The 72089-nt window shown below is 34.7% G+C and overlaps 1 protein-coding gene, 2 long non-coding RNA genes and 1 pseudogene across 8 annotated transcripts; all 4 read left to right on the top strand.

The window, feature by feature from the left end:
* The first annotated feature begins 6278 nt into the window (after nt 1-6278).
* LOC138127675 (uncharacterized) lies at nt 6279-8698 on the top strand. The gene is made up of 2 exons (XR_011158333.1): nt 6279-6713; nt 6761-8698. It is a non-coding gene; the product is annotated as an uncharacterized lncRNA (long non-coding RNA).
* Nucleotides 8699-12043: 3345 nt separating this feature from the next.
* LOC138127674 (uncharacterized) lies at nt 12044-15161 on the top strand. Its single transcript, XR_011158332.1, has 3 exons — nt 12044-12778; nt 12832-14095; nt 14144-15161. It is a non-coding gene; the product is annotated as an uncharacterized lncRNA (long non-coding RNA).
* Nucleotides 15162-15616: 455 nt separating this feature from the next.
* On the top strand, nt 15617-37660 carry LOC138127673 (putative nuclease HARBI1). 6 transcript variants are annotated; one of them, XR_011158329.1, is made up of 7 exons: nt 15617-15972; nt 16025-16227; nt 16279-16457; nt 32456-32742; nt 32792-32989; nt 33051-37094; nt 37143-37512. XR_011158329.1 is itself a non-coding variant. In XM_069043732.1 (7 exons), the coding sequence occupies exons 3-7, from the start codon at nt 16216-16218 to the stop codon at nt 33445-33447; spliced, it is 1065 nt and encodes a 354-aa protein (XP_068899833.1). In that variant the 5' UTR covers nt 15632-15930; nt 16025-16096; nt 16152-16215; the 3' UTR covers nt 33448-33531. The 6 variants fall into 6 exon arrangements, 3 of the variants coding, with proteins under 3 accessions (XP_068899833.1, XP_068899831.1, XP_068899830.1); XM_069043732.1 differs by lacking the exon at nt 37143-37512 and having other exon boundaries at nt 15632-15930; nt 16025-16096; nt 16152-16227; nt 33059-33531; XM_069043730.1 differs by lacking the exon at nt 37143-37512 and having other exon boundaries at nt 15634-15972; nt 16025-16096; nt 16152-16227; nt 33059-33531.
* A 23592-nt stretch (nt 37661-61252) lies between these two features.
* On the top strand, nt 61253-65567 carry LOC138129723 (uncharacterized; annotated as a pseudogene).
* Nucleotides 65568-72089: the final 6522 nt, after the last annotated feature.

The following is a 72089-nucleotide window of genomic DNA, read 5'->3' on the forward strand; positions in this document are numbered from 1 at the left end:
TTCCTTGAGTCGGCACTGCACAACAAAGGGGCAATAAAATTAGAGGGTATAATGGAATAATTTATGGTAGTTATAAGATGGTTGGCTGTCCTATTGTAAAATGATTTACAATTTAAGTCAAAATTGACTATTTCTTGAGGAGGACTTCACCATTTAATGTGTACTATGCCGGCCAAAAAATTTTGGCCGTCATTATCTGTCAATTCAAAAAAAAAATTGTAATCCGTACTTTATTGTCATCATGATTACCGTCTTGATTATGAACGTTATTTTTTGGGCGCACTCGAACTGCGGTCCAAGTACGGTCAGGTAAAAAGGGTCATAATCGGTCTTACTAATCTCCTCCCGAACTGCGGTCAAGACCTCGAGAGGTGAAATTTTTTTATCAGTCAACAGAACAGAATCTCACATAATATTTTTATGTGTACCTAATCAACAAATGTTCTTTGTTGATGAAACATTTGACTACCGCCAAAACAGAATTTCATTAACTCTAGATTGAACAACTTAATATTAAAACATTAGTATGATTATGTTAAATGCGTGTCTCACAAGTTTTGTAATACTGTTTTGTAAATAAATGTTTGTTTCCAAAGTTTTGAATTAAATATAATAAATGGTGGGGGAAGCCAACAGGTACATCCTTTTTAGTTATCACCGAAATACTGCCAACAAAAACACTATATAATCATAGCTAACTCCGTCCCAAAAAGTTGGTGATTGCCTAATAAGTTAAATTTTCTTGACCGCAGTTCGAGATAAGATTAGAGACGACCAGGTAAGTTAAAATTCTTTGACCGCAGTTCAGGTGTCGGATTATTGGGTTTCTGACCGCTGACCGCAGTTCGGGTGCACCGTATTTTTTGGGTGGTAAATTTCAAAACTCAAAATTATTTTGTCATTTCTACTACACAGAACGTTTACCTCAGGTTATCTATGTACGATTCCTCTAATTTTGTTCATTCGTGTCGGATTTTTGGAATATCTGAGCTTCAAACAGTTTAAATTGATTGTCAAAATGACAAGAATCGAAAGTGGGGTTACGATTCCTAAAGGTTTGTTTACACTTTACTTGAATGTCAAGAAAGTGACGGCCAAAATTTTTGGGCCGTCATAGTACCTACCGAATTTGTTGGTATGACATATGACGTTATAAAGGAGAAAGAATTTATTTGTTTACTTTGTACTTAATAAAAATTGGAAACTATACTTTCCGCTTATTTGATGTGTCAGAAAATATACATCATGCCCTGTCGACTTTTGGTCGATTTCTGGTGGTCGACCACTAGCTTTAGTAACATTTTTTGCATTTTCACTTTTTATAAAATTGAAAGTTCAAATTAGCTCTAACCAATAAAAAAAATCGAAAATGTATTTATTCTTGAAACATTTAGAATAACATTTTTTCAAAATCTTAATGTTAATATTAATATTTTTTTTAACGCATTAACTTCCAAAGTTTAGTTAATTCGTCGACTACTGGCACATTTATGCCGGGAACCCACTTGCTCCACGCCACGCGATACCACGCTACACTACGCTACGCGACGGAAATGTGTGCAGACATTTAACAAAGATTTGAATGCAATGCGTACTCATTTGTTCCACGCTATCCGACAACACGCCACACGACGTGGGACGACGTTTGCTCGATCCAACCGTCCAGACTTTTTAGTAAGCGTGTTGAAGCGTGTTGTCCCCCCTCCGTGCTTCTTCTGCCCCTCAGTAGAGATTTTTATACAGGATGAGTGAAATTTTACCGCCCGATCGAAAATACCCACTTCTAATCGATTTAAAATTGTCAAAAAGTTCAGGAATGATTGTGTATCGCTGTAGAACATTCTGTAAAAATATATTTTTTTTTAATGAAACAGGTAAATATTTTGTTTTAATTCAATAACCGCTACATTAATTTACATAATTTTTCACTGAGAGTCCTTTCAAACATTTAGGAAAAATTTGGTGTCCCTGAACACATTCCGGTTTTTGAGATAAATGGAATTTGATGTTAAAAGTGCAAAATTTAGCTATGATTTATTAGTAAATTGGGCGGTCACTTCCAGAAAAGAGGTTGACATGGATTATTTATGGTACCCCTTATGGCCTTAAGAATTACTAGAAAAATATTCAAATGGATGTTTAACACTGAGAACAAGACTAATTTTTGAACAATTCCCTTAAAAATTATGATATCCATCACAACACCTAACGTGGCGTGTTAATAATGTGCCTGTTCATTCGATAATGTGAACCCACGTCAACCTTCGTTGCATACAGTGTTGCCAGATGTGTGGGAAAATCCCACAATTGTGGGAAAAACGTCCTTTCGGGGGAATAATGGGATTTTCACCAATTTTGTGGGATTTTTGAAGATTTGAGACTTGAGTAGATAATATTTGTTAATTATCCAATAATTATGAAATGGTGACTGACTTTGACATCAATGGCTACAAGCTACAAGCTACAAGATTCGTTCTTGACTTCTTGTGCATCGTTGTTCCCTTTAGCTGTGCCTTTAGGAACCATTTTTGCGCGATGCCAGTGCTGCCACTATTATTTTGTGTGCGTGCCAAATGTCCCTAACCCATTCCTGACCTAACATTTTAATTTTTTTCCCTACACGTGACGTATAGTCCATTCATTTTAAATCTTGGGTTTAGTAATAAAACTTGCCTGCTTTGACACTTGTCCGAAACTCAGTGAATCTAAAACTGTGTTCAATACCGAGTGTCAACTACCAAACCTGACCATAGGAATTTAACATGAAAAATAGTTTTTGCGTGATTTCAGGTACCTACTTCATTAAAAAATTGATTAAATTTAACATTTGTTAAATGGTCAAGTTATTGGAAACATTTTTATTCACATTTATCAAAATGTCGAAATATGTTTGTGTTTAAATTTACTACTAAAATCGCCTAATAATTTGATTATTAAAAATACCATCCCAAACATTAAATTCCTTAGGGCATTGCGTTCTTGTAGTTAAATGTATCCGCGGATTTTCTTGAGACAAATATCGAGTGTTCTGGGTGGCTCATTATTTAACATACATTTGCATTCGTCGGTAAAACATCTGTTTTTAGGTACTATAAATATGATCTGCTTACCTTATCTATACGACGGGTGCAGGTAATAATAAGACATCCCAAGCGTAGACAGAAAGTACATAATAATGGGGTTTTCCCGAATTTTAAAAATACAGGACCGGCCGGCCGTAAGTCACTAAACAATTACAGTCTTACTCGTAGTTGTACCGTTCAAGAAATAACTTGTGTTGTGTAAAGTGAATTCAGTGCGTTAATTTTACTCAATATGTAATATTTGTTGCCAATACTGGTGAATCATCTAGTGAATTTGATTCAGATGACGATTAATTTTCTATTTGTTTATGTAAGTATTTTATTATTTTATTTATTAATTTACTTTAAAGTATACATGTAATGGATACTTTATTAATTACTCTTATTTCTTTATTTAGTAATCTTATTTCTCAAATACAAAATTTCCCAATACAAAATCAACAATCTCTTAACATTGTTTTGGTCACTGATCGCAAAATGTGTTTTAATTTTTTTTGTATTTGCGGATACTTTAAGGTCTCTTTCTTTTGCTCGTCGATAAGATGGTGAAAGTACGACGTGGTACCAATTTTATGTGAACAGAGGGATTACTACTTTACAGTACCCACACAATGAAAACTTGCCGCTTTCGTAATTTACGGCGTTTTGAGTTTACAACTTTACCCAAGATTTAAAATGAATGGACTATATCTATAATTCCATAAACTAACTAAAAGTAAAACGGTAAGTGCTTTGTTTTCGGGTATTTTGTATTAGTTTTCGTAGATGAACTCAGATTCAACTGATTCAAGTAGTAATGAATGCGATAAGTCCATCAAAAGCAACAAGAGAGCTAAAATGCCGTCAGTAAAAATTAAAGCGAAACGGTTGAAGAAATTTCAACCTCATTGGTTAACTTTGCCAGTATTCCAGGGTTGGCTTCAAGCTGATAAAAATAACACACACAGTTGTAAATGTATTCCGTGTAATAAAGTTTTAAAAGGAGGGAAGAGTGAGCTTATAAAACATAGTAAAACAGAGGATCATCAGAACTTTGTCGCCATGAAAATTAAGTACAGGCAGCAGCAAATAGATGAAATGGTTCAAGCAGCAAATGTAGAAGTTGTTAGACAAAAAGCCCATGAACATCAAGTGAAGAAATTTGAGTTGTTATTATCGGCATGTTTTGCTGAACATAATATGGCAGTCCAGACTGTTGATCATATTACTGAGGTTTTGAAAAAGGGAATTCCAGATTCGAAAATTGTGCAAGATTTTCATTTAAAAAGAACTAAGTGTACCCAATTAATTAAAGAAGTTTTAGGAAAATATGAAAGTCAGACACTTGTATCTGATCTACAAAAAGTATGTACCACTAAATTATTTACTAAAAATTGCTACAATACATAATTTCAGGTGCATTTTACCATTCTCCTTGATGAGTCGACTGATATAAGTAACACTAAATTTTTATGCCTACTTGCTCGATATATTTCGCCTAGATCTGGACAAGTTTTAACTAAATTATTGGAACTAATTCCATTAGATGCTAGGGACACCACAGGAGAAGCAATATTTAACAAATTTACAGCAACCTTAAACAAATTTGAAATTCCTTTAGAGCATATTTTAGGTGTAGCATCGGATGGAGCCAACGTGATGGTTGGTTCAAAAAATTCATTTTTTTCTAGATTAAAACAAGAAGTGCCCCATTCTATTTTATTGAAATGTATATGCCATTCGGCTGCTTTGATAGCGAGTTACGCCTGCTCTGAACTGCCTAAAGAGGCAGAGTCATTACTTAGACAAATTTATACATATATATCAGGCAGTGCAAAACGATGTGCTCAACTTATTGAAATGCAAACATATTTCAATTTAAAACATTACAAAATTCTGAAACTATGTGATACTCGGTGGTTGTCATTACATGATTGTATTTCTCGTATTTTACAAAACTGGGACGTATTAGTATCCTATTTTCAGATTGCTTGTTTAGAGGATCAGTTAGAGACAGCAAATACAATCTTAAACTTGATGCAACATAAAACTATTAAAAGTTATCTTTTATTTCTCAAATATGCATTGAATTTCATTAATTCATTTAATTCACTTTTTCAGTCAAGTGATATTCTAATTCATTCTTTGGCCAAGAAATCACAAATACTATTTCAGCAATTTGCTCAAAATTTCATCCATAATCAATTGTTGCTAACTGATAGAAAACCAATTGATTTATTAAATCCTCATTGTTATCTACCACTAGAGGAAATTTACCTAGGAACTGAATGCAATGCATTTGTTAACACATTGTCACTACCCGAGCAACATGGTGTTCCTGTTAAAATTTTACAATTCTATGTCACTGCTGCTCGTCACATAATTAAAAGATTGCCACTGGATGGTATCTTTCGTGATTTTGAATTCATTTTGCCGTGCCATGTTTTTAATAAAAACCGCGTTGTATTTAAAGACATTTCCCGGGTAACAAATGCATTTCAAACATTACTTGACACAAACAAGTCCAAGATGAGTGGCGAATAATGCCATTTACATTCGACGAAAAACAATTAGAATACTATTCATCATTGAAGGTGGACCTCATGTGGAATGAGTTAACTGAACAGAATTTTCAAGGCGAGAAAAAGTTTGCAAACATTGGCAAATTAGCCAAAATTGTTTTAAGTCTTCCTCATTCTAACGCTGAATCTGAGCGTATTTTCTCGGTGGTGAATGACGTGAAGACCGCAAAACGTAATAAGATAGGTGACAATACATTAAAAATGCCATGTGTCTAATTAGGTCTTCATTTAGATCAAACAGTATTAACTGCACAACGTTTCACCCAAATGATGAACATTTTAAATTGTTTAATTCAAGTATTTATGCAAAAAGAGAATAAGTTTTCAAATTGTAATCAATAATACCTAATTGAAAATATAATTATAGAATCAAGGGTCACAAAAGGTTACTGACCTTTACTTTGTTTTTTCTTAAAATTTAGAGACTGAGTTTTTCGTTTATTCATATTCTAAATCTATTATTGTTATTCTTTTTGTAAGAATTTAATTAAGTTTATTTTTTAAAAGTGTATCAATTTCGTTTTATAAATATGTGCCTGTTAATACAAGTGTTTTTCTGATTTCTTAAATCGGAATTAAGAGTACTTATTGAAAATTTGGTTTTTGATATGTAACATGTTTTTAATGATTTGATTTTCGGAACAATTTAATTGATGAGTACAAATACATTTTGATCAGTAACTATTTGTAATAATATTTACTAAATAATTAAGTAATAAATCTGAATGCACAGTAAAATATTTAGAGGCAAGTTAAAAATATATATTCCAAGTTAAAATACTGAATGATCAGTAAAATATTGTTTGGACAGTGGTAAAACATTTTGATCTACGAAATTTTAAATCTGATTCAATGAATTTGCGTTTGTTAAGTATTAAATTTAATTTGTGGCACAGAATATTGAAGAACACAAGTAAAAAAACAATTGCTCAGTGTACAATTTACTTGATTCTTAAAATTGTGTCAATTAGGTACGATTCGAGAAAAACAACATAACCTATAAATTTGACCGCGCAATAGTCTGCAAGTGTCTTGTGTTATGGTGAAATAAATTGCATAAGTTTACAAGGTAAATTGAGGTATTTATAAATATTTTTTCACAGTCATATTCTGCAGGCGTTCAGGATGAACAATAGTCTAGTTGCGGAGTACGAAACGTCGGAATCATCCTCTGAGGAAGGACGTCATCACGAATCATCGCCAAAGAGGAGAGTTATAGGAAATTGGATAAAGATTGGAGTTTTTTCTGGATCGGATGAGGCTGAAAAATTTATAAAAGATAAAAAAATATGGGGATTTCATTATAAAAATAAAACAGAAGAAGGAATAAAGAAATACTTCAGGTGCAATCAAGTTAAACTTCGTGGACAACAATGTTCTGCAAAAATATATCTTCAGTATGATTCGACATCGCATGAAGTGCATTTATTCAAGACTAAATCAGAACACAATCATGACTCTATTGAAACAAAAGGCGTTCTTGGAATTGACCCTTCTCTAAAGTTGGAAATCCAAAAACTTTTTGACCTAAAGTTAAAGCCAAAGGCTATTTTAATAGAATTGTCCAAGAATAGTGATATCAGGAAGCTTCCCTCAAAAAGACAATTAGATAATTACTTGCATCAGTTGCGAGAATCCAAATATGGCCCGTCACAAATAAGTGTTGGAGAATTGGAAGCATGGCTACTGAAAAACTCAGTTATTCCAGAAGACTTGCATATCCCTTTCGTCGCACAATACGAATTAGAGACTGAGGAAGAGGAAAGCATTTTTCGATTTTTCATAACAAGTAGATATTTGATGAGTATTTGTGCCAACAGTTACAAAATTCATGCTGATGCAACCTACAAACTCTTGTGGCAAGGTTTTCCAGTTCTAATAGTGGGTACTACCGATATGGATAAACATTTTCACCCTTTTGGTCTTTCTGTTTGTACTAATGAGAAGAAGGAGGATTTCAAGTTTCTCTTTAGAGCGTTAGTTGCCACATCAAAGAAATTATTTGAAAAAAAATTTGAACCTAACGTGTTGATATGTGATGCTGCAAAAAGTATTCAGAATGCTTTCATAGAGATTTTCGGAACTGATAAGTTGATAATCATGTGCTGGGCGCATATGAGGAAAAATGTTCAGAAACGTGTAGAGCGTGATGTGGAGAAAAAAAACCGTTCCCTAATTCTGAGTGATATTAACACTCTTCAACTTTCTTCATCTCCAGAGATATTCGAAAAAGCTGTTGAACTTTTCAAAAAAAAATGGAATACGGAGCAAGCTTTTTTGAATTATTTTGAAAGAGAGTGGCTGTCTGATAATAGCAATTGGTACGAAGGTGTAATGAAACATGTACCAAGTACTAATAACGCCTTAGAAGCGTTTAATAAAGTTATAAAAGACACTCATACCCTTCGGGAACGCCTTTCATTAAACCATTTTCTATCGGTTGCTCTTGAAAGTGTTCAACAATGGTCGAACGACTATAAAACTGAGTTGAAAAAATTTTCGAAAATACCAACAATTACATTGTCCCTGTGGACATCTGCCTATCAGTGGACTAAAAAGAATAAACCAGTTCTCATTGTCTCCCAACAGGAGAGTCAAATTAGTTACAAAATTCCAGCAGGGGATTCAACCGAAGAACCAGGAGAATTAAATGACATTTGCGCAGAAAATTGGGTGGAATTTGAAGAGTTTAAAAATAAGGCATTTTCATCCTGGATAACTACCATGTCAACTTCTCCAGATGAGTGGATTAAGGGAAACTGTAATTGTCCAGCTTTTTTTAAAAATATGATATGTAAACATATTATTGGCATAGCCATTAGACTTAAATATGTCAAACCACCACCAGAAGCGCGAAATATAAGTATTCAAGGGAAACGTAAAAGAGGGCGTCCTTCTAAGGCAAAAAAAGCTCTTATTGTGCAGTAGTAATATACATAAACTTTAAGCTATAGGTACTTAAGAAAATGTTTTTTTTAATTTTTAAGTTTGAAAATTATTTTTTCATTGTTTATTTTATCGTTTAATTTTCAAGTAAATTCTACCATAATGTTGTCCTGATTTTATTTATTTGAAATTCCTCTTGTCGAGATTAGTACAGAACCTGCCTCACAATCTATGCTGTATTGCCGTGCTGCCGTACATTTTCTGTAGGTATATTATCAGTCAGCTCTGCCATTGGCTCTGCCCTCAGACCATTTATCGTTATTTATATTTCAATTTCACTATTATACTTAATCATATTGAATCAAAATACTTATCATAAATTATTATGAAACTTAAGTTTTTTTAAGAATCGAAATGCAATTAATTATTGAACAAAATATCTGATCAAATAGTATTTCTACATATCATTTTTTTTTAAATCAGTCAAAGATTAATTTTTATCCGGACAGAACATACTGATCAAACTGAATTTTCTACTTGAAAAATGTTTATTTTTTTACTTGTCAACTGAATAATGTTACTGATCAAATAAACATAAGCCTTTGATTTTTAACGATTAAATTTGTGTGGGATTTTGAAGTCCCATGTGGGGAATTTGGCTGTCAATTGTGGGAAACAAATTTTTATGATCTGGCAACACTGGTTCAGGGTTGCCAACTTGGTGATTTTTTCACCAAAACTAGAGATTTTTAGGACGCTGTTGAGAATTTTGAGATGCTTTTGAGATGGGTCTCCAAAATGGTGTATTTTTTATTCTAATCGGAGAATTCTGGTGAATTTGAACAAACAATACTAAAATTGTTGAATAATATTCAATATTGATTAAACGACCATCACTGCCAAGGGAAATTTATTCTTAACTTAATTCAGTTGGCAATAGATTGGCACCAAATTGGCACTAACGACTCTTTTTACATCCTTACATCTAGTTCGCTAGTTCTGTCCTGTGGTTCTGTCTCTGTTTGATGTTAAGCTAAGCCTATGAGCTATATTAATCATTGTTCCGTGCAAGAGAAAGACGAGGTAAAGTGCCAACCTAACCCTACTTTTCTTTCTTATGTGATAGCAGAGTGATAAAACTGATAAGTGCACTTCGTGTGTATGCATAATTCAAAAGTAAGCTGTTATGTTAGTTAATGAAGTGTTATTTAAAGAATATATTTTGTTTAGTGCATCCACAATACGCTCAAAAATACAGAAACAGCTGGGAGAAATTACCAGCTATGAAAGGCTGGCTTCAACCATGTACCACAGCCAATAAAAAGGCGTATTGCAAGTACTGCAAGACATTCATAAACGCAAAATTGGGCGACCTAAACAAACATAGGCAGAGTATGAAACACAAAGCAGCCGAGAAACCTTTTTCCTGCCCAAGACAGCAAAAATTGAATCTGCAACCACTTAACAAAACTGTGACTGAACAGCAACAGAAGGAAGGAAAGACTTGCCTTTTTGTAGCTGCACACACGTCAATTAATGTAGTTGAACACTTGTGTGAAATACAGGATGTTCCCTTTCACCGAACAAAATGCACAAATATCATAAAAAATGTTGTGGGCCCCTATTTTCTTAATGACTTGTTGTTAGATATTGGAGACAAATATTATAGTTTAATTATTGATGAATCTACTGACGTGACGGTTTTAAAAATGTTAGGACTTGTTATTAGATATTTTAGCCAAAAACATTCTAGAATAGTTTGCACGTTTTTATCATTAGTTCATATCGAAAATGGAACTGCTGAATGCATTGTCGAATCCATAAAGGGGCTGTTGAAAAAGTACAACTTAGATTTGCAAAAGTTACAGGGAATTGGGACCGACAATGCTTCGGCAATGGTGGGGATTAATGGTGGGGTTTTCAAAAAATTAAAAGAAGACATACCACATTTAGTTTTGGTACGGTGCATTTGCCATTCATTACAACTGGCTGTTTCAAGTGCTTCAGAAACAACGTTGCCTAGAAATATTGAATATCTAATTAAAGAAACCTACAATTGGTTTAGTAACAGTTCAATTCGTCAACTTGCCTATCAACAAATTTATAGTGTGATTAATAATGGGGAAAAACCGTTAAAAATATTACAGATGGCCGCAACACGTTGGATATCTATTGAGCCAGCAATAAAACGCATTTTAGAACAATGGGACAGCCTAAAGGCTCATTTTGATATTATTCGTATCAAGGAAAAGTGTTATACATCTGAAATTCTATACTCTATGTACAAAGACCTCAACAATAAGGTTTATTTGGAATTTATCTACAACATTGTCAATCTTGTGCAAGCTACAAATAAAAGCTTTGAAGCATCTAATGCCGATGTTACAAAATTATTTGTTAATTTAAATAATTTATACTTAACTGTAGTTAAAAATATTGTTATTCCAACTGCAAAAATTAACTCTATTGCTGAGGACTTTGAAAACCGTTTAGACCCCAATCCCTACTTGGGATATGCCTTTGAAAAGGCTTGTACCGACTGCTCTGTGAGCCAACATGATAAAGAGATCATTAAGAACCGCTGTTTTCAATGTTTAATTGAATTAGCTAAGCAGCTGAAACAGAGGTTGTGTGATAATATAAAAATATTAGAAAAAATGCAATACTTTTCAGTCACTGAGTGTTTAAAACCAAATAAAATGCCTATTACAGACATTGCATGTCAGTTTTATGCTGACCCACACACAATATCGAAAATTGAAAATCAATGGAACAGTTTACAATTGATACCTTGGTCTGAAATACATAATACAGAACTGTTTTGGATAGAAGTAAAAAATTACAGAGATGCATCCAATGAAAATCTTTTTCAAAATTTAGTCGATGTGGCATTAAGAATCCTTTGCCTACCTCATTCAAATGCAGAAGTCGAGCGAGTTTTTAGTTCGATGAATATTGTTAAAAATAAAATTCGCAACAGAATGAAACTAGACCTCCTCAATAACATATTAAATATAAAATATGGGTTGAAGAGAATAGGTAAATGCTGCAATTCTTTTAATTTACCCGATGAGGTTTTGCTAATGTTCGATACGAACGTTGCTTACAAGAGAACTAGTGATGAAGCCGAAAATTTAGATGTAGACAATATTTTGCAGAACTTATGTTGACTGAAAAAAAAGAAATTCTACCAAAGATATTTTTTATTTGTTTTTTGTTTTAATATTTTTAATTCTTTATGTTAAATAAGAAAAACAAATTTGTTATTTTTTTTAAGTTTTGTTTCAATGTTTTATTTTTTGTTTGTTAAATAAGAATTATTATTGTTATCTTAATGTTTTTTTAATGTTTGATGTTCAAAATGTTTAACGTTTCTATTTTTATACAAATAAATAGGCACCTACTTATTTAAATTTTTTGGCAATTTGGTAATTTTATAGTTGGCAACACTGCACTGGTTGCATAGCGTAGTGTGGCGTGGCGTAGAGCAAGTGGGCTCCCGGCATAACCAAGGATGCGATAGTTAGTACAATCGTACTAGATCTAGTACAATTAACAAATTTTTAGTACGTCAGTACCTCTTTGCCAAATTTAGTACAATTTCCACAATATGCCAAAAAAATTGTTAAATGAACAATTTCATGAATTTTACAAGTAGCGCTTTTAAATGGTCCCGTTGACATTGACCAGAAGGGTCTTTTTGTCGGCACCTTTGATATATAATAAAAACGGCATTCCATGACCTTCAGATTCAGAACATCAGCCTTGTGCTTGTGGCTTGTGCCCATGTGGTTCACAGATGTTGCTGGGATACATTCAAGTACATTGCTCAATGCTGGGTCGGCTTAACAGGGGTGCGTTCAATTACCCTGCTCGAGTGATGTTCTGGATGTTAAAAAGAGTAAAACATATGCGCACTACAAGTTAGTGAGCGAGATGAAATATCGTCTAGGCAAAGAACAAATTTCGGAACGCACCTCTGGAAGTGTACCCTGCGTACTCGGCTCGTAAACTGCCTGCGCCCGGCGCGCATTTACAATTATTTTTATTTTTAAATTTTAAAAGTGTTTCACTGTGACTGGTTGTTCTTCGTTCTGTGATTTTCAGTTCAGAGTAACCTTTCTACCCTTTTGTAGTTTTGTGACTTTTGTGTTTTCTATTATTTTATTCTGTGACGAAGTGGTGTTTTGAACTTTTATAAGTCAGTGGGTCAGTGCAATTATTATTTAACTGCCTGATAATGGATAGGTAATGTATAATTCAGAATTAGATAAGGTTTTACAAAAAAAATTATATTTTAGGTTTGTTATCCGTATTGCTAAGGATAAAACCAGCACAACCAATACAGTTACCTTTACTACGGCATCTGCGTCTTCTGTATCGGTGTGTACGCGTACGGATGCATGCAATATAAATGCAAACACTGTTAATTCAACAGTTGTTTGTTCAACAATCACTAGCCATACTTCTAATAAAACAATAAGGGAAGTCGATCCTGACATAGATTCTTTACCTTCGAGTTCGGGCACATTAACATACAACAACGAATCTGAACAGGTAGATAATTTAAGTAATGATACCTCAGGTCAACCTGTTGCCAAAAAAAGGAAAATATTCCATCAGAAATTTAGACAAGAGTGGCAAGAAAAATATGATTTCCTAATTGAAAAAGACAATACAAGTTTTTGCAAGATATGTAATGTTATAATTAAGGGAGCCGGATTTCATATAAAAAGGCATGCAAATTCTGCTGTACACATAAAAAAATATAATTCAGCAAAAAGCACCCCAAAAATTGATGCAACTATAAAAAAAGATCCAAAGGTGTGTCTAGCTGAAAGAATTCGAGAAGTTGAACTCCTTATAGCGACTTTTTTATGCGACAATAATTTACCTTTTGCCCTTGCAAACAATTTAATAGATTTATTAAAGAAAGTTACTCAAAGAGACGAAGTAATACAAAATTTAAAAATGCAAAGAGACAAAACTACTAATTTAGTAACTCAAGTGCTCGGACCCTTTTCAAAAGAATTAATCTTTGAAAAACTGAGGAAGGAGAAATTCTCCTTAATCATAGATGAAACCACCGACATAGCTACAAGGAAGAGTTTGGTAGTTGTGGCCAGATTTTTTGAAGAATCTGAAAAAATTGTAAAAGATCATTTCGTCGATTTAATCGAAGTTCATGATGCCACATCTGATGGTTTATTTAACGCAGTGAGGCTGTTATTGAACACCAACAAAATTCCATTTGCCAATGTTATCGGTTTAGGGGCAGATAATGCCAGTGTTATGATGGGAGATGTGAAGGGTGTGAAGCAAAGGTTTAGAGCAATATGCCCTCATATCGTAGTAAATGGATGTAGCTGTCACTCTTTGCACCTATGTGCTTCAAATTCCTGTAAAAAGCTACCTTCAACAGTAGAGCAGTTTTGCAGAGACATTTACTCCTATTTCTCACATAGTTCGAAGAGAAGTAGTGAATTAAAGGAATGCCAAATATTTTGTGAGGAAAAACCGTCAAAAATGTTGTACCCCAGTCAAACTAGGTGGTTATCATTACAGGTAACGATATCAGTTTTAACTGACATAATCTTATATTCATATTTGTAGGCCGTATGTGACAGAATTTTGATTCACTGGGATTCACTGAATTCATATTTTGACGAAGCTGCAAAAGAAGAAAAACTTCCACTGGCCAAGACAATTTCCAGTGCTTTGAGAAATCCCATTTATAAGTTATATTTGGAATTTTTAGCATATAATTTAAAATTAATTAACAATTTAAATATTGAATTTCAAAGCGAAAAACCAAAAACGCCAATATTACTCGAAAGAATCAAGTTTTTGTATAAGAGTATTCTAAAATGTTTTGTTAAAAAGGAAGTTATCGATAAAACTTCTTTAGAAAATATTAATGTACTTAGTCCCCAGAATTATCTTGGTATTGATGATCTGTATTTTGGAGGTAAAGTTGATAGTTTCTTGAAAAATCCACAAACTGTAAACACTGTAAGTAAAACTGATTTACATAATTTCAAAATTCATTGTTTAAATTTTTACAGTGAATTGTGTGTACAAATAAAAAAACGGTTCAACATGACAGATGAATTTTTAGTTTATGCTAGCAACTTTACTCCCAAAAACGCCCTATCTGGGGACATCTTATCTATATCTAAATTTACGTATTTATTTCCTTACTTAAACGTAGACGTTGATAAAGTAAACTTAGAATGGCAGTTAGTTAGCGAAACTAAAGCATTAGAACATTTTAAAGATATGGATGTAACTGTATTTTGGCAAAGGGTTGCTGAAACAAAAAATGAGTTGGGCCAGTCAATGTTTAGCAGTCTGATGGAAGTTGTAAAATGCATTCTTTCTCTTCCACATTCCTCAGCTGCGGCAGAAAGAGTGTTTTCCCAACTGACATTAAATAAAACCAAATTGCGAAATAGGTTAAATATTGTAACAATATCTCATATTTTATCAGTTAAAGAAAATAGTAAGAGTGGTCTGATTTTGCCAAAGAAATCATTTAAGCTCTAACTGACTGCATAAAGAATTTCTATAAATATAAATACACAACATATGTATTTTTATATTTTATGTTAATATTTTTTTCTGTTTTGTTGAGTCCTTGAGTAAATTTTTTTTTTTTTGTATTTTATATCTATTTTAAAAATCCCGCTCCCGAGTTTGGTTAATTTTAAGGTGTTCAGGTTTTCAGTACAATCACCTAGAATTTAGTACAAAATGTCCCTACATTTCAGTACAAGTTTTTACCGTTCAATCGCATCCCTGGGCATAACCCTAACACCAGTTTACTTACGGAATATGATTATTATTGTGTTTTGACTCTCACGCTCATATCATCGCCTCAGAGCTGTTTATAACTGGACTAACAACTATTTTGTTAAACATATCTTCCATTACTTGATAAAAGATTAGTACCTACTTACCTAAGATCTTCGCAATCTATTTGCATTCTCGGAGGTTATTTGCGATTCGCACCAAAATTCCAAAGTACTGAACAAACCATATTAAATCTTAACCATTATTGGATGTCTTCAAATATTTTTTCACGGCACGATGAATTATAATACGATTTCTCACTACTTACACCAGAATTTATTGTTCAAACCACAAACACGTGCGTGACATTCCGAACACCTGGACACAATAACAATGTTTAAAGGTTATGTCACAATTCTACAAACCACCCGCAGTCTGCCCGCAGTTTTGTGATGGAACAAATAAGCCAGGGCGATTATCGTTTTGTTTTAGTTATCGTTAATGAAGCGAAAATGTATTTGATAAATAATAAGCCAAAGCTTTGATAATTGACATTGAGTGTTCTTGTTTTTCGTTCGTTTTTGTGAACACTGAAAAATGAAATTTTGGTACGTTTGTAAAAATAAAGATAATAAATTCTCTTACCATCAGTAAGTATATGCTTATAAATTATTACCTATTTAATATTAAAAACATTTACAGGTTTACTACAAATCCAAACAGTTGAAATCAGTGGTTGAAAGTATGCCGACGTAAGGAAAATGATATTTTCAGGTACATACCTACACTCAGATTTGTAGCAAACATTTTGCTGCAACATGTTTTGCAGAGATACCATTTGGACGCTCAAGATTAATCAAAGGAAGAATTCCTACATTGTATCTGCAAAAATTATGTACAAAAAGGTAGGTTACTGTTTTATGAAAAGTGCACATTATTTGAAACTTACATTGTAGTGGAAGTGTTATGCATCAATTCCTAATGAAAGGTCCACATCAGCTGTGACAAATGTGGAAGTTACTACATCCTGCATCAGTTGGAACTCTTGGAAGTCAATAAATGTTACTAAAATGACTCCAAACAGTGCAGATTACATCACCTCTATGAGTACTCTATCTGTTAACCTAGAGAAAATGTTAGCCATTTGAAAGTAACAATTAATGAATATACAGGGATATTCACGAGTAATAATGGGCCTAACAACGTCCCGACGCAACCAAATAAACACATTTCTCAAACAAGTAGAAACCAATTAATCTTTTTATTTTTTAATCAATCCAAGACTGCTTTTATTAAGACAATTTTCAGTTGTTACGTGACATCTATCAAACCTAAAATGTATTTTTTCCGACGACCACTATGAAAAATGCGTAAATTCGCACAAATGACTATTATTGAAATTTGGCTATTGCATGCATATAGCGAACCCGTGTGCAATGAAACTGGTTAGCCACTCAGATACCTTCTAGCCTGTGCGCAATGAAATCATTGCACACAGGTGTAGTAACCATGGCCACCAATGTATGTTTTGTCCGCAGCTCTGTCGAATAATATTTGAAGTTTGAAGGAATACCGAATATTAGCGTTTTTTTTTTGTGGTCGTCGGAAAAATATCGTGTATACCACGTGTTGAAAATTCGAAATCTTTCATTTTCAACTCTTGATATACAATATACTATTGTGTTTAAATAAAAATAACCTAAAAAATTTATATTAATTTAGATGTCAACTAAAACGAACCATGTTTTAATATTTTTTAAATAAATATGAAGCCGATGAAAATGTATAACTGGTTGCATTTCAATGTTTGTAAGGCCCATTATCACTCGTGAATAATCAGTAGTAGTAATATGTATAACGAGTGACATGGACATTACCGATTTAATTAACTCGTTGCTATGATATTTGGAAATACAACTCGTGCTACGCTTCGCTTCGCACTCGTTATATTTCCAAAATCATAGCAACTCGTAAAATTCAGTCGAAATATATTCGGCACATGTCAATGTCAAGAGTTGTATTTTACATGAGAATTTAACAAACCAGAACCACAGACATTTACGAAAAGGTATTTATTAATTATATCAACAATGGTAATTTCTGCCACTGAAGTAGACCCCCATCTATTTGCTTGCATAATGACAAATTTAAACTGTCAAAAGCGAATTTGTTGATTTGGTGACAATTGAAGAGTTAGATGCAGAATAATCGCCTATTTATTTTGTACCTACAGAACAATCAAAAAAGCTCGCTCGTAATTGGCTGTTATTCAGTCCAATTCTTAACGTTCATTGGTTCTTTGACACGGGCGTTGAATTCTCCTGTATATGTACTATTGCGGGCAAAAAAAGTAGGACATCAACGTCATTGTCTTGACTTTTAATGCGAAATAACCCTTATCTAACCCTACTTTGAATTGATTGACGTTGTCACTAAGTATTGTAGGTTGTAGGGAATAATTATTGTAAGTATGCACGTAGTGAAAATTTATTTAATGCAAAGTCCCAATCAAAACCTACCTTTATCAAAAGAAGAGGGCATTTGGAAAAGGAAAATAGGAGTACAAAATAAATGTTTAAACTGTCAGCTAGAATAGTGTGAAAAAATGACAAAAAACCTTCAACTACCTACCTAAACAAAAGACATCCCAAAAATGTAAGACAGCAAATTAATTGTAACAGGGGCAAATGACTAATTTCTCGCTAAGTGATAGATGATTTTTCGTTTCAGAATCAATTTTGGTTACTGGCGGCACATTTATTTGGATTTAATCTCTCAATTCAAAGTAACCAACCTTGGGCATTCAAAATAACTTTTGAAAATTGTAGTGACACACAACATGAAAAACGTTATTTGCCTAAAAGTTCGAATTCTAGGGAGTAATTTATTTTTGACACGAATTTTTCAAAACTGACAGAAACTTGATGTCCCACTTTTTATGCTCCCAATAGTACAGGGTTATCCTAAATGATTGTAGTCGAAGTAGGCGTGAAAACTGAATGTAAAATTTATGGTTGCCGCTCCACATAAAAAACATCAAAATGATGTGAATAAGTGAGTACTATTGCGGCCAAAAAATTTCGTCCGTCACTTTCAAGGCCTTGACATAAAGTGTAAACTACCCTTAAGCACTCATAACCTCGCTTTTTTATCGTTATTTTGACAATCTGTCATTCAGTCCATCAGTTCAAATTTTGAGAATACAAAGGACAAGTTCCACTCTTACACAATCACCACACGACGCTTGTGGCACTAGAGGCAGACTTGCGACTATTTTTGGAGTACCAAATAGAGAACTGTGGAAATTATACGAGTAGGGGAGACTCGGGCAAGAAGAACCATGTGGGCAAAAAGAATCAGTCTATTATTTTTTACTTTAAATTTGCCGCTGCTTTGTTCTTATGTATTTCCGTTAGTGCCAGTCACTCTGCAGTGTTTGATGTGAGAAACGTTAAGGTAAGTTACTTTTTTCATGATTTACGCCCAAAACAAAGAGTATGTAGGTGCTGAATCGATGATTGTAGCTCAGACAAACCGAAATCATTTCTAAACGAAAAAAAAATGTCATTTCCGAACTTTTTTTGGTAAAAGAGGGTTTCGCGCTCTTCCTAACCTGAAACAGTGTTGCCATAGGAATAATTTCTTTCCTGTGAAATAAAATTAGTTACTTTCTATGTTTATCGGGCAAGAAAAACCAGGCAAAAGGAGCCGGCTCCAATTGCCCGGTTCTTTTTGCCCGTTATACGTTGTAACTTAGTGTTCATTATTCTGTATTCTATATTTAGAAAAAATGGTGTTCAAGTACAAACGCAAAACTAATAGAGCCCAGGGATGGACAGAAGAAGCAATGTATCGTGCAATGAATGCAATAAATGAAAAGGAATATTCAATACGAGGGGCCGCTGTAAGATTTGGAATTCCATATCCAACTTTAAGAAAACATGTAATAACACAATCTTCTAAAAAAGAACTTTGGGAGGTTTAGACCTGTATTCTCTGACGACATGGAGCAGCAACTTGTGAAACACATACAGGAAATGGATGCTCGTTTTTGTGGTTTAACTAAACAAGATTTATGCACCATAGCTTATGAATTTGCAAATCAAAATAATCTTGTTCATAATTTTCAAAACGAAAGAGCTGGGGAACAGTGGTATTCTAACTTTATGCAAAGGCACCCTGAATTAAGCCTTAGGGCTCCAGAACCTACGAGTATTGCGCGTGCATGCGGTTTTAACAAACCACAAGTGCAGTTGTTTTTTGACAACTTAAAAACAATTCGCGAAAAACATAATATTGAATTAGATAATATTTATAATGTCGACGAAACTGGAATCCAAACGTCAGCAAAAAAAACACCGAAAGTGATTTCGACAAAAGGAAAAAAACAAGTAGGCTCCATCTCGTCGGCTGAGAGAGGACAACTGGTTACAGCCTTATGCTGCTGTTCTGCTTCGGGAAAATTTTTTCCCAAGAAAAAAAAGAAACGCGAGATATTTGAACGGAACTCCTCCTGGAACCATAGATTTTGTGAGTCACAATGGTTGGGTAAACAGCGAAATTTTCTTGGAATGGCTAAAGTTTTTTGTAAAATCAGTAAGACCTACTTCAGAACAAAAGTGTTTACTGATTCTGGACAATCACGTTTCCCATCGATCTTTAGATGTATTGGAATACGCGTCACAAAATAATCTCGTTATTCTTTCTGTTCCGCCACACTGCACCCACAAACTACAGCCATTGGATGTAGCAGTATATGGACCACTCGGCAAATATTTTGAAAGAACAGTAGACAAATGGCAAAAACAACACCCTGCACAACATATCACGTTGTATGAATTGGTTGAATTATTTGGGTCGGCGTATCTACAAAGCGCCACTCCCCAAAATGCAATAAGTGGTTTTAAAAAGACCGGTCTATTAGATGGAGATATTGATGTATTCAGCGATATTGATTTTGCTCCGTCTAAGGTTACTGACAGAGTATGAAATCCAAGACAATGAACACGATCTCACTATTGCCGACAATAATCACAGTTCTCCAAATTTATCTATACCATCGTGCTCTACGCAAGAAATTATGGAGAAGACACAACGTTTTGAAAGTATTGAATGTTATGTGGAACATCGTACTCCTCCAACTTCGCCCATTCCATCATGTTCCATGAGTCCTACCCAAAAAATGACACATCACGTAGACCGCAGTCGTTCAGCCTCACCTATTCCTGGCTGCTCTTATCACATCAATGATGAAAATGTTAACATAGCTAACAAAGATGTAGCAAAATATCATTTTACACCAATTTATGCAATAAAACCTTTACCAAAAGCAGTACAAAATGAAACAAAAAGGAAGCGAAAAACTCAAAAGTCAGAAATACTGACCTCTACACCTGTTAAAGAAGCATTGAGAAATCAGAAAATAAAAACAAACCAAAAAGTGCCAAAAACTAAATTACATGATGAAAGGACAAATTCAACAAACAATAAAAAGTCAAAATTGACCAAGTCGAAGATACCCACCGAGATGATGTTTCAGTACCCTCAAGAACCCGTAAAAAAAGTAGATCCTAATGAAGAAAATGTACCCTGTCTTGTTTGTGGTGACACATACGGAAACTCTAAATCTGGCGAACCGTGGATGCAGTGTAATATGTGCCAGAATTGGGCACATCAGTTGTGTGCAAATTATAACACTGGCATCTACATCTGCGATAACTGCAAATCTTCGGTGTTAAGTAGGTACACTAAAATAAGAGTATTAATTGTAAATGTCATATGATATACCATGCGGTTCCTTGTGCCCAAAGACATTTTATATGAAGGTTACTTTTGCCCGAGGGAGTGGTTCCTAATGCCCATGGGTTTGGGCAAAAAGAACCAAATGTAACTTTTTGTTTATGTTTTTTTTTACAAGAATTTAATTTTTTGTTAATGTTTTTTTTAAGTAAATCTTATTTTGAAATGTATAAATTTTATTTTCCCGTTTTTCTAGCAATAAATAATGTCACCGGAGTTATTCGCAAGCGTTTAAAATAAAGCGGTTCTTCTTGCCCGAGTCTTCCCTATGCCGCAGTTTAAAAAAAATCAAACGAAAAACATTAAGGCAAAGACAAGGAGGTGGAACATTTATTTTTGTTTAAGTAGCTAAATCAAAAGATAAAATGAATGAAATTTAAAATTAATACTTGATCATCGCTCCATTGACGTCTATAACTCGCCTTACACGACGCGACATGGAGAGGCATAAATCTCGGTGATAATTCCTAAGTAATGATTGCCATGCATTAGTAATCGCAGTCAAAAGTTCTGCCCTATTCCGAATCACTTGTCGTCGCTGTTGCAAATTACCATGGATTTATTAGTACTGGATACGGGGTACAGCTATCATAGTTGAACAAGACGTACCATCTATTTCTGTCGCTCTCAACGCATTATCTGGGTATTAGCACTATCCTTTAGAGAGTCCCCCGATGCTGATTGGTTTAAATTCTCAATCTATCAATTATTTATTACACTCCTGTCATTCGTGTCATCTTTTTTCTAATCTATTTTTCTGAAGTTTGAATAGTTCCAGAGTATTTGAACCGTTAATTCTGTCGTAAGAATGACTAATTCGTCTAAAGCCAGGTATTTTTCACTCTAATGTGAAACACTGACACTGCTATTGGTAAAGATTTCACAAAAGGAAATCCAGGTTTGGACTACAAAGGTGAAGAGAATTGTCTGCCTTCAACGACTATACTTTTGCGAACCACTTAACTTTAATTTGTGCGTAAATTCAAACTCACAAGTATCCATGAAACCTTTGATTTTATATTACTAGATTGGCCACCTAAATGGAAAACCGTATGCAAGAAATTTTACTTTTGGATGCCACTGATAGAGAGCGTAGCAATCAACGAAACAAATTTTTACAGTCGACCGAATGAATTTGTGAGCACTAATTAGAGTTGATGAATATTCAGGCGAGCGGTTCTTTCTTTGCAACTTTTCACAGAATCACAGAAACAGCGTACGCTATCAAGGGCCGAGCCAAGCCAAGTAGTGGAGCAAAATCGGACTGAAATTATGACTTCTAGTGATTCCAAGGTATAACTAAATGAGACCGATACTATCTTGTAGAGGACATTTTGGGACATACGGAATGGTCATCTACAACTTTTTTTAATAAGACCGAACTTTGAAAACGGCTTTTATACGTAGTTGAGGTGTAATCCGAAACACTACGTTTCTCGTAACATTTAACGGTGTGTTAATTCAACTATTGAAGCTATAATTTTGATTTTTTGTATATTTATACTAAAAAGTACAGCGCTTCCAATAGTGAATTGAAAATTTCGCAAATATTGAGAGTTTTGAAAAAAATAATTAATAAATTTAGATGAATCAAAAATGCGCATAGTAAACTTCACTCTGCTGGGACCTATGTGAAATGTTGAAAATTTCGATACACATGCAGCGAGTCAAATGTAACTAAGATATCGGAAAAGTTTTTAACAAAAGAATTAATTCGGTGGCCTGCATACTTTTTGAGAAAATAATTATTTTTTATTCGACGAGTGAACGCGCGGCAGCTTCTGGCAGGCAGAAATAACACGGCACGCGTATTTAGTCGTCTATATCGATATAGATAGAGAGTGTAGCCGTGTAAAAACAATAATTGTAAAGTTTTGAGTAGGTAATATTTTTGTATTTTTGCTAAAATTTACCTACTTTAAATGCTTTCTTCTTGGTTATCCTCATCCTCATATAAACAAGAAACATTGTTCTGATATTTTTTGCAAGAACAATCACTACAGCATTTTAAGCCTTCCTTCATGCACATATGTACAATTATTGTTTTTTTTTTTTTTTTTTAAGAAGGATAGATAAGCTATGGTAGATACTTTCACACCATTACCAAAAAAGGTTGTGGTATTCGCTCCACCTTAGGAAATAATTTCCACGCAAAATTAACGTCTTGGGAGTAACCATAATCTTCAGAAGAACAAAGTACGGGGTCATTATAAATGATTGTCTCATCGCAGTAGGCGTTGGTGACGTAGTTGAATGTGCCGCAAGCTTTATAACATGAGTGAGACTAGCATCCCCGATAGGTAGTGCTGCTGGCGGTAGTGTAAATTTGTCTACACTAGTACTAGTACTAGTACACTATTGTCTAACGTTGCGAAGCTAGAGGCACATCCCAAATTTGTGTGGGTTTTCAACGCCAACTGCGATGGGACAATCATTTATAATGATCCTGTATATAAGGTGCTGCTTTTTTTCGGTTCGGGTCTTTTATTAGGTTTGTCATATTTTTCAATATTGTGAAATGACACTCCAATGTATCAGCCTTTAAAAGGAATATTCAATTACTTTAGGGATTTCATTATTTGGTGTTAAACTATCACATTTTTCTTGAACAAAGACCAAAGCGGTGGGTGGTATTTTTTTCGTCAATATAGTTTACTGAGGTCACCTAGTATAAGAGTTTCATGCTTTACAAGGATATGTTCTTCAACGTAATTCACAACTTGCAACCATGCTTCCTAGGACAATGACATTAGAAAACTGATAAACATTTTTTGCACGGACCAATTATGCCAAAATAATAAATGTATGTGCATGAAGGAAGGCTTAAAATGCTGCAGTGATTGTTCTTGCAAAAAATGTCACAACAATATTTCTTGTTTAGGTATATGTATGAGAATGAGGATGATGACTGCATGTGTATCGAAATTTTCAACATTTCACATAGGTCCCACCCGAGTGAAGTTTACGATGCGCTTTTTTGATTAATCTAAATTTATTAATTATTTTTTTCAAAATTATCGATATTTGGGAAATTTCCAATTGACTGTTGGGAGCGCTGTACTTTTTAGTATAAATATACAGAAAATCAAAGTTATAGCTTCAATAGTTGAATTAACACAGCGTTAAATGTTACGAGAGACGTAGTTTTTAGTACACATCAACTACGTATAAAGTCCGTTTTCAAAGTTCGGTCCTATTAAAAAAAGTTGCAGATGACCATTCCTTATGCCCCAAAATATCCTCTATATTATACAAGATATTATAGATCTCATTTAGTTATACCTCGGTATCACCTACCCTCAGAATAAAAACCTTCCTTCATTTCGCTGTTATCTATCTTTAACAGTTGCCTCTATTTGCGGCCACTTTTCCATAAGCAACGGTATTCCATCGTGTAGAGAAAAAAGTTAGCTTTATTTTGATATAATTTATGAGGATAGGTTATGATATGAACGTATAAATTAAACAGAGACGTACCTGTTTACACCCGGTTGCCAAAAGTTTGGGGCCAAGTGAGAAATGGCAACCCAAACTTTTTAAGTTCTTTACACATCTCTCTTTGAAATGAATTATAATTTATCAAAAACGAGTGAACGAAATTGTTTGCAAAAAAATAAATTAATTTAATTTTAATTAAAAATACTTGCGGCTAAATTTTCATAGGCAACACGGCAATTATTGTGAATAATTAGTTCCTCATTTTAATAAAGTATTATATTGATTTGCTCACAATAAAATAATATGTACATAGTAGTCATAGTTGCGATTGTAGAAAAAATGTTGTGTGTGTTGCGAGCGCAAGTGTACTATTGGGAGCACGGAAATTCGGGCAGACTTGAAATTTGACTGATATAAGATGTGAAATAGGCTTTAGATGCTAGACGACTTAATAAACCTCATTTTAATATCTACTATTGTTGCATGTCATTTTGACAATTGCATTCATCAATCCTGAAAAGTTGCAAGTGCTTAGATGTGATTTTCTGGAAACTAAACAGTCTTTTATTAAACTTTGGAAATTACAGTCGCGGACAAAAAAATAGGACAATATTTTTTTGCTAATGTAAGGCTCTATACTATTTCTATGGTTACTATTAAAATATTTATTTATTTATAAGCCAGGTTTACTTAACTCAATTTTAGTTAAATTTCGTAATAAGACTTGTCCCACTTTTTTCTGTCGGTGACTGTAATAACTAAAATGTAAAATAATTGTGTATAACTGTGTTTATTTCGTCAAAATTAATTGTTATGACATTTATGACAATAAAGCTTAGACTACATTGGGTTTTTTTAAATGACATATAAATAGCTGCCCGAAATTCCATGCTCCCAATAGTACATTGTCAATCTTTCAATCAACAATGTATCACTTTGCGTTCTTAAACGTTAATACACAAAGAACTGCGGGGTGATCAAGAAGGACTGTTTAAGTTGGTAACACTGGATCGTATTTTAAATCGTATAACAGGAGTAACTTCTGGTTGTTGGTGGCTTATCGTTGTTAATGATATACCTATATCAGATATTTGTCAAATAAACCAACAAAACATATCCAGTTGCAGTGTTATAAATAACCGAATTAAAAAAATTTCTTAATTGTACTGCCAACTTAAACAGTCCTTCTTGATCACCCGGTACATATTTCGTGTTAGTTTCCTGAGATACATAACGTGAAAAGGCAACAAACAAACAGTTACCATTGAAACTCGGGAATTAATTTTATAATAATTTTTTAAACTAAAACAATGATTTAGTGATTACAGTATGAAATAAATCGTATTGCGTTATAGGTCCAGTAATATTTTAAACAGTAATTCGTCGCCTCGTCTGTTCCCGTCGTGTTCTGGGAATATTTCGAATTTCGACTCGATAGTGTGATACTCCCGTGCGATACTCCGAACTCCGCGCTTTATTTAAGTTACGACAAGCTTACTCTGGCGACAGAAACGTAACGAATTCACACAGCGGCAATAGGCGCTCCCTCTGGTATCCGCATCCAAAAGTTTGCAGAAAACTGGTTCCATTGGTGGCCAATCTAGTAATATAAAATCAAAGATGAAACTTACAAAAAAACACCAAAATAAATATTAGTCGTAACAGATTCTTATATTTATTCATTATTAAATAATACAACTTTGTTAAGTTTACTTCTTATCTTGTTTTTGTTTAGAGCTTTTGCAGTTTTCTTACATTCGTAGTGTATTTCCCTTTTCCGTCAACATGTTGTTGGATCATATTTACATGTCGTTTTGCATTTCGAGGGCTACTAAAATGCTCTACTGTTACATCTGCATTATATCTCGAATCTACTGATTGAGTAGCCGTCGTTTTATTTTCTAACAATTTTTAAAAATAGGTAAGTAAGTTATGAAAGAGAAATTAAATATTTAAGTTTTATACGCTCTACCTTTGTTGCCACTACAATATCCTTCTGCGAAATTGAGATTAAAGGGGGCATTAGTTGTGGTAGGAAAATTCAGGTATTGTGAAAATACCTATACAAACCCTTTTTAAAATTTTGTATTGTTTTTTACATTCATCATAATCAGAATTCCGAAAATGTTTTGAACAAATAACCGCATCTTTTGCAACTTTGATTGTCTCTTCCGCACTGATATCCATTTGTTTCTTAAGAAGGTTTCTTTTGGAAAACTGAAATCATTTTCTCACCCAGGTCTTGGGTATTTGTAAAGAATCGTCTATTTTAGGTACAGTCGTTGACCAAAATAAAATAGGACAAAGTAAATTTCAATTGTGTAATTCGATATTTTTGCGAAATCCATCTCTTAGGAAACAAAAGTGTCAAAAATAAAAAAAACTATTCTGATAAGTGTCATCATTCGACAATATTTCAAAAACTCACAATCATTCAATTGAACATAGTGACCACAGACAATTAAACTATAGTAAGACACTTCAATCCCATATAATAACGTTGGAATAGCTTCGACAGTGCTGCTCCGCACGCAATTGGCCAAAACATTCCTTCGTATTTATTCGTAAAATTTCGATTATTACCGTTGTATTTAAAAGAGTCAAAAATATTTGTCAAATACCTGACATTTTTCTGAAAAAATAAAAATATGAGACTTTCTATGAATGAAAAGGTAGGAATTACTTACATTTATTATATTATTAAGTAATTATAATATCCAACGTTTTCAGTAATGAGAAGTTGCCAATAAAAAAGCAGTAAAGAAAGGAAAAAAATAAAGAAAGTCAACTTTTTCGGCAGTTTGTAAATGTGCTACCTAATTTAGAAAGGTAAAAATTTAAGTAGTGAAACTGGCTTCGTAATAAAGTTATACTTTTAGTTTCAAGACAAAAAGAAATCAAATAGTGTGTGCCCCCGGTGACGAAAAGAGTACAAATATTTGCATACATATTTTGCGGCATAAGTGGGAGACTAATGGGTAAAATAAAATTTAAATGCATAGTACCTGCCTGCAAATCAACCTACATTGCCGGGGCCGTAAATAATTTACATTTTTTTGCTTTTCCATCTTCAGACATTGAAAAAAATCGGTGGATTGAGGCAATAAATAGTTTTTTCTAATTTTGACATATAAAGTGACACTTTTCAAAATTAATTGACGTTTGGAAACGTCCCACTTTTCGTAACTGGTTACGAAAAGTAAAATCTTTCCTAACTGGTTAGGAAAAATTTATTGTATCATCAATTTGACACTGTCATATTTTTTGTTTTTAAGCAAAATAACCGTGCCTACTTACCTACTTGATATTTTAACACAATAATAATTTATTATTAATGAAATTCATTACTTCGTTTAACGTTTGAAGAAACTTTTTTTTGTCAAAATTAGAAAAAATCTTGTATGTAACACGCTAGGAAATGCAATTTTGTGTAACTCGTGTGATTTTGCGAGATCTCGCTGCGCTCGTCCCGCAAATATTCCACTCGTTACACAAAATAACGCATTTCCTAACTGGTTACATAAATAGCTATTTCACCAACCGAAATTTCAGCCGATTTTAAAACAGGGCATATTTGTCAAAATCATTTTAGTAATAATTGCTTTACAAGTACACAACACTCGAGGATACATAAATACGTTGTTCCCACACTATTTTCCGGAGATTATGAAAACGTTGATAATGTAAATATATTTAACAATCCCGCCATTTTGAGCGATCAGTATATTTGCCGTAAAAGAAAACGAGTAGATTCGAGTTGTTTCCCTGTTGAACGACTAGACGATACTTCTGAACCTAAAAGACACCATCCAGCTGCTTTACTACCATTAGGGGCATCTAAATCTGGTAACACAATGTTAAAGAAAATCGATTGTAGTAGAATCAAAAATTTAACTCACAGGGAAAAGAAAATGTATTACATCAACAGATCTCAACAACAAACCATTTCTAAATTAAAATTCCATCTGAGAAAAGTTACAGATGTTAAAAAAAAAGTAAAAATCCTTGCTCAGAATAAAGTAATTCAATACTTGGAGAAAAATTTTAATTCAGTAGGCACCGAATTTATATCATCTCAATTTAAGAACATAAAAAAAAAGAATCCGTCTTGGACAATTGATAATAAAACTTTTGCTCTTGCACTTTATAAACGTGGTCCGAAATGTTACAGGTTTTTAAAAAAAAATTTGAAATTGCCATCAAAATCGACATTATATAAATTTTTTAAAAATATACCGTTTGAAACAGGAATAAACGAAGAAATTTTTCTCAAACTTAAAACCAGAATTGAAAAAATGAAACCTATTGAGAAGATATGTAAATTAATGTTTGATGAAATGGCGTTATCCACCGATTTAACTTATTCAAAATCTGATGACAAAATTGTAGGTTATGAAGATTTAGGTTCACTAGGAAGAAATAAAAATCTTGCAAACCATTCTTTGGTTTTTATGGTACAAGGTTTATATTCAGGATGGAAGCAACCCATATCATATCTTTTTGCAAAAAACACTGTAAAAAGTAAATATTTAAAAATGTTAATAGCAGAAATAATTAAAAAATTGCAAGATGCGGGACTAACAGTTGTGTGTACTGTTTGTGATCAAGCTGCTACAAATGTCAGAGCACTGCAGTTATTAAAGTTAGACTCTAATACACATCCAACAAAACCTTATTTTAAAGTAAATTTTAAAAAAATAGTTTGCCTTTTCGATGTTCCTCACTTGCTGAAATCTTTACGTAATGCTCTTTTGAAGTATACAGTTTATTATGGAGAAACTAAAAAAGCAAAATTTACTTATTTAAGACAAGCTTATGAATTTGACAAAAGTAGACGATTTCAAATTTTACGTAAAATTAGAGAATGTTTTCTCTATGTGAACAGGCACACGTTATTAAAAATGAAAGTATCCATCGCTGCAAAAACGTTAAGTTCTACTATGGCGGCTGCAATAGAAACATTAGTTGATTGTGGAAAAAACATTCCTAGTGAGGCTATTGAAACGGCATGTTTTATTCAAGACGTTAACAATTTATTCGATAGTTTTAATTCTACTGGTATACGTGTAAATAAATACAATCCTCGATACAGATGCGCCCTTACAAAGAATTCTTTTCACTGGCAGTTTTGGGAAAGTATGAAGGAAAAAATGAAATCGTGGCCATTTTATGATGAGACAACCGGCCAAACAAAGTCAACTATGCCTTTTAAACATGGATGGCTGAACAATATTGAGGGTAGGTATAAAGTTAATTTGGCATATTTGTAATGAAATTGGTTTTAAATTTTTGCGTACACGAATGCTCAACCAGGACCCTCTTGAAAATTTATTCTCTATTATTCGTCAATATGGGGCTGCCAATGTAAACCCTACATGTTTTCAATTCATTTCGGCATTAAAAACATCTATTCTCCATAATTTAGTGGGTTATAAAAGCTATGGAGAAAATTGTGAAGACGCTGCAAGTCATCTTTTGGACAATTTGAGGCATTTCTTATCTGTCGATAAATTAAAAGTAAAATCTGAAGTCCTAGAAGAAAATGAGAACGAATTATTATCTTGCAATGTTTCTGTGGTGGAAAACAATATGACTTTTAACGATAAATTTGACTTGCAGGCAGTATCATATGTAGGGGGTTTCTTAATTTCTAAATTTAAAAATGATTGTGATGAATGCCAAAAATGCTTATTTGCCCAAAATACGGATGTTCAGCATATTTTTACTCTTTATAAGGAGCATGACAAGTCAAAATTGAAATTAAAATATATAACAGAAGATTTGTGTGTTTGTGTTGCCAAAATTTACGATCTAAGTGTATATTACTTGAATAAATTTGGGGAAGTAAATTATATTGGAAAGAAATTACGGATCGCCTTAGAACGAAAAATTAATTTTTCATGGTTTACGTGTACAAGCCATTTTCTGGACATTAAAACAAAATTGTTGGATGCAGCAATCAATTTGATAATTTATAAAAAACTGCAGGATGTAAGAAGAGAATTCGAAAGAAAAAATCGGCAAAGACATGTTAGGAAGAAAATGGGAATTTTTCAGAACATTTAATTTTAGTTGGTTCCAGTTTTTAGTTTAATTCATTTATTGTTAATTTTTTTATTACACAATTAATAAAACGTTGTATATTTTAAAGACATTTTACATTTGAAATTAATATTAAATGAGGACAAAATTATTAAGTTAAACAACTCCATCAAGCATGCTTTATAAAATTAGTTCGGCCAACTGCTCACGCCGCGCTGGAATCGTGTTTCCAAGAATTGGGTAGCTATGCGACGTCTTACTATAGTTTAATTGTCTGTGATAGTGACAGTGACGAGATGACAAGTGAAAAAACACAACCTAACTTTTTGTAAATCATTCGTCAAGTCAAATCAAGTTGTTGTCTGAGACACATACGCCTCAGTTACACTACACAAATCTTTGAATTGTAAAACTGTCTAAGGTAACACTTTGTCCTATTTTATTTTGGTCAACGACTGTACGTACAGTCGATGGACAAATAAAACTGGGACAAAAATGACAATCACATAAGTCAAAATTTACAAATTTGCATCGTTTAATTGTGGCTTTATCACAAATAGGTTAACTTTGGTATGACATATTATATAGACACTGACAAATATATTGACAATTCAATGGTCTGATTTACATAGATTAAATTTTAAGTGGCCCAGTTTTATTTGTCCACCGACCGTACCAGTCAAAAGATAAGTCTTGTCTTGAAGAACTAAGTATAAGGAGTAGAACAAATTCTGCAGTTTTCGTTATTGCAATTATTCTATTTTACGAATGCAGGAATAATGTTAGAAATTAAAACATCAAGTTTTATGACAGTTCAGACCACAGGTTCAGACTTTCGAATTAATTTCAGAATTGACATTTGCGAAACATCAAAACGACATACGTATTGTAATAACAGAGAGAAACATATTTTAATACAGGTTAGAATGAAATGGAGGAAGGTACCGGAGTCTGTGATATGTTTTTTCAAAGTTGACATATGTTTATAGGGTATTGCCGTATCCAGTACTAATAAATCCATGCAAATTACGAACCAAAAGTCCCCATAGGGTTCAAATCTGGACTGCGTCTCGGCCAATCAAGAACGTTTATGTTATTATTCCTGAACCATTCTGCTACCCTATGTCCTGTATGCACTGAACAATTGTCTTGTTGAAATATTAAGTTAAAATTCGGAAAAATTCTTGAAACTGAAGGCAGCATCACGTCAGGATCCTAACACAAACATCACTGTTGAGCCGATCTTCTACATGCAACATTACCCCGGGGCTATCTACTGAAATCCACGCCTATATGTTTGCCGAAAATCGACCAATCCTTTCCGTTGTCTGGATATACGGTTCACCATATCGTTAGTTCCTTGGTCTCTAGACTCTTAGGGCCAACTGCACCGCTTATACTTAAAGCTGTAAGTTCAACTTATTAGCTAAGGTGAACTGCACCGTAACAGAAGCGTTACTTAAGTATACCTTATATTGAGTGGTACCTAAACCTCCACTCAAGTTCCACTTTGGAAAACGTTATGTCAAATCTGACAGTTTGAAGTGTAATTTTTAATTTATAATTATGAATTTAATAATGAATGTGGAACTGTTTGACGATTTGGAAGAAATAGAACTAATTGAATTTGGTATTCCTCGAAATGTTAACATCAGAGCAGATCATTTTAATAACTTGCCAGATTACAAATTTTTTAAAAAATTTCGCCTTACCAAAGAAAGTGTGATGAAAATTTTGCCTTTGCTAGAAAATCAACTGGAGTTTCCTTTGGACATGTAATATATTTTTATTAAAAAAAATATCATAATTTACAGAAAATTCACGATTAATCTTTTTTTTTAACATGTCTTGTAGCAATCAGTGTATATCACCACTAAATCAGTTGTTAACCATGTTAAGATACTTTGCCACTGGAAGCCATATAGATAGTGTCGCTGACTACATGGGCATGGACTCTACAACGGCAGGCAGAATAATACACAAAGTATCGCGGGCTGTTGCATCTTTATACAGAAGATTTATTAAATTTCCTTCGACCGAAGAAGAGAAAGGAGTGACCAAAGAAGATTTTTTTCGAGCTGCTAGATTTCCAAATGTTGTGGGAGCTTTGGATTGCACACATATTAAAATAAAATCACCTGGTAAAAATGTCATGTATGGTTTTCTCTTTCTGCAGAAATTATTTCATAGGTGGTGAGGATGCTGAAATATATAGAAACCGAAAAGACTTTTTTTCTATTAATGTTCAAGCCATTTGTGATTCGGATAATAATTTCTTGGATGTTGTAGCACGATGGCTAGGCTCTTCTCATGATAGTACAATATTTAATAACAGCAATATCAAAGCTCGTTTTGATGCAGGAGAGATGAAAAATTGTATTTTACTAGGTATGCCTGTTTAAATTATTCCTAATCTATTTATATTTTGAATTACTACCTGACTTCGAAGGTGATAAGGGATATCCTTTAAAAAAATATCTGTTGTAAATCCGTTGACTCCTCCAGAGCAATTATATAACGAGGCACACATAAGAACACGAATGAAAATTGAATGCACTTTTGGGATCGTAAAGAGAAGGTTTCCTGTATTAGCGTATGGATGCAGATTAAAATTGAAAAATGTTTTGCCGGTAGTTATAGCCACTGCTGTATTGCATAACATTGCAAGAGCAAATAATGAAGACGAACCTGGGATAGATGGAGAAGATGTGGATGAGAATGAATTAAATAGGTTGATTGATGATGGTCACATCCGGGTGCAACCAGCACATAATGAAATAATGAATAACGGGAATGCTTATAGTTATAGAAGACAACTTATTTTAAATTATTTTGCAGGATTATAATTTTTTATAATATAGAATTGGGTACGTAGTTTTAAATATTTTTACTTGTAACTGGAAATACATAAATACAATACTTTAATCCAATGTATTTTTTAAGCGTTTTAGCTGCATTTCTTTGATCTCAATGTCCAACTGCAGTGACCTTTTTCTCAACTGATGTTCTTCATTATCTCTTGCTTCTTTTGAATTGATTATTTCTGTTTCCCTTCTTAGGTACGCTTCTTTCAAAGAAGCTAATTCCGAATATTGTTTGGACAGAAAGTTCGTATGAATAGGAGTTACCACTCGGGGTCTTCTTCTGTCGGTTTTAAATCTTAATTTTTTGGAAGGTGCATTTTTTATGTCACCTGGTTTGTACGAGTTCCAATCGTTTTTGTTCTGACTGCTGTTGGAAACCTCTTGAGACAAAGGTGAACCCACCAGTTCATTAGAGGTGGAAGACCGTGCATGATGATCTTCTTTCGTCGAAACATCATTATTATTTTCCTCTTCGAAAAGGTTTTCCATATTATCCTCTTCTATTATCTCAAAGGTAGCATCCCCACCAAACTCATCTGGTAGATCCTCTATAGTTTTTTTGTTAGTTATGTTCATAACAATATCCAAACAAGGATCCACTTGCGGAGGAAAAGAACCTCCACCAGTTGCCCGTATTTCTTTTTTATTACTTGCCGCTAGTTTTCGAACAAGCATTTTCTTATTTTCATAGCATTTCTTTAATGATTCCTTCTCCCGTAAAACTCCATGAGGGGTTTGCGAATTGAATTCTTGTGTAATCCGATCCCATGCGGCATTTTTTTCTGTCCAGGTTAATGCGTTCGTTTTCTTACATTCAATTGTATTTTTATATTTGGCGACAATGTTCATTAACAGAAGTTTTTCTTCAGAAGTATAGTTTGCCTTTCTTTTTCCTTTCTCCATAATTTTAATAGCACTGATCAATGTTTAACTATGTAATTCAGTAATGACAGCTAGTGACAGGACGCTTGTATTATGTACCTAGATTTATAGAAAATCACAAACGCACGCATACTTACCTAAGTATCACAAACATTGTAATGGTGCAGTCACTCTTTAATAAGTGGATCTTATTTATCTAAGTGACACTTACATAAGTAACACTTGAGAACATATACGGTGCAGTTGGCCCTTAGACGGCCATTTGGACACGACTGAAACACTTTTTCATCTGAAAAAATGACTTGCGCCCAAAAAGCGTCGTCTCTTGCTAGATGGTCCAAACAAAATGCCATGCGGGCCTCCCTATGCATAGGTGTAAGGCTTAATTTTCTTGCCGCGATATGGTTCTTAAGCTCGCTTGTTCTTACACGACGGCGAGCGGTTCTAAAGGAACCTGGGAAACCGCTTGTATTTACCGCTTCAAGAGCCGTCATAAAAGGACTATTGCGTAATCTATTGAGAAGCATATTATCTTCTTCTGCAGTAGATGTCTTAGGCCTCCCTGAGTCTTGGCGTCTTTCAATAGTTTCATTTTGTCTCCATTTCTGAGGATTTGAGGAATGGACGAAATTGTACTTTTAGGTATTCGAAGGTCCATCGAAATCTCAACTTGGGACATTCCTCTTTGTGCAAGAGTTACTATTTGTGTTTATTATCGTAATATTAATAACATAATTACATAAACATTTTTGTTTTATAATACAAAAATTTCCGATAATATTGCGGAATCTGGAAAAGTGCCCCGAATGCTTGCAGCGTTTCCACGTTGAATGGCAAGGGAAATCCTCTCGAAAAGGAATTTCTTTGATTTTGAATCGCCTGATTCCGTGATAAGTCGGTTTCCGATGACATTAATGAAATCGATGGCTTCTTTGCACCAAGGGCCTAAGGTTTCAAATGCTAAACCTATTAACTATTTTAATTTTATTAAAATTTGATACCGCTGGCATTTTGCTTGACTTTCAAAAGTGACAAGTAAAAAGATCAATCATAATCACAATAAGGAATGGACTACACCGATTTTTTTGAAATGACGGAAAAATGACGGACGAAATTTTTTGGCCGTCATAGTACCTACACACCGTTCACACAAAGGAGTTAAATTGGGTGCAAAGCAACTCAATATTTCTGGATTCAATCGTTAACTTACAAAAATAAATAAAAATTTCATCACCGCACTTTTCACCTAAAAAATGACAAGTGTCAGCGACAAAACCGACAGTTCAGTTCACATGAAAGCGGCAAAAATGTAATAACATGGGGATGGCCTACTTCGACTACAATCATTTAGAATAACCCTGTACTATGGCAGACAAAAAATTTCGTCCACAACTGTCATTGCACTCACGTATGCTCTAAAGCAGCCTTTAGGAACGAATAACCTCACTTCACATGTTGACTGTTGACAGTTGACATTGTATCGATGTTCTTAAGGGTGACAGAAAGGCGGTCTCTATAGAGACCGCCTTGGTGACAGTAATAAATTTCAAACTGTAATTTGCAAACGTCAATCATAGTGACAATAACGGTTAAACTACACCCAATTTTTGTGAAATGACAGGAAATGGGTGGATGAAATTTTTTGGCGGCAACAGTAGGTACACTCTAATGGTGTATATGCCTAAATAGTTATTTGTATAGCAAGGCTGCGAAATCCTACTTTGACGAACTGAGAGAAAAATTGTCGTCAAGGCCGCTTTGCGGCCGAGACGAGACAATCTCGAGATTGTCAAAGGATTTCGTAGCCAAGGTGTACACAACATTTTGTGTGCAACCCGAAAATTTGTAATTATAAAATGAACAAGTAAAATTTCCTTCACTGTCAATAAAAATAAAGTCGGCCTACATACCTCCAGGTCGCTATGGAAACGACATAAATAAAACAATTCATTTTGAGAAAAATTGGAAAAATGTCGCAAGAAAATTACAACGTTTTTGTTCCGTCTACTTCCCCGGAGTTAAAAAATATTGCAGATTGTGTAGTGTCCAATTTAATACCAGAAAAGTCCAAACGGCAGTACGATAAGTGTTACAATGACGTTAAAGAGCGGTGTAATAAAAATAATGTGAAAACGGTGTCGGAGAATGTTGTTTTGGCTTATTTAATGGAAAAATCAAAAACTGTGAAAAGTTCAACTTTATGGAGCACATATTCAATGTTGAAGCTCACGCTGAACATACGGGATGACATTGGTGTAACGAAGTTTCTGAAATTGGTACCTTTTTTGAAAAAAAGTCAGTTGGTTATCAGGCGAAAAAGTCTAAGGTATCGACACGAGACCAGATCAATCTGCCCTTTTTTAGGTCATTTTAATCATGGGAATATCAGGAGCCATGCGAAGAGACGAACTAACCAAAATGTCTATCGATGACCTCAAGGATGAACATTCTGTATTAATAGTGGCCGTTCCTGACACAAAACTGGCATAAAACGAACTTTTACTGTCACCAATCCAGAATTTGTAAGATTATACCGCAAATATGCAGCTCTTGTTCCGTGTACTCATCCAGAGTTAAAAAAATATTATAAATTGTGCAGTGTCGCTTTTGAAACCTGAAAAATCGAAACAGCAATATAAAAAATGTTACAGTGACTTTGAGACTGATGTAACAAGAAGAATGTGAAAACCGTGTTGGATAATGTTGCATTGGCTTACCTATTTACTGGAATTTATTTATTGTGGCAGGTAAATGTTAAATTCTGTTAAGATAAGTTATCATCTGCTCCCTCTTAGGTTGTTTTAATCGTGGAAATATCAGATGCCGTGCGAAGAGACAAATAAACCAAAATCATTCATGAAGCGACCACTCCATTTGAAATTGGCGGGAACTTCAAACCAGATGAAAATTCTGTACTAATAGCGGCCGTTCCTGACACAAAAACTGGCATAAATGAAACTTTAACTGTACCCAATCCAGATTTTGTAAGATCACATGGCAAATATAGAGATAGATATGTTGTAATTGTGATAATAAATAAATATTGAAATGACTTTTACTTTTACGGCCGTCGTCAAGGCAACGGCTGCGAAATTCAATTTCGCGGCCTGCTCAAGGCACGCGAAGTGCTCATTTCGCGTACGGTTGCACACAAATGTTATTTTTAATGCAGCACGTCAGACATCATTATCTGCATTGCCATATTGCCCTCTACACCAAGGTCAAGATTGAAGAAAAATTGTAATAGTCATCGAAGTGCTAAGCGGCACTGTGACCACATCAGAAAAAAGTTTATTACATTAAGAAAGCAAATGAAGAAAATAAGGAGACAAAACCTAGCACTTAGGCGGAAAGTAACATTATTGCAAAAATTAGTTGTGCATTTAAAAGAAAAAAATACGTTATTGGAAAATGGATAAATTGCTTTATTGGTATAATAGTAAGAATAAATTCTTGCGACTTTCTTTATTGTTTAACAGCAAGGAGCCTCTGCTTCAATGGTAGCAATGGTGCAAAGAATGTTGAACGGCAAAAAGATAGAAATATTCGCCAAGTGTCAGAGCTTTTGCGGTTACATTACATTTCTCTAGTCCAAAGGCTTAGGCTCTGTTTGTGAGGCCGATGCAGCTAAGCCATAAAACGACCGAAGCGCTGACAGATTCCAGTGCGTCCAAAACATTTCATGAATAATTAATTATTAGCAGAAGAATTAATATTTCTAAGAAGATGAACTTTTTGGATTTCCTGCTCTAAAGTAATATCCCTTACCTAGCATCTTCCAAACATCATGTTTTCTCACTTTTACGCCCGCACACAGCTTTCAGAACGAGGATGGCCAGTTGGTTAACGTAAGCCGAGCGCAGTATCTTCCCGACAAAAGAAATTTGCATATGCGTGTGTTAAGCGGTGATTATTATTGATTTATGACAACCCAGTTTTACGACTTATGTGCAACAATATCAAAAACCGACTTTATCGATATGTGCGGAATGCATTCAGCAAGAGCCTATCGCACCCCAGTACCATCGAAAAGTGGTACTTGACCAGTATTGCCAGGTGAGAGGGAATTTCCCTTTTTTAAGGGAATTTCCAATATAAAAGGGAAAAAGGGAATTTATCTTCTAAATAGGGATTTTCTATGATTTCTAAAAATACAAAATTGTCCGAGATATTTACTTTGGTCGTTCCGCTAAACCGCGCCTACAGCCCATTGCTTCCGAGAAGCAGTGCCAAGTGGTTAACTGCCGACGCCGACCTAATCTGCTGATACTGTTGTCTTGAACTTTTTATATCTGTGGCGGTCGTGAAAAAGTAGGTAAGTCGAAAATGTTAATTTTTCAGGGCAACGATTCAAAATTCCACATCATTCCTAAAATTCTGTAATTAAATAGAAACTTCTTTCTACCTGTACTTGCTTTCAATATAAGTAAATTTTAAACTGTGAAAATCTGAATTATTTAACTCAATGATTTATTATTAAGGTGTAAACATCGTTAACTCATTTTTGAAATTATTTGACTTACCTACTTTTTCACGACCGCCACAGATATATTCATAGAACTAATAAGAAATATAATAAGAATTGCAAACTCCAGGAAGGACTTATTGGCTGTTTTCATTTAATATTTGCCGAGCCGTTGCCATTCTTTCAAGTAACAACAGATTAAAAAAATGTCAGATCATTCGAACGAAAGTGTCCCGTTCGTTAAAAGTGCTAATAAAACTAAACCATTTAAAAAGTTTAATTCAATGTGGCTTAAAGATCCACTTTTTAAAAATTGGCTAACTAGTGATAAGAACAATATTCACTTGTGCAAGTGCATAGCCTGCAATAAAGCTGGTAAAATAGATCCATTAAAAAATATTAAATGTCATAAACATTCAATAAGCGTAAAAAATCTTCATCCAAAACAAAAAAAAGTGAATGAGTTACTACAAATTGAAGCTAGTGAACACAAAAAAAAGCAAGACCACGTTAGGAAAGTTAAAAACTTTGAATTAATGCTAAGCACCTTCTTTGCGGAACATAACGCTGCATTTTTTATTGTGGATCACCTAACAGAAATTTTAAAAAGCGGAGTGCCAGATTCACAAATAATTGCCGATATGCAGTTGAAGAGAACAAAATCTACTAAGTATTAATATTGTCAAAAATGTTCAATACTTGTCGATGAAAGACCGATACCGCAACAAAAAAATTAGTGTGTCTGTTAGTCAGGTATCAAAAACCTAATGGAACTGTAGTCACATCTCTTCTGGAATTGATTCATTTTGACGCACGCGATGGATCAGGACAAATGTTATAAGACTCTTTTAAAGCAACTCTTGAAAAATATCAATTAAATCTGAACAATCTTCTTGGTCTTGCTTGTGACGGAGCTAGCGTCATGGTAGGAAAAAACAACTCTTTTTACACATATCTACTTAAAGATGTACCACATTTGGTGCTTCTAAAGTGCATATGTCATTTGGCAGCTATAATAGCAAGCAAGGCATGTTCTGTTTTGCCATCCGAGTTAGAAGAGTTAATGAGAGGTATTTACACTTACATATCAAGTAGCTCTAAGCGTTGTGCACAGTTAGTAGAAATTCAAGATTATTTTAATATGAAGCATTATAAACTGTTAAAACTATCTGGAACTAGGTAGGTGGTTATCCGTGCATCAATGCGTGGTTCGTACTCTTACAAATTGGGACGCATTAAAACATTTTTCCGTTGACCGCTTGTTAATTTCAATATTAATGAATTCTTTTGTCTAAATTAGTGTATTAATGGACCTCATTAATACACTATTTTTCATTAATCAACGATTTTTGCGATTTTGACGTTTTGATTAAATTTTGATGTATAAACAACCTCGAACATGCATTGTTTGCACTTACCAACACTGCAGCAGGTAGTGCAGCAGAGTTTTCTATATTTTATACGGCGTCCGTCAGTTCGACCACGCTAATGAGATAGCGTTAATCCGACCCTTCAGTTCGACCACGACCTCGCTGCCGAGGTATTAGGAGATTAAACCAGTGATTCTTAGAAAATAGTAGAAAGATAAATTTTTAACAAAATGTAATCTACTCAAATTTCCTGATTTATATAGTTCAATAATTGCCGTTTTAATAAATTCTTCCTTTTTCTTGGTGTTACATCTAAGTTTCTTTACACTACGTTGAGCAGAATTAATTTTAACATAGGTTTCTGCTTGAAAATTGAGCAAAATATCTAAAAAGGCAAAAATATCTGGATGCGAAGAATAAAAGTTGCTGTTGAATTTATTGTGAAAAGATTCACATGAATTAGTTGTTCGGTGCATGGAATCCCACAGAAGCCCACATACTTGGAGGAAAAATCGATTCACCATCAATGTAGTTTTCTACTACGTAGTCACAGAATTGTGTAACTCTGTGGTCTAAGGGAATCTGAGAATATAATTCATCAGAAAACAAATCTCCAATTTCTACAGGTTCCAGAAAGTGCATTTCAAAGAACAACCTCAAAAAAGCATCAACATTTGAATTTTTATTTTTATAATCAGATACTAAACCTAAACTTTGAATTTTCCTGTACCAGGGCTGACACAGATGAAATCTGCAGCCTGTGATTTCGCCTTTCCAAATTTGTAGTTGTTTACAACTAACAATTTTTTACCCTTTTCACTTAATATACTTTGAGGTTCCATTTTGAAAACTTAAAACACCACCACTGAAGCGCAAACTGTTGTCAGCACAAACTGACAAAATTAACTAAACATACAAAATCTTAGAGGGGTATTTATATGGACGGACGATTTATTTAACTGGTTCTAATTACCGTAATTAGGACCCACCCCTCTCGTGGTGGAACTGAAGGGTGGGATTAAACTTGCCAGGGGAGGATGGGAGGATTATCCAGGTACCCGTGGTCGAACTGACGGTCGTCCATTTTATAGCTCCATAACTGCACAATTACAAATTCACTTTTTCAAAAACCGACATTTTTGGATATAATTCGCATGTCATATTTTTCAAAGGCAACTAGGTTTCCGTAGTAATCGTGATTTTTATGTGAAATTGAATGTGAATGAAGTTGACGTCTTCTGACACTCTTTGTGGAAAAGTGAATAGAAAGTGTTGAAAAATTTAAAAATGGCCTACCCTGAGGACAAAAAAAGAATGAAGGTATTTATAAGGTCTCATCTTTATGGAAAAAGATGAAATTGATTTTGATTTGGCTTTAATTTCAAAATGTCTTCAAAAAAAAAAGTTTGCGGTCAACGAAAAAATTTTGTAATCAACTCTTTTGTTAATGGGCGATTAATAATCTCAACTATTAAAGCCACTCACTCGCTACACTCGTTCGTGCTTAAAGAGTTTCGATTATTATTAATCGCCTTCATGAACAAACTAGTTTATTAAATAACTATTTTCACCATGGCGGTGTTTGAGGACAAATTAACAAGTGCTACTACAATACTACAATTATTAAACGATTGTAAGGTTAAATCTTATTTATATTTTTTAAAATATGCTTTGGATTATACATATACATTCTAACCTTGATGCAACTGATCAGAAATCTGTGATGTTAAAAATTCTAAACTTTTACATTACATTGGCCAAGGAAATGATAACCAGATTGCCAGTATCAGGTATATATCACGAATTTGAATTTTTATGTCCTGAAATTGTATTTGATAAAAACAGGAAAAAACTATCTGAGTTGCCAGAATTGTGCGCAAAATATAAAGATTTTTTAGATGTAAACTCTGCATTAAATGAATGGAGGATTTTACCACTCGCATTTGATTGTGACGAAGTCAGTGTAATTAATAGCCAAGCTACCTTTAGATGAAATGTGGATGAAAATTTCTCAGTATAGAGATTTCACTGGTTGTTTTAAATTTAGAAATATCTCTAAATTGGCTTCTATTGTACTGACTTTGCCACATTCAAACGCTGAAGCAGAACGACTATTTTCTGTTGTCAATGACATAAAAACAAAAAAGAGAAATCGCTTAGGGGACAACACATTAAACGCCATGTGTTCGATCAAATCTTCATTTAGTGCACTTAACATCGATTGTGCAACATTCAAACCCATTGATGACCACATAAAATTATTTACCAATGAGATTTACTGTGATAAAGAATAATTTTATAGAAATTTAAAATTTGTATTTAAATGAATAGTTATTTACACTACGAGAGAGGAAGGTAAGGCTTTTGTTCACGCGAATTGCATGTTCGGCCACGACGCGCAGCGGAACAAAAGCGGCCTTACTCTCGAGTGCTGTATTTGATTTTGTTCGATACCTGACATAACTCCTTAGAAAATGAGTCTGTAACTTTATATTTAAAATTTTAAATAAAATAAAAATAAAATAAATAAACCACATTTTCGGAGAGATCTGTTGCTATGGAAAAAAATAAAATACAAAATAAACAAAGTTTTGCAAAGTCAATAAAGTGATTGTGCACACCACGTTGTGGAAATGGATGACGAAGAATTCTGTGTTCCTGATGACGTCCTGGAAGAGGCAAGTGCCGCAAAGTACCAAATGGTGCCTACGAAATCACAATTACGATACCAGAAAGAATTGGAAATATTTACACAATGGCAGACCGAGATCAAGGAAAAAGACGAAAGCAGCATCAGCGCGGTTATTCAATGTTGAAGAGTACACTGTTTGTATTTCAAAACGTTGATATCTCCAGGTATCCAGGTAAGAGGTTTTTTAATAAGCTATTAGTTGTTTTAATATAACAAATTGTGCAGGTTCAACAGTCTCACCTCCTTTTTGAAAACAAAATGTAGAAACTATCAGCCGAAAAAAGCTACAACTTCTTCAAGAAACGATGTTTGCAAGTTTTTACTGGAAGCGGCGGACCAAGAGTGGATCCTTCAGAAAGTTGTACTGATGATGGGCATATTCGATGGCCGTCGTGATTAATTATGTAAAGTGATGAATTGTTATACAGTGAGTTTTTTTTAAGACTGGCCATAGGGTTTTACAAGCTACATTTTTCAACACCCTGTTAACTTTTGTCCTCATGAAAATATTCAACCCAGTTTTGTAGTAAAGTTGTGGGATATGATAATGTATTGAAACAATTTCAATTTAATAACCAGAATCAAAGAATAAGTTAGCAAAAAGACATTTTTTGAATTCCGTTTGCTCCAATTTTAAATTTTCAGTAGGCTAAAATTTCACCTGACATTTGTAATTTTGATATGTAATTGATTGTGTGATTGCTTAACTGCCTCTGGAGGCCATTTTGAACATTTCATTTAATTTTTATTAAAGTAAAGAAACTTGTTATAACATAAATAATGAATCTATCGTTATAAAATGTAAAATATTAATGTTCACACTATTTTTTGCAAATAACATTTTATTTGTAAATTGTCTATTACAACCATTTAGGTATTACAAATACAAAGTTAACAGGAGGTTGAAAAATTAGCATGTAAAACCCCAGTCTTAAAAAAACGCACTGTATACGTTATTCAGGTTGAATTGAACATTTCAAGGTCAAATAATTTAGCAAATAGTGACATGCAGGTAAATACCGTTCACGATGGATTGAGCATTGCTAAATTCGCATTATGTTGGTTAGCTGCATGTCACTATTTACAAAACATAATTACAGAGCCAAAAAATAAAATTATTTGACTTTGAAATGTTCAACTCCACGTGAATAACGTTTAGTTATTATTGGTATGTAATTATTTTCAATATACAAATTCTTTTGTTCGATACCTCCCTAGAAAGTGGGTCTGTATCCATGGTTACCAGTGAGTGAACCTTTTCCACCTTTGCTCATTCTCTTTCGCTCACGTTCTTTCGCTCACGCACTTTCGCTCACGCATAATTGAAATTCGATTTTATGAAAAAGAATTGGTATATTGAAAATAATTACATACCAATAGAACCAGAACTTTCTGGACACCCTAATATTTTGTGCCTATGTTGACCTTGGAATTGTTGTTTTTATGGCAACTGCTATTAATGAACAGTGGAAAGTGCCCTTAGGTTATTTTACGATTAATGGTCTGAATGTATTATCCATTTACTAAACTCCCGCACTGTCAAAGTGTTTGCAAGTTGCCACACTGTCGTTCAGAGACTAGTAATTTTTACTTTAACGTTGGTGCAAAAATTAGAAATTTCAAATTTGAAGTTAAGTTCAATAAATTCGGTTTCTTTCATTCAAAATATTACTTACACGAAGTGGCTGCACAAGAAGAAGATGTGAAATGTAAAAGAATGCTGTTAACGGCCAGAGAGAAGCAGGGTATTGTCAATTATTGTTTGGAAAGAGGAGAATTAACTCCATTAATATAACCACACTTTTCTTGTTGACGTTCTTATAACTAGATTTTGTGTACAGGCAACTGAAAAGGTATGTCACCATAGGTACACTCCAAAGAAAATTCAAAAATTTGACATTGACAGTGCGGGAGTTTAATAAACGGATAATAGATGAAAGGGCCAACTTAGTTAACAAATGCCTTTATTTATTAGATGAAGTGGGGGTTAAATGTCATTCCCTTACATTTGACGGCGCTGCAGTGAACATTTCTAGAGGTGGGACGAATATACAGGCTGTTTGAAAATTGCTAGTACAAAAAAAACTGGTAATTGGTGATGGTGAGTTGAAGTCACCGGCAAAAAAAAATTCTAATAAAAATCCTCTAGTTTTCGAGATAAAAATTACTAAAAATTGGGTTAAAATTGTTAGTGCGCCACTGAGTTAAGGTATTTTAAAAAGACACTTCACGTTGTTTAGCAATAATGAAATAAAAAATTTGATGTTCTTAAACCGGCACAAGCTGTCACAACCTGGTACATTATTATTACCAAAATGAACGCCGCTTACACAAATAATGAGTTGACGGACATGGTGTTATTTTATGGAAGAGCTTTAGGAAACGCTCATGAAGCCCAACGTTTGTACCAGGAGGCATTTCCCGAAAGAAGATTGCCGGACCACCGCACATTTAGTGCCAGTGTCCAGCGTCTTCGAGAAAACGGCGAATTTTGCCGTAGAACTACTGATTGCGGTCGTCAAAGGATTCGACGTAATTTAGATGCTGAGCCGGAAATACTTAACCTGGATGAAGAAAATCCGGGTAGTAGCATTAAAAGATTGGCCTACCGTGTGGGAGTTTCACCGTATACAGTTTGGCGAACACTTAAAGAGCAGGGTCTTCATCCTTACCATATCCAACTCGTGCAGGGATTGAAACCCGAAGATCTACCCAAAAGGGTTAGATTTTGTGAGTGGCTGCTAGAAAAATATGAAGAGGAGCCTCCGTTTATTGAAAGGCTACTGACGACCAATGAAGCAACCTTTACTAGGGATGGTATTTTCAATGCGTGCAATACTCATATCTGGTCCGATGAGAACCCACATGCTATTCGGGAAAGACACTTTCAAAACCGATTTAGTGTCAACTTGTGCGGAGGAATAATTGGGAACAAATTGATAGGACCCTATATCTTAGCCCCTCGTTTAAATGCAGTCTCCTATTTAGATTCTTTGAATAACCAACTAGCAATTTTGTTAGAAGATGTACAATCGCGGCCATCCAAAAGTGAACGATAGCTTGCGAAAATTTCCGTATTTTTCGTTAGATTAAATTAGGCTTTGTTCATTGGCGTTCGTGCAGCAGGAAGATGCAAGTCTTACTGCAATGTAATTCCTTCGTCACAGCAGCCAACGACCAATTTTCTTCTTGCTTTGGAATAGCCCTAGGGGTCTGAATCGGAGTGAGATGTCGTGGCATTTAAAAAAAATTGTTTCAATAATTTTTTTAACGCTAGTGTCAAACTGTGACATTTTAGAACGCCTATGATTTCAAGTAAAAATCAAACTATGAAATAAAAACGTTCACTTTTGGATGGCCGCGATAGTACCTTTGCTTACGAGACACAATATGTGGTACCTTCATGACGGAGCACCTGCTCATTTCGCTCGTGAGGTAAGAACGTGGTTAGACCAGAATTTTCCAGAGAGATGGATAAGAAGAAATGGGCCAGTCTTGTGGCCCCCTCGGTCTCCGGACCTTAATCCCTGTGATTTCTTTTTGTGGGACCACATGAAGCAACTTGTCTATGCTACACCTGTTAACACAATCGAAGAGCTGAGAAATAGAATACAAGATGTTGCAGCGGAAATTAAAGGGAACGCTGAGATGATTATGAGAACTCAACAGTCACTGATTCGACACGCTCATGCGTGTGTGAGAAATGGAGGTCGTCATTTTGAAGTTGTTGTAGCATTTTATGTGTTTTAAAATTAATTATTGTTTAATTTTCTTTGTGTTCAATATTTTTGGATTTTAGTTTTAGTTTGACTGTAAGTTTAAATACATACAAAGAAGCCTGCCGTAACATTAGTCGAGTCAATAAAGCCGAAAAATCGCCGAAACTTCTTAATCCTCAGAAACAGCTCCGATTTTGATGATTATTTTTTTAAATGTGTGTATTTATACCGGGACATTTTTTTAACTCTGAACATAGTCCACACTTATTCCCTATGTTCCATTGTAAAAAACACAGATCAATGCATTGTGAGTTGCCTGCAACCAACTATACCGAACACCAAAGATTTTGAAATAATGTTAAAAATTATTCCGATTTATATAATTGGTCTATCATGTGTTACATTGGAAATGTCACGCACATTTCTAATGCTCTGATTGGCATAGAATAACTGCATTATGTGTATTTCTTCTTCAAACAACTTGACCATTTTGCTAAACTGTCAAGTACTTATTTTCGTTACATTGGTTACGTGATTACATACATGCATTGACCTGTGTTTTTTAAAACTGAACATAGGGAATAAGTATGGGCTATGTTCAATGTTAAAAAAATGTCCCGGTATATTGTTTGAAATCAGAAACATTTTGTTTGCGGCACGTAAATATTTATATTGTTTAAACAATAATTTGCTATTTATGGAAAAAATTCCGTTTTCCACGATATTTATTTCAAAGATTTTTTTTTATATGGCAACTGAAGTATAAAGAATAGTTGTTAAGTTAAAATTTCTAGTAAAAAAACAATTTTTACAACAAAAAACATAATAAAAATGCAACATAAATCCAAATTCAGAGAACATTTTTTACCCATTCGTGCCTTTCTGAACAACTTAAACAATGACATAGTTGAATCAAACAGTGTATGTAGTTGTTTTTAAAAATAAATTACAAAAAATATCTTCTGGAAATTCATAGTCATAATTACAATTAAGTAGTGCTTATAGGCGGCCCGGCCGCGACTCGAACGGAGCAAACAGTGAAATACATCTGTTGGAAATCCTACACTAAAGCTTGCTAAGTTAATTTCTAGGAATAAAACAGGCTAATGCCTCTATTCCCCCAATTAATAATAATAATAATTATTATTATTAAAAAAAAGGCTATATTCTATCTCGTGATTCGGAAGTCACGTTAAGCCATTGGTCCCGGCGGCACGGCAATTTTGCCGGAGTACATACACTATTACGGATAATACTATCAAGTAATATTGCAGTGCTTATCAAAATAATTACCGGCGTCTCGCCTCCACATTTAGACTTTTTTGTGTTTTATGTTCTGTGTCAATGTTAAGGAATTTCCTCGCGATATGACATGAGTATAATAATATACCTTTTTGAATTTCAACCACCAATGTGTTCTCCAAGTCCAAAATTTTAAAATTTTTAAAAAGTTTGCGGTACTATTCCCGTTGCTGAAATTACATATTATTAATTGGAGGAATAATAATAATAATAATAACTTTATGCATCAAAAAAGAATCACATTTTATCTTTACTAACAATAACTGAAAATTTCTCAAATGATATTGGAATGAGTTTTGGTATTGATAAGTGTAAAATGCAATCAATATGTCGCGGTCATTACGAACATTTAGAATATATAACTCAAGAAGGAGAAATCATTAAAAATTTAAATAAAGGAGAATTTTATAAATATTTTGGTATTAATCAATCAAATCATATTCAACATTCAATTATAAAAGAAAATTTAGAAAAGCAATTTTATTTAAGAATTAAATCTATTTTAAAATCAAAATTAAACGGTAATAATTTAATTAAAGCAGTTAATACATATGCTGTTCCATTACTGACCTATTCTTTCGGTGTTATAAAATGGTCCAAAACTAATTTACAGAACATAAACATTAAAACTAGAGTTCTTTTTACCAAATTTAGTAAACACCATCCTAAATCTGCTATTGAAAGATTTAATTTACCACGCGAAAACGGTGGTAGGGGTTTTTCAAATCTAGAAGTACTGCTAAAAAATCAAATTGCTTCACTAAAAAATTATTTCCGCAATAGAGCTCGTGATAACACCTTTTTTAATGCTTTGGTTTCAGCCGATAAAGGCTATACACCTTTAAATTTAAGTGATAATATAATTTCAGATATTGTTAAGCCAAATATACCTGACACTATAGCAAATATAAAACAGAAGTCTTTACATGGGAGATACTTTAAAGAACTGGAACAACCAGAAGTTAATATTCATGCCTCTCATGCATGGCTTAAGAAATCAAATATTCACCCTGAGACGGAAGGTTTTATATTTGCAATACAAGATCGTGTTATAAATACAAGAAATTATAAAAAACACATATGCGGTATACAATCGATAATTGATAAATGTAGGATTTGCGGAACTGAACACATCATTTCTTCTTGCACCGTTTTGGCTCAAAGCGAATATAAAAAACGTCACGATATATTCGCTAAAATTATACAGGCTGTTTGATGAAAAACGCCTCAACCCATAACTTTGTTATTTATTACCCGATTTCAATGAACAAAAAAATCAAAGATATGGTTTTTCAAGCGCTACAAAACAGCCATAAAATGTTTTTTTTTTTGGCGTTATCTTCAATAGCTAACGATAGTCAACTTTTTTTTTTTAAATGGACATATGTAGTTTTTTAGGCTTGGTCTGGTAAGGTTTTTTTTTTCTGGATCTAACGATGTATTGAAAGTTATCATTTGGTTCATAGCTAACTGAAAAAAAAATAAAACATTTTTTTGTGGTTCAGCTTATTATAAATTTTTTAAGAGTGCCGTGAAAAACAATCGGAATACAAAGTACGATAAATGTCATCTAAACGTCAGCTTAGAAGTTTTCATCTGCTTCTTTAAACTTTTTTTATTTAAGTATAAAATAACATTGTCAGTCATGCAGGATAGCAGTCATTTGACTATTATTTTATGTTCGAGTGTAATAAAAATCGTAATTAGTCAAAAACAAAAAGTTAATAGAAAAAATAATAATAATTAAAAAAAAATATTTTTTTAAATTATTATTTATGTTTTCCAAGAAAATAATAATAAAACTCTTCAAGATTGCACCTGAAAATTTTCAAACTCACACTTGACATTTGTTGCTATTTGTATTCCAATTGTTTTTCACGGCACACTTGAAAATTTCATAATAAACTGAACCACAATTAAAGATTGTTTTTTTTTCTTTTCAGTCAGCTATGAACCAAACGATAATTTTTAATACATCGTTAGATTCAGAAAAAAAAACTTTATCAGACTGAGCCTCTGTGTCCATTAAAAAAAAAAAAGTTGACTATCGTAAGCTACTGAAAATAACGCCAAAAAAAATTATTTTATTGCTGCTTCGTAGCGCATGAAAAACCATATCTTCGGTTTTTTTGTTCATTGAAATCGGATAATAAATAAAAAAGTTATGGGTTGAAGCGTTTTTTATCAACCAGCCTGTACACATGAATCTAGCTGTAAAATTCAATTTATTAAAGAATACACAACCACATTATAGTTATACACCAGAAAGTTGTTTGGAAAATGACAGTTACAAGTTATATTTTGATAGAACAATTTTAACTGACATTCATATTAAGCATAACAGACCAGACATTATAATTTTAAATAAACAACAAAGGCAAGCATATCTTTTAGATATAGCTGTTCCAAATTCACATAATATAACACAGACATATAACACAAAAATTAATAAATATTTAGAGCTCTCCGTTGCTATGAGAAATCTTTGGTGTTTAGAGAAAATTTCGATTTTACCACTTGTAATTTCAGCAATGGGAATAGTACCGCAATCTCTTTTTAAAAATTTAAAAATTCTGGATTTAGATAACACATTGGTAGTTGAAATTGAAAAAGGTATATTATTATACTCATGTCACATCGTGAGGAAGTTCCTTAACATTGACACAGAACATAATACACAACAAAGTCAAAATGCGGAGGCGAGACGCCGGTAATTATGTTGATAAGCACTGCACTATTACTTGATAGTAATATCCGTAATAGGGTATGTACTCCGGCAAAATTGCCGTGCCGCCGGGTGGTGGAGGTGGGATACGAGGCAGAATATAGCCTAAGGGAGTCCGTTTCGGCTCAGGGACGCGAGGGTCGCGGGTTCGATTCCGACCCAGGGCGAAATTTAAAATAATTAAAAAAAAGGCCATATTCTGTCTCGTGATTCGGAAGTCACGTTAAGCCATTGGTCCCGGTCTATTGAGTTGGTCATCATGCCCCTCATAGATTTGTAAACCAGTCCTAGACTGTGTAACAAATTTTTAAATTTAATTTTTATTATTATTATTTTTATTATTAATTGGAGGAATAGAGGCATTAGCCTGTTTTATTCCTAGAAATTAACTTAGCAAGCTTTAGTGTAGGATTTCCTACAGATGTATTTCACTGTTTGCTCCGTTCGAGTCGCGGCCGGGCCGCCTATAAGCACTACTTAATTGTAATTATGGCTATGAATTTCCAGGGGATATTTTTGTAATTTATTTTTAAAAACAACTACATACACTGTTTGATTCAACTATGTCATTGTTTAAGTTGTTCAGAAAGACACGAATGGGTAAAAAATGTATTCTGAATTTGGTTTTATGTTGCATTTTTATTATGTTTTTTGTTGTAAAAATTGTTTTTTACTAGAAATTTTAACTTAACAACTACTCTTTATACTTCAGTTTCCATATAAAAAAAATCTTTGAAATAAATATGGTGGAAAACGGATTTTTTTCCATAAATAGCAAATTATTGTTTAAACAATATAAATATTTACGTGCCCCAAACAAAACGTTTCTGATTTCAAATAATATATAAATACACACATTTAAAAAAAAATCATCAAAATCGGAGCTGTTTCTGAGGATTAAGAAGTAAAAACCTTCATTGACTCGACTATATTATAAATATCTACTTTTCTTTAATGGCCGTTTGCACCGTAATGTTTATGAAATACTTATTTTTATGCAATGCTTAATTATACAAAATTGCTTGCACCGATAGCAAAGCATTTCTTAAAACTCATTAAGTGTTTCTTAATTTAATCCCTCAAAACTGAGCGCTTAAAAATTTAAGAACTCTTATAGTGACGTCTCTATTGATATTTAAATTGTCAAAAAATAAGTAAACACTGTTTCTTTTGAATATGGATAATGATGGAGACATATTTGAAGATGATCTGGAGATATTGGACATTGGACATTGATTTTGGATTTCCAAGACAAATTTACAACAGAGCTAATCACTTCGTCAATCTGGACGAATTAAGCTTCTTCAGGAGGTTTAGGCTTACAAAAAACACAACTTTGGCTCTGTTAGAATTAATTGAAGAAGATCTGGAATTTCCAAATGACATAAACCAAAGCGTTTCACCAATGAACGAATTGTTAACATGCTTAAGATATTACGCAACGGATGGACACCTAATGGTCATTGCCGATTTTACCGGCATGCACACCTCTACAGTCTCACGAATAATTTTAAGGGTATCCAGAGCTATTGCAAGCTTGGGACAAAGATTTATTAAGATGCCAGAACGTGACGAACAACTGCAGCAGACTGCACAAGATTTCTTTCTTACTGCAAGATTTCCTCGTGTAATTGGTGCTTTGGATGGGACGCACGTTAAGATTATTTCACCTGGTGGTGAAGACGGTGAAATTTTTCGAAACAGAAAGTCTTATTTCTCAATCAACGTGCAGGCGGTGTGTAATGCACACCTACAGATTCTAGATGTGGTTGCTCGATGGCCTGGATCGGCACATGATGCGACAATTTTTGCTAACAGTAGACTGAGGGCAAGATTTGAAAATGGTAACTTTAGAAATTATATACTTCTAGGAGATAGTGGTTATCCATTAAAGCCTTACCTATTTACACCCTTACATAATCCACTAACAAGAGGACAACAATTATATAATGCAGCACATATCAGAACAAGAAATTGTGTAGAACGATTGTTTGGAACATGGAAGCGACGCTTTCCTGTTTTGGCATATGGAGTCAGACTAAAATTGGATACCGCTCTTGTAGTGATTGTAGCAACAGCAGTTCTCCATAACATGGCGATTGATATGAACGAAGAAGAACCACCTCCACCTGAAGCAATTGATCCTGACGAACTAGAAAGATTTATTGCATTGGGACAAATTCAGGACCTACCTTTTCTAGTTGATCATCCTAACCCAGTTAATCTTCGCAACGAATTAGTTCATAATTACTTTGCAAATTAAATTTGAAAATCTAATAAATAGAGCATGTAAGTATGTTCTTTATTCAATGCAACAAAAAAATAATTAGAATACATAATTTTAATCTTAAATTGAATTTTTATTATTTTGCAACTGTTTTAATTTTTCTTTTTTGATTTCAATGTCCAACAATAAGTTTTCTTTTTCTAGAGATTGTTTTTCTTTAGCCCAGCTCAAATCTCGCTCAGCAATAGCTAATCGATTGTCAATTAAAAGTTTGTATTTTGCAGCAATGTCAGATGATGTGAGAGCTTTTACAACAGCAGTTGGCCTTCTTCTGCTTTTGATATATTTTCCTTTGGACGTTATTTTTTTGTTTGTGAGTGGTCGCTGTTTTCGCTGCTGGGATGCAAATTCCTGTTCATTATCGGTATTTTCGTTATTTGGGTCAGTAATATCAACAACTCCCAGAGCAATATCTGCATTATAGTTCTCTTGGAATTCAATGGTTGTTTCATTAGTAACATTTTGTAAAACATGATTGATCTCATGACTGGTTGAAGGAACATTGTCACAATCAAAACTATTGGATAGACCATAAACTGTTTTATCACCCATTAGAGAAAGCAGCAAATTATCAGAAGCATCTTTTTTCAAAAGTTTTGCTGGCCCACCACCTGTTAACAAAATCTCTTTTCTTTCTTCTGCCACGGATTTTCGTAACTCCTTTTTTTTGTTGTAATAAAATTTTTTTAACGATTCACTATTTCTGCGGCATGAATTTGGTAAACGTGCATTGAATTCAGTTTCAATTTGCTTCCACGTTTTGGCCTTATCGTGGCAAGTTGTTGAATCAGTTTTTTTATTTTCAATAATGTGTCGGTATTTGTCCACCAAGGTGAAGATCAAATGTTTTTCTTCACTTGAAAAGTTTGTTGAACGAAATTTTTTTTTTATATTTTCATTCTGAAAGATTTTACTATGAATATTTGTGATAAAAATTATATTATTATGTACTTACCTCTGAAATAACTTCCATTTTAACGTTTAATGACATTTAAAACCGACTGAAATTATTTCTGAAAGAATGTGACTGACAGTTTCATCGTCACTTCGATTTAAATTTTCCAGATATTTACTATGTTGCCATTATTTTATTAATTTAGGAATTGCTTTGCTACGACTTTTTAAAAAAAGAGTGGTGCAACGTAAACTTTAATTGAGAAACACTTAAACATTAAGCATGCTTAGGTATTCATTGCTTAAATTGAAAACGGTGCAAACGGCCATAAGTGATTTAGAACCACGAATTCACCAGACCAATTTGAGCCAGTGCAAACGTAAGCTCGGATGAGCCATCAGTAGACACATTCTGTGTCGATATTTCTTCATGCACGGCTCTAGTTTTTCTGTACACCTACCTAAATTATGTTCGGGTATTATTTCGGGGATAAATTTTTTTGTCAAACTTAACATGACAGATACGTCTTTTGTCAATCTGTGGTTGCCAAGATCTTGCAAAAAATATTTATTTTTCATATTGTATAGTCCATCATTGTCACGCTTGGTTACCAAGGTTTAAAAAATATTGCCCCGCCTGAGGCGTAGAATATGCAAGGATAGGGTTACTTTATCCCTTTTGCTTTAAAAAATTTAAAATGGGTTTCTTGAATTTCTTAGGGTTTCCAGATGCCACAGTTTTTTTTTTTGTACTAGCAATTTTCAAACACCCTGTATTAGTATTCGTTACGAGATCAGTAATATGAACTGATATTAGGTGTCACCAATATATTTGATTTGGACCCGGTTGTATAAAGCTTAGTTAACACCGTGTCAGCTAACAACGCGTCAAGTCGGAAATCCGCCCATTTGATTGCCTGATGCGTTTTACATAATACATACTGTTACGATTTAAATTTCGCGGTAAATCGTAAAGGCGAGAACGTTCTAGAACATTCCAGAACGGGCTCTCGGACCCCGACTTCCGGTATCGACCGCGTCAATTCGGCGAGAGGAGGGGAAAATATATAAAGGTGGAGCAGACGCCATGTCGGAGGTTCTCGACTAGTTCAGGTCAGAGGTTACGACCGATCCGTGTGTGAGTGTTGTGTTCAAAGGGGGAGATTAGGGGGTGTTTTAGTGTGCAACAGGTGCTGGCGAACCCGTGGAGGAAGACCGATTCGGCTGGGAAATCGTCCTAGAAGAATTCCAACCGAAACGTCGCGGCGCATAAAGGCTTCCTTCACGAGGGTCATAGACCCTACGCTTCAGCGGATTAATTTCACCACCCTGTTGGGCCGACGTCAACCCCCAGGACCCCACCGGAGAGCAGGATCTCACACCGGACTGTCCCTGGCCGAGGAACCCGAGTCCAGGAGCAACTCATATCTGGCAAGGTCCTTCAGCGTCTTTCTTTTACCGTCCGCCATCTTGGCACATTTCTTTTACGTTGATTTACGTTATCAGACCTGGAGTGACCTCGCCAGAAACGACGCGCTCGCTGGCTCTCGGAAGTTTTTTTTATTACTTATCACTTTACTTTATCGTTTTCCATTTTTTTGCACCGGGGCTAAATCTGACTAATTCACGCCTATCCCTGGGGAGTGTCGTGGGGAGGAAGGACCCCGAGGACTTTCCGAGGATACGGACGGCGTGATAGTCCAGCGGCGGAAGAAGGACTCGGAGGACCTTCCTCCAGCTCTCGCTCTTCCCAGGACTCTTTTTGGATTTCAAGCCCCAGGCCCGGTGTAAGGAAAGTTTTGGTTTAATTTTCATGAATTGGTCATTTGTATAGTTTGAGATTTAGCCTGGTAGTACCGGCACTGTTTGTAAATTTAACTAGAGTTTAAGCGCCTTCAGCGTGTTACTTTGAGAACCATCAGTTCACTCATAACTTCGCCCTTATATTGTTAATTTTGGTTAGTTCAATTTGGTCTCAAGGCCCATATCTTTAATTTGTTCATTTTGGAATAACACTTGGTTTGTATCCTAGCATCACCTTACATAGGCGACTGTGTTTCGCCCGTAGCGGCATCTAAGTTGGAGTTAAATAGTTATAGTCGGAGAGCTGATGACGAATTTGGAGAAGGTATTTTAGGCAATCAGAAATTAAAAAAAATGTACTATTTGAATGTTAGTGAATCTGGAATCGACAGTCGCTAAGGACGTTTGCGGTTATTTTACTACTGCGCAGCATATGAAACTTGCAAAAAATTTATCCCAAAAAACATACTTTAGGCAGCTTGAAATTATACTGATTTTTTAGTTTAGCATTTATAGATTACAGAAATAAAAATGCCAGATTATTTGGACGGTTTTAAAGTACAACCCGACTGCCCCAAAGTCATTTTTTTAGTATACGCAAAAAATATACTTTAGGCAGTCTGAAATTTTTATGGCAGATTTATTAATTGATATTAAAAATATGTGCAAAAGAGCCAGACTAATACGAGGGTTTTAAATAATAACCCGACGCGAATAAACATTTTAAATAAGTGCGACAAAAAAAGTCTTATGCGTATACATAGGTACGAGAGAGATAGTTTATCGATGTCTCCCAGCAGTAGCTAAGGGCGGCCCCGGCTCGTTTTTTTAAAATAGATTGTTAAACAAATCTTTTCTTCAGCAACGCCTTTCTTTACTATAGAGCTTATACATATGTCTGCTTAAATATTCTATCTAAATAAATGTGATGTTAATTACCTAATATTAAAAATTTTCTTCAAATATGCGAATGAATATTGTCTGAATTAAAGTTACATATGAAAAAAAATCAATAATTTCAGATTAACATAAACAAATTGCTATGTTTAGAAATAATATTTTTCGAATTTTCATTAATAAGTTTACGGCTTTTATATTAAAATTAGTTTAGTTCGTAAAGTTCGGAATAAATTCTATAGAACTGTAGTTTAGGTGTTTATTAGGCATTCACGATCTTTTTGGGACCGAGTTGGCTATGATTTTTTCTTTTCATGTTGGACTAACTGACTCAATGATGCAACGGATACAACTTTTTTTCCTGTCAGTGTCTATTCTACATTTTCTTGCCACCGCATTGCCAGATTTATTATTTTAATATTCGTAAGAAACTAAAAAACTATTAAGTGTGTAAAAATAATTTAAATTTCCGTCAAAGGAACAGTCAACAAAATTGCCAAAATAATTTTATTACGATAAAAAATTTCTATTAAAAGATTTAATTTAATTTAAAAAGGACAGACCAGATTTAAGAGATCCGGCAACAATGTACCTATTCAGAAAATATAACCTTAATTTGAAAACAACCTTACCTAACACAAAAAGTGTAAATTTCCTTTAGGGAATGTAGTTATCACCGAGGTACTGCCAACAAAATCACGAGATGGTCATAGCCAACTCGGTCCCAAAAAGATGGTGAATGCCTTATAGGTAGTGAGAAGATCTATTAGAAAAAGGAGAAAAAAGTGGGCTTGTCATTGAAAAAAAATATTGATGACGTCATTATTAGGAGATGAAAAGCTGTCAACATAAGTAAAGTACTGAACAATATGCACTTTTTACAAACAAAGTTGACCTCTTCGATGATTTTTCTCAGATATTAATAGTTACAGTTTTATCGGAGCCGAGGGCTTCCATAGCTACTGCTGGAAGACATCGATAAACTATCTCTCTCGTACCTATGTATACGCATAAGACTTTTTTGTCGCACTTATTTAAAATGTTTATTCGCGTCGGGTTATTATTTAAAACCCTCGTATTAGTCTGGCTCTTTTGCACATATTTTTAATATCAATTAATAAATCTGCCATAAAAATTTCAGACTGCCTAAAGTATATTTTTTGCGTATACTAAAAAAATGACTTTAGGGCAGTCGGGTTGTACTTTAAAACCGTCCAAATAATCTGGCATTTTTATTTCTGTAATCTATAAATGCTAAACTAAAAAATCAGTATAATTTCAAGTTGCCTAAAGTATGTTTTTTGGGATAAATTTTTTGCAAGTTTCATATGCTGCGCAGTAGTAAAATAACCGCAAACGTCCTTAGCGACTGTCGATTCCAGATTCACTAACATTCAAATAGTACATTTTTTTAAATTTCTGATTGCCTAAAATACCTTCTCCAAATTCGTCATCAGCTCTCGGACTATTACTTGTCGCCTGTAAGGTTAGGAACACCTGGTATAACACCGTGTTTGTGAAGCATCAATTTCTACTTCAACAGCCTCGCTCTCGAGACGTAAGTGTGTTTAGGTGCCGGACCCGGATCCGATCAGTCTCAGAAAGCGTTATTTAAATTTATTTTTTAAATTTCCCCCGGTGAAGTTGGGAGATTTAAGTTTTCTCTTGTTGGTGGAGTAGTTTAAAGAGAAAATAATAACGTAACATAACTATAATATGTATAATACGATACGATATTCAGTATTCATTCATATCATCATGTTCCTCCCATCCATTTACTCCCTTGGTTTTGTCTTTTGTTCGCTCATACGGCTACGAGACAGCCGAGTTTGAAAACGGCGGTTTGGCCCGTCATTAAAATCTATTATTTTTTTGTAAGTATCAATTTAAGTAATGTACCTACTTACTTAGGAATATTCCTATTAAGGAAGTTTTATAGTTTGTTAAAAAATATTGTTCAAAATGTGTGTTGCGGTTGAACACAGTGATAAATATCTTTTTTTTTAATTTCACTTTAATAAAATAATATTTACTATAAATGGATTAATCCGTACCGTACTTTTTTCTGTAAATGCATTCATTATCTTAGCGAAGTTGACAGTGCTGGCGGGGCATTATCGAATTCAAATTATTCAAATTCTAAACTCTTTTCTCTGTATTAATGAAAATCAATTAATTTCAATGCTTTCAATGAATTGGTTGGTATCATTTTCATTCGTTTTGCCTCCCGTGTAAGAAAAGTGTGTGAAGCTTAATTAGGTGGTGAAAAAGGGTCAGTCCGTCAAGATTTGTGTGAACGATCTCTACGCCGTTAAAATAAGTGTTAATATTTTGAGATTTTGAGCAATTGTGAGCTCCATTAAAATCTCTCTATTTTTTTTTTTTTGTGCAAAAGTAATTCGCTCCAATATGTTTAAACGTGCAAAAATTAGTCAAGTGTGGAACCATTTCGCAGTTGATTCTGAACAAAATAAAACGGCAAAGTTATTTAATTATTCAGTGTGTGTTTGTGGGTGTTCACCCCCCGAAAGCTAACATCAGAAGTGGGATAGAGGCGACGGACGCCTCAAATAATAGTGACCAGCCTGAGATCTAGAAAACAACTCCCGGTAAGCGACCAATATGGCGGCGGAAAAGCGTTCTCCCGGTTCACTTGTCGGCTACGTCGACAGCGACTACAGTGAAAGGGACATAGAGTCCCCAAACAGTCCCACCCCAAAACGGCCCAAGGTACAGTGGCAAGAAACACTAATTGCCTTAATAGCGGCTCAACAAGATCAGTTGGCGCAATTGTCCCGCTAGTGATGGGACAAATACATCGATGTATTTGAAACATCGATATTTTAAGAAAACATCGATTACCAAACATCGATGTTTCCTATTTTCGATGTTTATTTTAAAATCGATATTCTATTGGATGAGTGTTTGCAAATAATTTTAAAAATGCACTACATAACTTGCAAAATTATTAAAATTTCATATACATACTATACCAAAAGTTATTATTATTAATTTTAATTTTCGATGATCGATGGTTACTTTACGCTTATCACGTTGGTATAGTTGGTAGGTATTATTTCAATGTCAAAAAAACTGACAGGCGCAAACAAAGTTAGGCTTTATGTCATGGTTGTTTAAGGTCGAAATTCGGATTCTGTTGTCTGTTCCCGCGTGAATGTGTAACGCTGCAACGCAAGACAAAATGATTTTAATGTTTCCGTACTTTCCGGTGGTTTCTGGGTTCTGGTTTGGTTTGCAACGTTTGCCATTTGCAAATAAGTGAAAGAATCGAAACTTGTTGCGACGTGCCGAGCATAAGCAAATTCATATTTTTAATAACGGAATCATGTCATCTAAAAAAAGCAATGCGTGGAAATATTTCATCAAACGAGGGGTTGGTGTGGCAATGTGTAAACTGTGCAATAAAGTTATTAAAACATCGGGCAATACTTCAAATTTGCTCGGCCACATTAATAGAATTCATAAAATAAATAAGGTAATTTCATACTTATTAACTTATGAAATTTTACTGTATATTTATAAATAGATTCAAGAGGATGAGCATGGTAATTATAATGAACAACAAGATGTGCCTGTTACTGATAATCCAAACAAAAACAACATTAATGCTGATCCAATTGCCAATGTTGACAAGCATGGTCCTTCCACTTCTAAAGATCAATGCAGTAAATCTATGGCAAATTCATCTGTGTCACTGGCCTCAACTGTAACATTGTACAATTCTCAAGAATCAATAATGGCAGATGATAAAAACAATAGTAATCCACAAGTGGTACAATTCCCAATTACAGAATCTTTCAAGAATATGCTATCATTAAGAAAGGGCGGACGGAAGTATAAAGAAATAACCGATGCCATTTTAATAATGATCTGTAAGGATAATCTGCCCTTAATGATTGTAGAAAATGTGGGATTTAAACATTTACTTCACGTTACTGCACCTCAGTACAAAGTACCAACTCGAAAAACAATTGCTCAGCTTTTAGATAGTAAATATGATGTAATTTCTACATTATTTAAAGAAAAACTATCAGAGATCCCATACTTTACTTTGACAACTGATATATGGACTGAAAGCAACCAAACTCAAAGCTTCTTGGGCATCACAGTACATTTTCTTAAAAATACAGCAATGTCATCTTCAACAATTGGGGCCTTTCCTATGGAAGAAAGACATACATCTGCTTACATTTCTGAGTTATTAACAAAAGCTTGTCAAGAGTGGCATATTCCCCAAACAAAAATTCTTAGCATTGTTACTGACAATGGAGCAAACATGGTAAAAGCTTGTGTAGATACATTTGGAAAAAACAGGCATATTAGATGTTTTGCTCACACTCTCAATTTGGTACCAGAGCAATCTTTTGAAAAATCTCCAGAGGTTAAACTAATATTAGATAAAGTACGAAAAATTGTAAAATGGTTCAAAAGCAGATGAATTACGAAAAGTGCAGATTAGTAATGGAATTTCAGAAGGAGCTGTTTTGAAACTAAAACAGGATGTTCAAACTAGATGGAACAGTACATACCACATGATTGATAGATTTATTGAACTGAGTAATTATGTTAATAATATTCTATTAAATAGCACTACAGGACCAGATACGATAATGGCTAGTGAAATGAAAATTCTGAAAGAAATTAAGCAGCTGCTAAAACCACTAGAAATTGCAACCAGAGAAATGTCAGGTGAGAAATACGCAACCTTAAGTAAAGTAATTCCAATTGTACAGTGGGGAGCACGGAATTTCGCACGCCAATTTGTACGTCATTAAAAAAAAACTATCTAGTCTAAGCTTTATTGTCATTATAATCAATAATGAGGTGGGATACGCATGATATATGTGATCATGACTGATGTTTCACCTAAACTGTCACGAAACTGCCGCCAGTATCTCATTTTAATAAAATTAAGTCAGTGAAATGTCCAATGTGTGCGAAATTCCGTGCTCGCCACTGTACATGGAATTAATCACCAAATTCAATTAATTTCTATTAATGAACATGTTTCAAAAGATTTCCAAAATATGCTTATGAGTGAAATGAAAAAACGTTTTGAACAAATTGAGCTGGTGAGTAATTTAGCAGTAGCAACGTTATTGGACCTACGCTTCAAAAAAATACATTTTAAGAATTATAATGCGGTGGCTATGGCGGTGAAGTTAATAAAAAATGAAATGACGTCTGGAATGGATCCAATAACAGAACAGAATTCTTCTATAACACAGGAAGTAACTCAAGAAAATCACAATGATGATGAAGGCGATATTTGGTCCCATCATAAAATTTTAGTGCAGCAAATAAATCCTGCTGGAGTAGATTTACAAACTTTAGTGAGTACAGAAATTTCACAATATTTATCTGCACCACTATGTCCCCTACAAGACGATCCTTTTCAAAAATGGGAACAAATAAAAATAAGTTTACCTAGACTTTACTTGGTGGCTCAAAAATTTTTACAGATTCCAGCCACATCAGTGCCTTCAGAAAGGCTCTTTTCCAAGGCTGGGAATATTATGAATGAAAGAAGAAATAGACTATTGGGTAAAAGACTGCACAAACTTTTGTTCTTAGGTTCATTAAACATTGAAGAATGGAAATAAGCAAAATTATTGTTTTTTTTTTTTGTTCAAAGAAAATTTAGTTTTTGTTATATTGTACAAAGAAAGTTTAGTTTTTGTTATATTGTTCAAAGAAAATTTAGTTTTTGTTATATTGTTCCAATTATTTTATACATATTCTAATGTTTTTTATTTTGTTCATAGAAAATATATTTTTTGTTAATTGTTCTTGAAAAGAAATTATTAATATACTTGTTTTTTAATTTTAATCGATTGTTACAAAAATCGATATTCTGGCTTCGATATATTGATTATCGAATTTTCATTTTCTTACATCGATTTTTTTAAAACATCGATGTTTTGCTGTCGATGTTCCCATCACTATGTCCCGCCAATCTAATACGACGCCTTCAGCAACGCGATCGGCAGACACCGCGCATGACATGACGTCACACACTACATCTTTCCGATTGGCCGAATTTAACCCAGACACTGCGAACTACCCCATGGAAGAGTGGTTAGAGGTACCAACAAAATTGAAGGTCGAACTGCTCGTCGGTGATACCTTGATGATTGTAAAGGCCGGGGAAGCGCTAAAAGGCCGTGCCCACGAATATTACGTTGATTGGAGACCAGCCCAGCGCACCTGAGACGAATTTTGTTCGGACCTAACCGTCGCATTCCCCGATCGTGAAACACCCGGCGCACGCGCATATACTGCGGCAACTCTACGAAGACGAGACTGTGCCTCACTAAGCGATTACGGAATTCAAAAGCTTCGGATCATTCATCGTTTCCATAGTGCACTGCCGTGGAATACAATTTTAAGTATGGTGGAATACGGTCTAGATCATTCGGAAGCACCGGCCGCTATTCGTATTCAACAATCAAGTGCCAACCGTGAGCTACTCAAGCTACTCACCGATTTCGACGCCCGACAGCGAAAGCATCAACACCGAGCGACTCAAAGTGGACGATCCCATGACGTCACGGGCGCCAACAGTTCACATAAACGCCGACTAAGTTCGTCTGCTACACCATTCAAGGGTACGTGTTTCAGCTGTGGTCGAAGTGGCCACCGACAAGTTGACTGTCGCGCCTCCGTTCGAGACAATAGGAAAGAACCAAGTAAAGAATCGGAAAGAAAACGTGGAGTTGATTACCCATGTGATCCCTGCAAACGACCGGGACATACGGAGGGAGCGTGTTGGCAAAAACACGGCAAGCCCAAAAACATTATGCTGTTCCGACGAGGACGCAATTTGGCTTCGACACCAGTAGCAACCCTCCTCTACGACGACAAAGCTGCCAACTTCCCTTATTTAATTGACAGCGGTGCGGATGTTTCAATTTTGTGTGAAGGTGCGGCCATCAAACTTGGTGCTCCGACAACACTGGAAGTGCGTCTATTGTCTGGGATTGGAACGCGGCATGTTTATAGCAGCGGCACGTGTGACTTAGTAGCCGTCTTGCCGACAGTCACCTTAGAAGTTTTGTTCACAATAGTCGCCGATGATACGATTCCTGGAAATCTGAGTGCTATTATCGGATGGGACGTCATCGGAAGGGCGAATTTACGCATCGACAAAACCGCTGATGGGCTCGAAATACACCACGACCTACTGAACGTACCAAGGGTTATGACCATGTCAACCACCACCAACTTTAGTCAGCTGAAAGTGTCAGTACTAGACGAGCAGAGTCTAAGGAAACTGTAACAACTGCTGCTCCAGTGCCATGAGAAAACACCCGACCATATTGTGACAGGAAAACTGAGTATTAAACTGAAAGACGACATTCCCATTGCTTACGGTCCACGACGTCTGGCGTATGCCGAACGAATACAACTGAAAAAAATCATCCAGGACTTGCTACAAGGAGGCACCATTCGTGAGAGTCACTCGTCATATGCCAGCCCCATCGTCCTAGTGAATTCGCACGGATGTACTCAGATATTGGTCATTGTTGATGCTTTTTCGAAATACTGCAGCCTGAAGCCGATTAAGTCAAAAACATCGGAAGATTCAGTCAAGGCACTTTTCTCAGTGCTCAAACAATTGGGAAAACCCAGACGTATAATCGCAGATAGAGGAACTGCCTTCACGTCTACCATGTTCCGAAACTTTTTGAGTGAAAAACAGGTAGAACTTCATCACATCGCCACTGGTATGCCACGTGGAAATGGGCAGGTTGAACGCGTGATCAGGACAGTTTTTAATCTACTGAGAGCCACTCTCACAGACCAAAAGGAATCGACTTGGGTTGAAGCATTAGCCGACATTGAGACTGTCATCAATTCCACGGTGCACGCAACGACGGGGTTTGCACCTACAGTGTTGCAGTTAGGTTCAAATCCGAGGTTGCTAGCAACTGTCCAAATGTTGTCAGAGGTAGTGGCGACTGATAATTACATCGACCCAGAGGAGGCTGTCGTTTATACTCAAGTGAGGATGACAAATATTGAAGATAAGCAAGCTGAACGTTTCAATGTGACTCGGTATGCCGCAAAATTATTTTCCCTTGGTGATTTGGTTGCGGTCGAAAATTCGCAATTGGCTGGTGGTGGCAAGTTGCAATCAAAGTACAGCGGGCCGTTCACTGTCCGAGCAATCCTCCCCAATGAGCGTTATCTCTTGTGGAGAAAAGGAAAACGCACCACCGTTGCGGCTCACGAGCAACTGAGAAGCTGGCCTGAGACTCAACCGGTCTGAACACATAAAAAATTGTGAGTAGGCATTTTTCATTTATTGTCATGGTGTAACGATCTTGCATCTTGCACACAGTAAAAAGTAGTATGACTTAATTGTAGCGGTTGTGGCGCTACCACAGACCGAAAGGTATGAGTATGTGGCGATCCCACATGACTAATTGTAGAACTTGTGGCGTTCCCACAGACCGAAGAGTGTGAGTATGTGGCGATCCCACATGACTTATTGTAGAACTTGTGGCATTCCCACAGACCGAAGAGTATGAGTGTGTGGCGCTCCCACATGAGTTTATTGTAGTTGTGGCGATCCCACAATAAAAAGGGAGTACCTTAAAAATGAGTTGAAAGTATGGCGATCCCATACGGTTGAGAGTTGAAATTAGTGTTAGTCAGTAGCGATCCTACACGAATGACACTGTTAAAACCATGGCTCTCTCACAGAGTGCGAGAGAAAAGTTACGAGGACTTTTAAGAGCCTCCGTACCGTATGTTTCGTTACTCCAGAGTACTGCTGTTTTGTATGATTCTAGTATTTCAACGCTGTCCTACCGGTGCGAGGACGCCCCGGGAACAGGATGGCCGTGTTAGCAGTCAACCATTGACACCACCCTGCGATCTGCACCAGAGGGTTCTATCATCCCCATCTCTATGGACTTCCAGCGGAGACGTCCATGCGCAATAGACTAAGATATTATTATTATTATTATTATCGAGATCTCATGTACGCGGGTAGCACGGTGTGGTGGCAGGGAGGTTAATGTAATAAAAGTTTGTTATTATTCAGTGTGTGTTTGTGGGTGTTCACCCCCCGAAAGCTAACATGCATATCAAATGTTTCTGTGTAGATTTTCTGCCTAATAATCATCCTAGTGCTTATTATTGACGAATAAATTAATGTTAAATAAAGACAATTTCCAGACTTCATTCACCAGTGTGTATTTACGTGAAAAAGTACTTCACGGCTTACTGATTTACAAAAAAAAAACATAATTAATTTATTATTTGACAACGTCAAAGTAAAAAAGTTCGTGAAATCTTTGAAATAATCTTTTATACAAGATGTCGTTCTCACAGCAAGAGAAAATTAATAGTTATTTATTGTATAAGTGTTTTAGATAGCATTTTATCCACGCAAGAATTTTTAACCGCGAGTGCGAACGCAGGAGCGTTTAATATTCTTAAGTGGATAAAATGCGACTAAAACACGAATGCAATATAACGTTTTATCCACAATTACAGCGATTTAAAATCAGAATCGCCAAAATTTCATCTCATGTCATCAAAAAATGATTTGACATTACACTCTGACAGCGGATGTCACCTCAAAAATCATTGAAATTAACTAAAAAACATGGGAGGTGTTGAATAGTCGCTATTTATTTTTGATTGTTTATCGACTCCATTTGTACAAAACGCTGTGCAAGTTGGTGAAAATGGAAGAAAGTGATCCTGTTCCTGAGACAATTCTTGAGGAAGCTGAAGAAGCGACTCGCCAGTTATTGCCTGCGAAGTCCAGGGAACATTATGAAAAAGTATTTTCAGAATTTAATGATTGGAAAGAAGAACGGGGGGTAATGACAATAAATGAGGAAGTTCTGCTATCGTATTTCTTAAATTTGAAGAAGAGGTATGCAATTTCATCCATGTGGTCGAAGTACTCGATGCTGAAGGCCGCTATAAAGGTCTATAAAAACATAGACATTGGAAAATATAGTAAGCTCATGGCCTATCTGAAGAATCAGTCAAGAGGATACAGGCCGAAGAAAGCTGAAGTATTGGAAGGAACACACGTGGAAGAGTTTTTGACAAGGGCTTGCGATAAAGAATATTTGATGATCAAGGTAATCTCTGTCATTACATAGACATTGTAGATAATAAATTTTGGAATATGTTAGGTTGCATTAATAATGGGGGTGTCTGGTGCCTGTCGATGCTGTGAGCTGACAAATTTGAAAATCAGTGATGTAGAAGACAGGGGCGCATGCCTGATTGTTTCGATACCAGATACCAAGACGGGCGTTTCACGAAAATTCACAATTCTAGAAGAAGGATTTTCTATCAACACAGTGGAGAAGTGTAGGAAATACATGTCCTTACGTCCGAAGAAGTTATCCATTGAGAGATTCTTTTTACGATATGCTAAGCAAAAATGTACGTCGCAACCTGTTGGAATTAACACTTTATCGAAAGTTCCTTCAATAGTTGCTTCGTTTTTGAATCTGGCGAATGCAGAAGCTTATACCGGCCATTGTATGAGGCGCACTTAAACAACTTTACTGGCCAATGGAGGTGCTAATCTTACAACAATTAAACGACATGGTGGGTGGAGGAGCTCCGCCATAGCAGAAACTTATATCGAAGATTCTGTATCTAATAAGCTTGATATCTCAAGGAAAATCCAAGGTTCTCTGGTACTAGTCGTTCCTTACTAGAGACGTCCATTGTTCCTACAACTACTATTCGTTCTGGAACCGATAACAACTACAAGCTTCTTATTAATGGAAACGAAGTGAAATATGATAAAACAAAAAACGAAATGTCTATTAATGTAAATGTTAATGTCAATATTAATAATAAATAGAATGCGATTGATTTAAGATTGTATTTTTTCATTATTCCACTAGGGGAATAAAGTGATTTCATTATTCCACTAGTGGAATAAAGTGATTTCATTATTCCACTAGTGGAATTAAGTGATTTCATTATTCCACTAGTAGATAAAGTGTTACTTTATACGGTTCATAAGTGTGGATAGAACTTCAATTATAAGGTAATTGTGGATAATATTATTTTTACAAATGGAGAGTGTCACCGGTGCTATCGAGCCGCAGCAAGAATTCTTGAGGCCCGTCAAGAAAATGATAAATTTTCCGAAATGAATATCAGATGAATTGTAAAGCTCTTTGAAAATACTGGCAGTGTTAAAGAATTGCCACGAGTAAGGGATGCACTCCCCAAAAATATTAACTTTCAAAATGCCGTTGTTGATTAGGTAACTGAAAATCCACACACAAGCACAAGAGCAGTAGCGGCTACACTGAATGTCTCACAAAGCATGATTATTATAACTTTAAAGTCTTTGAAATTTCATCCATATGAAGTGATCCTGCAACAAGAACTGCACGGAGGAGCTTTTATTCCAGAATAGAAAGGTGTGGAAGTTAATGGTTGAAAAAATTTTTGAGCATCTAATTTAGTTATAATTATTTTGAGTACATTTTTTAAATTTTCTTTGCTGCTAATTGTGTTACGTTGTTGAATTTACTGCAGATATTTTAATTGTTATTATTTAGTATGTGCTTAAATTATTTATTCACCTTCACCCCTGTTATGAATAATGCGGCGTTTCGCACTATATTCATTTACTCGACTGAATAAATAAAACGTGTTGGATGAGATTATACATGCGTCAATACAGTTGAAAATGCTTCGAAAGTTAGATGAGCGTCACCTATTACTCGTTTCAAATGGTTTTTTAGTGATTTGACGGAAGCTTCCCAGAGTCCGCCAAAGTGTGGGGCTCTAGGTGGTATGAAATGCCACGTAATTTGAACGTTTGCCAACGTGTTAACAATTTTTTCCCCGTTTATTTGATTTTTAAATAATTGCTCTAAATTGTGTAGTTCGTTGTTGGCTCCCACAAAGTTGGTACCATTGTCCGAAAATAAATCAGTGACTATGCCACGACGCGCAATGAATCTTTTGAGAGTTGCAAGAAATGCATCTGTAGTTAAGTCACTCACCAATTCAATGTGAACCGCTTTTGTCGTCATACACACAAATAGCGCAATATATGCCTTTAAGAGTCGTTTGCGTTTATAAACTCCTTCTTTAATTATGAATGGGCCTGCATAGTTCACACCACTTTTGATGAACGGTCTGCACGGTTGTAATCTGCAGGCAGGTAAATTTCCCATTACAGGTGTCATTGCTTTGGGGTTGGTGCGATAACAGGAAATACACCGTCTTAATACTTTCCGAACACTGTTTCTACCTGATACGGGCCAATATTTGCACCGGATAGCGCTTAAAGTAGCCCCAGACCTGGATGCATTAATCTTTTGTGTTCTTGTTCTATTATTAATTTGGTAACATGATGACTACCTGGTATGACTATGGGGTGTTTTTGATCTAAATTTACGTTTGAATGTCTAATCCTTCCACCAACACGAAGGATGTTGTCTTTGTCAAGAAATGGGTTTAAGGATAACAAATTACTTGATTTATGGATTTGCTTGTTTCGGACAAGTTCCTGAATTTCTCGTTTGAATTCGGTATTTTGAATGATTTTTATTATGGTTGTCTCTGAGTTTGCTAACTCTGCATGTACAAGCGGGCCGATAATTCTTTGATCCTTTTTGATTTTACAATTATTTATAAATCTTCTGAAATAGGCTGTGACGCGTTTCAGTTTGTTATATGTAGAAAATTTAAAAATAAGATTGAATTCATTATCGATCGTTTGTATTGCAAGAGAAATTGTTGTGGATTTTTGTTCAGGGACGTTTTGGTCGTTCATTGTTGTGAGTGAGGTTGGCCAATATTGTTCCGATGTTTGCAAGAATTGAGGTCCATTTAACCATAATTCAGATTTTTGTAACTGCGAAGGATTTTGACCGCGTGAAATGATATCCGCTGGATTATCAGAAGTAGGTACATGTCTCCAAGTCGCGTGGTTTGTTAATCTCTGTATTTCCGCAACTCGATTTGACACAAATTGTTTCCAACGATTCGGAGACCCTGCAATCCAAGCTAACGTGATTGTTGAATCGGACCAATAGATTTCGCGATCAATGTTGATCGTTAATGAGTCTTTCACCTGTTTTGAAAGTTGTGCCAATAATACCGCGCCGCATAACTCTAATCGCGGAATCGAAATTGTTTTTAAAGGTGCAACTCGCGATTTTGCACACAATAATTTAATTAAAATATCTCCTGATTCGCTTATTGATTTTAAATAAATGCAAGCACCGTATGCACGCTCGGACGCATCACAAAATCCGTGAACTTCAACTATTTTGGGTTGGTTACATATAACATGTCTGGGTATTACTATTTTGTTTAGGTTGATTAAGTCTTTTTGAATTGAACCCATTGGGTATGAATATCGGCAGGAATTGATTCATCCCAATTTAACTTAAGTTGCCAAATTTCTTGTAAAATTAACTTTGCTACTGTAATACAAGGACCGACAAGACCTAAAGGATCGAAAATCTGTGAAATTTCAGATAAAATTGTGCGCTTTGTAAATTTTTTGTTTGAATTTTCCTTGATTGTATATTGAATCAAATCCCGCGAATGATTCCACTGAATTCCTAACGTTTTTGATTGAAAACCATCGGATAAAAACGATATTTGCGTAGAAGTTGATTCTGAGGGATTTGTAAGGATTTTATCGCTATTTGACGTCCATTTTCTTAAATTGAAACCCACGGTGGCCAGTACTGCGGTGAGCTTATTTCTAATTTGTATGACTGAGTCTATTGTTTCTGCACCTGTCAAGAGATCGTCAACATAGAAGTCATTGTTTATAATATTACTTATAACTGGATCGTTTTGAAAATGATCTAAAGCTACTTGATTTAGAGATCATATGGCAAGAAAAGGTGCGCTACTTGTACCATACGTGACCGTGTTTAATTTATAAACTTTGACCGGTTGCGAACCGTCTGAACGCCAAAATATTTTTTGGTATTGTTTTTGATTGTTCTCTATCAAAACCTGTCTATACATTTTTTCGATGTCTGCTTTTATCACAAATTGATGCTGTCTGAATCTTAATAAAATATTGAACAAGTCATTTTGCAAAGGAGGCCCTACCATTTGAACGTCATTTAATGATAATCCTGACGACGTTTTTGCTGACCCCTCAAAGACTACCCGCAATTTGGTGGTAGTGCTATCCTCTTTAAAGACTGGGTGATGAGGAAGATAATAGCCGTCGCGGTTATCTACTTTTACTTCTGACATATGACCTAATAATTCGTATTCTGTCATAAATGCGAGATACTGTTTTTTGAGTGGGCCATTTTTTTCTAATTTCCGGTCTAGTGCATAGAATCGCTTTAATGAACTGCTATGAGATTCTCCTAATTCTGAAACATTTGACTTAAACGGTATACTTACAATTAATTTGCCGCTTTCGTGTCGTTTAGTGGTCGCAATAAAATGATTTTCACAAAGGGTTTCTTCTTCCGACAATGCAGGTTTATGATTTTGGCAGTCTTCGATTTCCCAAAACTTTGAAATTTCATTGTGAATTTTTGCATGTATGTTGATGTTACTTAAAAAGGTATTGTTGTGAATGTTTGAATAATTAGGGATTGGTCCCGAAATGATCCATCCAAATTTTGTTTTTTGTAACGTGGGCTTGTTTTTCCCCAATTTTATTTGTCCAATACACAAAAGATTCCAAAATATGTCAGAGCCCAGCAATAGATCAATTTCACTCTTTTGATTAAATAATGGGTCTGCTAATTGAATGTTCTCCGGTATGTTTAAATGAACTGGATCAAATCCGCTAGATGGCAGATTTTCGGTCACTTTCCCCACAACTAGACAAGATATTTGGGTTTCGAACTGCATGTAATTTGAAATTAAATTAATGTCTGTTTTATATTGAACTTGAGATTTGCATTGATTAATGCCAATGATAGCTGAATTTATTTTTGTTAGCTTTAATCCCAGTTTTTTGCAGCAACCGTTCGATATGAGGTTACATTGAGAACCCGAGTCCAAGAGTGCTCTACAATTATGAAATTGACCACTCTTATCTCTTACTTGAAGACACACTGTTGCTAATAAAATCTGAGATGAGATTGTGTTTGTGCATGAATGATTCGACACTATGTTTGAATTTAAATTCTGATCGGAATTATTACTCTCTCGTGGAGATTGGCTAATTTTTGCCTCTGACTCATCGTTCGATTTTAGATCAAGATGTAGTAATGTGTTGTGCTTTTTGTGGCACTTGCGGCATCCAGACCATTTACAGTTGTTCGTGTAATGATTTAATCAATTTAGACAAAGGTTTAATTTTTTGACGAAACTAATTCTGTTGTTAATTGATGAATTTAAAAATTGTTCACAATGATACAGAAAATGTGATCCTTTGCATGATGGACAGACTAAATTTTTTGTTGAAACCATGCAGTTGATATTAGGATTTTTTACAGATTTGTTTACATTAAATTTTTCTAATAATTTTGCCCTTTCAATGAGAAATTGGACCAACATGTCTACGGGAGGACATTTTTTGTTAATAATTTGACGCTCCCACTCGCGTTTTGTGCCGTTATC

The sequence above is a fragment of the Tenebrio molitor genome, chromosome 4, assembly GCF_963966145.1.
Source record: "Tenebrio molitor chromosome 4, icTenMoli1.1, whole genome shotgun sequence".
NCBI lineage: Eukaryota > Metazoa > Arthropoda > Insecta > Coleoptera > Tenebrionidae > Tenebrio > Tenebrio molitor.

What these genes read in the sequence shown, in the direction of transcription:
- LOC138127673 (XM_069043729.1), top strand. Translation starts at nt 16,141, where the DNA reads ATGTTTTGCAGAGATACCATTTGGACGCTCAAGATTAATCAAAGGAAG. An exon ending in CAAAAATTATGTACAAAAAG is followed by an intron (nt 16,228 to 16,278) that starts GTAGGTTACTGT and finishes CTTACATTGTAG; the next exon opens with TGGAAGTGTTATGCATCAAT. An exon ending in TATTAAAATAAAATCACCTG is followed by an intron (nt 32,743 to 32,791) that starts GTAAAAATGTCA and finishes ATTATTTCATAG; the next exon opens with GTGGTGAGGATGCTGAAATA.